This window comes from Sturnira hondurensis, unplaced genomic scaffold (assembly GCF_014824575.4).
Source record: "Sturnira hondurensis isolate 20B ecotype Veracruz unplaced genomic scaffold, ASM1482457v3 Scaffold0021214, whole genome shotgun sequence".
NCBI classification, from domain to species: domain Eukaryota; kingdom Metazoa; phylum Chordata; class Mammalia; order Chiroptera; family Phyllostomidae; genus Sturnira; species Sturnira hondurensis.
The window spans coordinates 10,171-82,259 of record NW_028093845.1 but is presented as its reverse complement, the minus strand read 5'-3'; the positions used below and the strand labels follow the sequence as shown (position 1 = coordinate 82,259).

Below are 72,089 nucleotides of genomic sequence, written 5' to 3'. Positions count from 1 at the left end.
TAACTCCCCTTCCCCTTAGCCAGATCTTCAAGTTGTCCATAGTCTCTCCTCACCACTAAAGGGAACTGGGAGAGAGGAACTGCAGTTAGAGGTCTCAGCCAAACCTGTTCCTTGTCCTGGAATTTTCTCCAAAGAGGATTAAATGGCAATAATGCTGACATGCCCTCTCACAGTTGAATGGTCTCCAAATTTCTGAGAGCAAGGGCCTAATTTTTCATTAGTCTAACTCCAAAGTTAAGTTTAAAACGCTCTATTTGTACAAGAGTACCTTATTTATAGATCCCATTTCCATTGCTAAACAAAAGCACAGCATCTCAAAACGAAGAAAACGCACTGGGCTAGTCCCCTGTACTAACAGAAATGATCAGAGACCGCGACTCTGCATGAGTTCATATGGAAACTGCAATGTGTATGAAATCGTATCACCATGTCACTTTATCCCAGAGCAAGGAAAGGGCTGGCCACACAGAGGAATCCCAGTTTTAGCCTAGGAATCACAAATAAGGCATTTTCTCAAATCCCATAAATTAGACATTTTTCAGCTCAACCATTTTAAGATCTAGTTTCCTTCAGGTTTTCATTCATTACTTATTCATGAATGATAGAGCCACAAAACATACGGTTCTGCTCTATTAAATAATGCATTGCAGCTGCCATATGATTTAGAAATAAACTTTGCAACATTTCTATGCAAATAGACTGTAGGAATTCTGGTTAAACGTAGTAGAATTAATACATACTGGTCTAGGTCTGCTCTTTCTGTATACCCTACTGAAATGGTAGAAGAGAACTATAAACTCCAAAAGTGAATAAAAAGAGAGGCAGCAATGGATGGGAGACATGAATAAATATTTGAAAGGCAGAGAGCAGAGGGACAGTGGAAACTGACTGAGTGAAACAGAGGAAGCTGAACCCTGAGTGGATTTTTTGCAAAGAACCAAGGGAAGATCTAGAAAGAGAAGACCATGTGCTGCCAGCAGGACAAACGGATGGCTCAGAACCAGGAGGGCGCTGGGCAGTCAGAACGAAGAGTGACCTGGTGTCCACGGTTCCTCCTGCAGAGCCCAGTGACCCTGCCTCTCCCAGCCAGAAAGAAATGGGCCCAGAGATTCCACAGGGAGCCTGTGTGTGGATAATCAGCCCTGAGCAGCCCTGTTTATCAACAAAGAAACCAGCAGTGGTAGGTAACTCAGGATTGAACACCGTCTGACAGATGCATTAGCCAGAGCAGGAAAATTGTGTGTGTGCTTAACCTTTGACTTTCTAAATAAACTTCTGAAGGAAACACATTCATTCTCCGTAATCTTGTTGACACATAATTTTAATCCAATTATCATATAAACTACTTGGCTGTGTTTTTGCAAGTCAGCCTTTCACTTGTGAGGACAGCGGCAATGTTCCCGTCTTCCGTCATGAGTTTTTCTTCACCTGGATAAACTTTGAAGGCATTTTAACTATTAGTCATGTAAAATGCTTTTGAATGTTTTCATTGCCCTGAAAACAGTCCTATTGGTCACTACTTGGTCACTGTGCTGTATAAACCTGCTCTTTTTAAAGGCAAAGGAGAAGTTTTGGAGAAAACTTAACGGAAGAAACTAATGTCTGGCTTCTGGTTTCAGTTTTGACAGGAAAAATGCTTAGAAGCCATTGCTTTGATATTTGCAACAAGACGAAACCTAGACAAACTGAAAATAAATGACTTTGCTTGGAGCCACCAGAGAACTGAGGTGGCAGAGCCACCATGAAATCAGGAGCCACAGCCCAGACCTGCTCGCCTGGACCAGAAGCTTCAGGAGCCATAAAGAGGGGGTGCCATTTAAAAGGGAATTTTGATGAATTGCTGGAATAGTAAGGAGGTGGAATAGTGGAGAGTAGAAAAGGAAGAAAGTGAGAAACTTCTGAAGGCGGCAGCTCTGGGGGTTGGCGACCCACACTTTCCTGGCCAAACCTCAAAGTAACCCAGAAGGGACTCATGGTAAAGAGCCCAGAAAAACCACCTTTTGATGCTGGCAAAGCCGGGAAAGAGTAATCATTGTGAACACAGGATCTTCTCTTTAATAAGGGCCTACCCTTTAGGAGAAAAGACTTTGCTGGCCTCGCCTCAATTGGGGGAAGGTCTTTCCTTCCTTCCAGCTCCCTCTAATATTTGTGTTTCACTCAAGGGGATAAGACAAAAGCAGAACCATAGCCAGGTTGAAACTTCAAGGAAATAGTTGGGGAGCTCTATGACCATGAAAGGGAGAGGACTAAGGAACACTCCTAAAGAAACTACCAGAAAAACACTCATAAAGGTCCCAGCCCAGAGATGCAGGCTCTCAACACCGAGATCTTGTCCTAAGACTATAGAGCATGTGCTCCTCTCTCGTAACAGTGAATTATCCCTGAAAGAGCAGAAAGACACAGACTATCTCTGAGGACCACTTAGAGAACCCCAGCACCCTCGAGGAGACAGCAACAAGGCACTGAAATATCAGAGCCCTCAGCACACTTAGCTACAGCTGCCCTCAGCCAGATGCCGTAAATCCTCCAACTGAAAGCCTGTTACTTCAGTACCTGTCACTTAATGTGTGTCCTGCTTGCAACAAAAAATTACAAAGCCTACTAAAAAACAAGAAACAATACAGTGTGAAGAGATAAAGCCAGCATCGGACAGATGGGGCACAGATGTTGGACTGATCAGGTAGGGAATTTAAAATAACAGTAATTACTGTTGGTGGCAAAATGGCACCAGAATGTTGCCAGTGACTGGACCTCGCTTCAGTAACCTCTGTTCTCGAGTTCTGGCTAAGAAAGAATTCAGAGCCAAAACAAGCTATAGGAAAAACTTTATTTAGAAAGTTGCATAGATAGAGGATGTGAGCTGTAGAAGAAATGAGCTCAGGAATCAAGTTACAGAGACAAAAGGAGGGCCCTTGGAGTTTAGAAAAGGAAAAGACAAGGAAAATGTGCCTGGGAAAGAGGAAAGGGGTTGGCATAGAGAGAGCCACACTGGGTCCTTGTCTTGAGGGTATTTATCTGGAGGTCTCAGGGGAGGATCCCAAAAGAATATTCAACAGCTTTCCAGGTGTGTCCTTTTAGAGTCATAGTCTCTCTCCACTGATTGGTGGGCAGGGGGTCACCAGGACAGGGGGACCAGTCAGGGCAGCTAGTCCCGGTGTCAGCTATGGCATCCTTGTCTGGTTTCCTGCTTTTCTGGGCCTGGAGCTGAAATACAACTGGTCACTGTGCTGTATAAACCTGCTCTTTTTAAAGGCAAAGAGAAGTTTTGGAGAAAACTTAACGGAAGAAACTAACGTCTGGCTTCTGGTTTCAGTTTACAGATGGATTGGCCTCACACCATGCTCATGTACGTGGGATCTCAGTTTGTACCTGAGGTCTATTGAATCAGGGTCGACATTTAACAAGGTTCCCAGGAGATATTCATGCACATTAAAGTTCTATATAGCTACTATAAGAGACTGTTCTGTGTGGCATGGGCCCAGACAGGACCCATGCCCACGGATAGGTTATCCCATGGGGAATCAGGCCTGCATTGTACCTGGGCCACTTTGAGACTTGCTTTTGCTAAAACTCCCTCACCTTGAATTGGGGCAGAAAATATTTACTGCATATCTTTAAAGTAACTTCCTACAATCCATGCTAAACCTTCCAAGGATGAGCATAACCAGTTCAACCACTTTTCCCTTTGCATTTGGAAATATCCTTTTTCTTTGGTGTAATTAGCAACATCCTTCCCTTTGTTTTCTGTAAAAGGTAACCAGCTAAAGTGAACCTCTGCATAGTAAATGAGGACCATTGTGTAACGTGCCCAGAAAAGCAATAAAAGCTTGTCAAGAGAGTGGCCATGCTATCCCTTTTTCTCCACAGGACTCAGTAGTCTGTGTGAATTTCTCTTGTCTCATCTACACTGTTGCAGACCCCTCACCCCCCACCACATCAAGCTACCAATGTTAAGAACAATATTTGCACCAGAATGTGCTATGTAAACTTCAAGTTAAAGTTTATTTTTTAATATGTTGCTTTTGTTATTTACTTGCCTCATATCCTTCTTCCACCATATGGATGAAATAAGTGCTTAACGCTAAAAGGAATTGAGGCCTCCAAGGTAAGAGTTCATTCTTGCTTTTCATTTCCAAATAAAATAGTTTCAAATGAAGCAACACCCCTCCAATGACATCTTAATGATAGGAGCTACTTCCCCTATTAGCATTTGAAAAGTCAGGGTCTACTAATTGAACTGACAGAAGGAGGTGTGGTCTCATACCTGCTCCTGACTGATTCTACACTACAAGCTGCAGGTTGATTCTTCTGGCTCTCAAAAGTCTAAAGAGATGTGGCCATTTTTTTTTGCTGTAGTAACAAATAACTCTTAATCTGAAAGGCTTAAAATGCCAAGCTTTATCTCTCATCCTGTATCTGTGTGTGTGTGTGTGTGTGTGTGTGTGTGTGTGTGTGTGTGAGAGAGAGAGAGAGAGAGACAGAGACAGAGAGAAACAGCAATAGAGAGAGAGACAGAGAGATCAAATTTTTCTTTACTGGATTATGCTTTTGGTGCTAACTAGAAATCCATCACCAAACAGAAGGTCACCTAGATTTTCTCCAAATTTGTTATCTTCTAGTTTTGGAGGCCTAAAGCCCAAAATCACTCTCCCTGAGCTAAAATCAGGTCAGCATTCTTATGTTCCTTCTGGAAACTTTAGAAAGAACCTGTATTTCTGCCTTTTCCAGCTTCTAGAAGCCACCTGCATCCCTCAGCTCATGGCCCCTTCCTCCATCTTCAAAGCCAGCAGCCACACACCTTCAAATCTGTCTCTGACACTGCCCTTCTCTTTGACTCCCTTTTCCATTTCAAAGGGCTCTTATAATTACACATGCCCACCCAGGAAATCTAGGAGAATCTCCTTATTCTAAGGTCAACTGATTAGCAATCTTACTTTCATGGGTGACCTTAATTCCTCCTTGCCATGCGAGGAATCTGTGGATTTTGATATGGATATCTGTTGTGGAGGGTTGTATTATTCTGCCTACAACATCTGCATTATATGAAAGACTGCTTTGTGCTAACAACTGAGAGTCAAACCATATCAGTATATCACAAAAGACAGAAAGTTCTCAATAATCTCAGATACTAATTTTTCTAATATGCTTTCCAATATATATGGAAAATATGCTTGTTTCCAACTGTCTTGGGACATAGAAATCAACAAATATGTCGATATTTAGACCAATATTTCTCCAACTGAGCTAGTCATTAAAATACCTGAGGTGCTTGTTAAAAATGGATTCTGAGATCCTGAAACACCAATTCAAAAGAACCCCAATGTTCATAGCAGCACAGTTTACAATAGACAAGAGTTGGAAGGAACCTAGGTGCCCATCAGTAAATGAATGGATCAAAAACTATGGTACATTTACACAATGGAATTCTTTGCAGCAGAAAGAAAGAAGGAGCTCCTACCCTTTGCAACAGCATGGATGAAACTGGAAAACATCATGCTAAGTGAAACAAGCCAGGCAGTGATGGACAAATACCATGTGATCTCACCTATTAAGTGGAACCTAATCAACAAAACAAACAAGCAAGTAAAATACAACCAGAGACAATGAAATAAAGAACAACCTAATGGTAACCAAAGAGGAGGGAGGAGAGGGACAATGTGGGGGGGCATCAAGGAACATGTATAAAGGACACATGGACAAAGCCAAAGGGGGTAGGTTCAAGGGTGGGATCCAGGGATGGGTGGGGCAAGGGGGCATGATGGGGTGAAAATGAAGACAAATGTACTTGAACAACAATAAAAAGTAATAAACAAATTTAAAAAATAGATTCTGAAGTGCCACATTCTAGACCTTCAGATCAGAGATTAAGGAATTCCTGTGTTTAACCAGTGCTCCCAAAAATCCTGCTGATGAGTCAAGTTGAAAAGACAGGATCATGTGAAAGATGTAAAGAATCCTCAAGATACAACAATGACAATTATTAAAGGAAGAATTGTACATGTGGATGAAATTCTGCATCGTGGTGGCAAGAAAAACACCAGAGTTAGTCAAACATTGCTGTGTTTTGGGGGGACAAATACAAATATTTGTCTACTCTTAAAAAATGATTTTACCAAATATAACAATTGACCTTAACAACATTTCCATGTAGCTCCAAGGCAATATAATTTTTATGACCAAAGGAAGTTTTAAAATAACAGCCAATAGTCCTTGAGCACCTACCTTAGTCACTCTTCTGATGATTTATGTATGTTAACACCTCTAATCTCCATGAGAACTACATAAGGTAGGCACTGTTATTATCTCAATTTTACATATGATAATACTGAGAGATGTAGTTTAAGTTACATCCCCAGAGTCATACAGCCTCTAAGGTACAGGCACAAGATTGCAACACTGGAAACTTAACTGGAAGCCCTGACCTCAAACCCTACAATACATACCACCTCTCAGCAAAGGCTATATGTTTCAGTGTTTCAAACTAAACCAGCATCCTTTCATATGAAACTTCATCACAAATTTATTTTTTATAATCTTTGTAGATTATTGTGTGTACTCAGACTGATATAGGCTGACCCCCCCATATATATATACATATATATATCATCAAGGCTAACATCAGGAAATAGTTATAGTATCAAAAACTCCACTTAAAAATTCAACCATCATAAGACCAAACTGATGATTCTTCAAGTAATCCTAGTCATCAAGTATCAACTGCAATTCTGTAGGGGACTATTATGGAAAACACAAGGCATTGAGCTTATGTAAATCAAGACATGAGCTTGCAGATAGTACAATTTTTATTGAAAACATGGAAACTAGAAAAATTAAAATAAAAAACAGCGACTTTGAAATTTTTGCACATTTCTCATATAAAGTACATATTTAAAGGAGATTTTATTTAAAAATCTATACAAACACTGAAAGACTAAAATGGAGAAAAATTGGTCTGAGAACAGTTTACAGTCTGTTTTTAATTGTCCCAGATATGCAGACAGTATTATGACTATGAGAATTGTGAGAACATTGCCAGGCTATCCTGCCCATGCAGACTCAGAGTCTGGATGCAAGTTTCCTACCTGAGAAGCCTGAATTATATAGCATGTAATGTTTGCTAGCAATTAACGTTCCCTCGCAGACCCTAGAGGACAGGATGTAGGTCAGAAAAGTAAGGAAGATGTTGCACTGGGAGAAAAAAAATGCCTTATGTAAACTTCAGTTAAAATATGCCCCTTTGAACAGGGCATAAACCATCCAGATGCCAGCTTCCTTATTTCTTTAGGCATAGCTCAGTTATTAAATATTTCAAGATTATGTGAACTTGACTAGACCTTTGCTTTTTGTTTTTTACTCAATCCTCAAATTACTACAGATATTAAAAAATCCAGATACCAGTCATATTTTTCCTCTTTCTTTCCTTTTTTTCCCATTCTTTTTCCTCATCGCATTTTAGGTTGGAAGTTTCAGTTGACATCTCTTCAAGCTCAGTGATTCTTTCCTCTGCCAATCAAATAGAGTTTCCATTTCCTGACTTATATTATGTCTCTCTTCTTGAACGTAGTCTATTTTTTCCAATAGAGCTCTTAACATGTTAATCATATTTATTTCAAATAATTCCAAAATCCATGTGATACCTAAGTATGTTTCTGATGCTTGTTTAGATTTTCCAGACTGAACATCTTTTCACCTTTTAGCATGCCTTTAGATTTTTTTAAATTGAAAAACAGGACATATGGGGCAATCAGAGCGAAGTTAAATAGCCTTTTCACGTGAGGTCTGGGCTATGTTTAAAGTTTGTGGTATCTGTACATGCCAGAGACTTCATATTCCTCTAGTTCCAGTGTTACTGTCTTCCCTGCTGTCCTTGGGATTCCTTAAGAATTCCTCCTTAGATGGAGTCTGAATGTCACAGCTATTTCAGGTACAATCTACTGTTATCATAGGGGGGCCCTGCTGATGTGGTAGTGGGCATGGGAAATGCTCTATTATCTTATGATTAACTCTCCGGGTCTTAGTGGGCCTGTGTCCTTGGGCTGGGACCCTCACACAAGCTCATTAGCTTCAGGAAGTCTATAAGGGGCTGGCACCAGGTTTGCCCTAGGTGAGATGAGGCCCACAGAGTAGGCTTTTGGTATGGAGAACACTCAGGTGTGTTTCACAATGACTCCTTTCCCTCTCCCCAGCCAGAGACACAGGGGGATCCTCTGGCTCTCCACAGAGTCCTCTGAGGCAAAACCCCTGTTCTGTGATCCCCACCAATTTCTCCCTCTCTTGCAGGTGCATGCTCTGCCTCCAGCAATTCATCAGAATTACCATTTAAGTGTTTGTACCAGTTTGCAGCCTCGAGATTTCTGTTCTAGGTAAGCAGGTCTTGGCTGTGAAGGACGCTTCAGGTTCTCTGCTCTCCCCAGATTGCGGAATGGTGTAGAGACCTGAAACCTCATTGATTTGTTTCTTCAGCTTTCTTCAGTTTCTTCAGCTTTTTGTTGTATTGTGAGGAGAGTAATGACAACTTCCAAGCTCTTCCTACATCTGAGTTGAAGCTATAAGCCTTCCCCCACTTTCTAGTGTATCCTTGTACCACCTGCCTTTCCTCTCTCCAATGGTAGCAGGACTCTGTCCCTGTAATTGGCCTCTGACTTCTCCATCACACCACTGCCTCAAGAAGCCACTGTTCCCGAGGAAAGGTGGGAGGTGGAGAATTATACCATTGATATATGTATTAAGTAAATAGTTACCATAGCAGTAATAAATAATGGTTATGTGATTTTTAAAAAATACGCCATTATCCAACATCCCTAGCAAAGTGTCCAAAACAAACTGAAATTGAAAAAAAAATTTTTTAAGATTTCAAAAGCAATTATTTTATAAGTAAGTAAAAGATATTCAAGTGCATAGAAAATTTAAAATAAAATAATCTGGAAGATGTTCTTAAAAATTCACAATTTCTGAAATACAATAATTTGTATTTTGACATTGAGCACCAACAAAGAAAATAACTAGTCATATGAAGTGGAAACTATTTTATGATTCATTTGCCAAGTGTGACTGTGACAGCTGAGATTAATTAATCTGGGCTTTAATACATTAGTATTCAAATGGAAGCTAACACAGACAAAATTTTTTTCTTTTATTTTTATAATGAGGGCAATGTTTTCTGTGTTCTCTGACAATTAGAATAAGCTAGTGGGTTAAATGGTTTTACAGTTAAACACAAATATGGATTAGGAATGAAAGCTATTTCTAAGATGCATTTCTGTCCTTTAGCAAGTGCTTAAACAGCACCCAGTCATAAAAAGCAGAGACTGTAACATTTACCCTGGAAAATAAATGTTTACCTCAAGCAGCAATTGACATTTCTAGCTGATTGCGTGAATGTCAAGCACTGTTTCAAATCACTTTCTTGCCTCAGTGCTGGTACTTTGGCCTTGGGCCTCAGGCCAATATTAGATCAGCAAACCTTGATTGGTGGTTTACCTTTACCTCCTAGAAATTCATATTCATAATAGTAACAAGATTGCCAAATTCATAATGAGCCAGACATTTCAGAACTTAAAATGAGCCTGCAGGAACCACTGAACCAAGGGAAGAGCTGCAGGTGTGGGGTGGGGCCTGTTGGGTGAGTGTGAGTTCTAACCTATCCCACTGAGATGATGAGGCCTCCAGTACCACAACCGGGCAAAGTCCCCATCATCCACGCTGACCTCTGACCCCTGAGTGAACACATTATCACTATTGTGCACTGGGATTATTACTGCTACTCCCCTTCACAGTTTCTTGCCCCTGCTCCAGGTTTGATAGAGCATGCCCATCTCCACCCTTACCTTCCCAAAGCTGTCTAACACTGCTTAGCTTGGTTACCTGCACTGGGCTTTCACAGTTCATGGAAAACATAATGAAAAAAATGCTTCTGTGCTGGGAGAAGTGATTTCTGTGCCAGAGAGAACTGATTTTTAATCCTATGTCATTATCCAAGTATATTAAGTTGGACAATTTCAATTATTTTTAATGGCCACTTTAATGATCTCTAAGTGGTTCACATACCCTTTGGACTTATTATTTATTTTATTCATTTATAAATTTATTTATAATGGTATTTTAGACTTTGTACTGTTTGAAGATACTTGTATGGCTTCTACATACTTTACTACCTTATTTAAATTTACAACACCCCTTTGATATTGGCAAGGCAGGCAAAAGAGAGCGAAGAATGTCTACAACAGAGCAGAGTTGTTCTTGCTAAGCTATATAATGTCAGATAACATACATCATTGTTTCTATTGAATAGCTAATTACTTGTGGATTCTGTAGGGAAAAATTCATGTAGACTTGGCCTGTTCAAATCTCAAATATTTTGTTCTTGCTAAAAAAAGCACAAATGGGCATGCACACTCAATAATAGGTAGATAACTCACAGACATGACTTTTACACCTTTCTTTTCCTTCACATCTTGCTCTCACTCCCTGGGTGCAGGTCTCAGCCCTCCGTGTTTAGGGCACTCAAAGTTTTCTCTGTCCGGTCTCTCTCGCATGACACTTTCAAAATAAACATTCCATTGCTAGGATCAAGATTAGGTGATCCATTGCCTTCAGAAGAGTGCAATGACACAAAGCCCTTTCCTACATGGCTTTAATTCTTCTCCATTCTTACATTCCACTTCTGCCCAAGTTGAATACAAGTTTCATTTTAATGGCATAAGGTCTCATTTGTCGTATCTTCCATAAATCTTCCTTGACTGGTCAGACACAAGTTACCTCTTCCGCCTCTTCATGTCAATAGCTATTTTCCCTCATAAGTCATGTCTGTGTGGTGCCAGCTCCTTTGGTATCATTATGGGAAAAACTCCCAGAAACTAAGTTCTTCTCACCGACACAGTGAAGAATTGCAGATTAGCAAGCTTACTAGTGTACAGGCAAAGTTTATTAGTCCTGAGTTCTAATGGCAAATAAAAAGCAAGGGTGGCCAGAGCCCAGGTGGCCAGAGGCTGGTGACCAGAAAGGGCCAAGAGGCCAAAAGAAACAGTCCTTTGTTCTGAGGACTCACATAGTTGGCAGTGTGGGGAATGCAGAAGTTACATATTAATTGACAGGTAAAGGTGGTGCCAGGTAAAGGTGGTGCCAGCTTTCCCTGGGGAGATGTGGGGGTCAGCTAGTCTGAATCCTTATCTTAGTTGTTCATTTTGCATATGTGATAGGAGGCAGGCAGTTAACCAAAGATGTTTTATGTTTTTTTTTCCTTTGAATGCTGTAGTCCCTCTCCCCTCTCCCTTCCAGGCCTTGGGTTGAATATACAGTCTCAAGGTTTTCCTTTTCCCAGCAAGTGGAGATGATACACAGACCTCCAAGGACTACCCCCCTCACTGTCATAGTTTTGCTTATGTTGTTCAGAATGCCTGGCAGCCTTACCAGACCAGGCTCAGGATTACTGGGTCAATGGGTGAGCCTTTGCTTTTAGCCTCTTTGTTAGATTGCAATGGTGAGGGCCCTGCCTTTGTTTCCTCTCTGGCTGCCATTCTACCATAACAGTATCATCTTGTCTTATTATTCATAGTTCTGGTTTTATTTTAAAAATTTATATTTCAATCTCAACTTTATATATATATATGTGTGTGTGTGCATATATATAATTCACTGAGTGCAAAAACCGTATGTCACACTGCTTTGCTGTTTCATAGCACCCAGCATTGTGTTTTGGAACCTAGATGACAATCGCTGCAACTTTTATTTGATTACTTGAGGCTAGTGTGATAAAATGGCAAAATGAGATACACAGACATTACGTTCTGCTAAGGTTTCAAAAGATTTGATTTTTGGTGAATGGTATAATAAAGGGGAATCCAATAGAGAAAATGTAGAACTCTCATCAGTCCTGAGGAAAAGTAATAACATAATTAGGCCAAGAAGGAATGGCAAATTTAAGATAAAAGAACAATTGGAAGCAAAGCTAGACTCCAAAATGTTCACAAAAACCCTGTGAGAGAGTGAGAAAAATAGGTTGGCTGGGTTCACGTGGGGTGGTTAGGTTTTGGAGATGATCATACTGAAAACAAAGGCTCTCTAATTTGTTTTTTTTTCATTAATAGGAAACTAACCATTGTTGCATGTCTCTGGGTCTAGTTAACAAGTGAAACAGCATGTGGAATCAGTAGGTGAAATATTGTTGTGTCTTCTACAGACTAGCTCACAGACTCTGGAGTCAGACTCTGAGGTCCAACCCTAGATCCACCATCCACAGGTTCTGTGACCTTGGGTAATAAGCCTGGCCTCTCTGTGCCTTACATTTGTGAGCTCCAAAAGGGTTATAGTCCTATCACACAGGGTTGTTCTCATAAATTATGGCTACTCTAAGGGTATATTTAGAGAGGGGAGGCTGTGGAGGGAGAATTGGATAGGTTGGGGAGGAGGCGCACCGAGAAGGGAAGCTAGTAGCTGGGAGAGTTAATTACCACCTAATGCTATGGGGAAGTACTCATAGCTCAGGGAACTTCTCCTGTGTCCATATACAAATGGGTAATGCAAAATAGCATCTTTTAATTATAGAGCGATTGCATATGGTTTTATTAAGGGCTCACTTTTAATTCATAGTCCCTGAAACAGTGCTTAACCTGTAATTAAGAGAATGAAATTCAAAACTTTGATGCCACTTCTCTAATGTTATTTAGTACAATTTCGAAGGTAATTAAGAAATTAAAAAAAAACACCCAGCATTGCCAGTAAACACAACAACAAACAAATCATAGGTCTCTTTGGCTTGAGAATTTGGCATGACTTTAAGAATGTCTTTGTAGGGAACTGATCCACATGGTTTGGCAATTGTAGCTCAGCCCCATTGAAAAGTCCAACAGGCACATTGAGGCATGCAGGAGCCAAACCCATGGATTGGTTCTCTGGTGGGAAATCAGGCCTGCATTATAATCAGGCTGCTTTGTGACTTGCTTTTGCTAAAACTCCCTCAACCTGAGTTGAAGCAGAAATGCTTACTGCATATCTTTAAAGTAACTCCCTGAAGTCTGTGCTAATTCTCCAAAGGATTGAAGTGTATCTAACCAGACCAATTACTTTTATTCTTCCCTTGCATTTTCAACATTTCTTGCTTGTTAATCTGTAAGAAGTAATCAGTAACATCCCTTCCATTGCTATCTGTAGAAAGTAATTACCCAAAGCAAACCTAAACGCAATGAATGAAAACCTTCTTTGATATATGCTATTAGAAAGCCAATAAAAGCTTGTCAAGGCAAACCCTCTTGAGAGAGTGGCCACGCTGCCCCTTTTTCTCCACAGAACTCCATAGTCCTTGTGAATTTATTTTGTCTCATCCATAACACCTCGGATACTGCTGGCTGGTGTCTGCCTCAATCTTCATTTAGCATAACGCTGTCCAGACTCACCTGCGTTGTCACCAATGCCAGGTTTTCCAACTAACAATTTTTTATTTTGTTTCCATTATTTTCATTTTAATGAGATATAGAGAATACAAACATAAGAGAAGAGAACCAATTGACATTTAATTTTGAAAGGATGTAGGCATAATTACCAATGTCAGTATGTGTATAAGGAGCCGTGGGAGGTGCTACTCATTCTGTGCTTTGGAAAGGCTGTCATCTTCAGGTTGAATCTGCACCACTTGGGAAAGGCAGAGATTTACTTTAAAAAGAATGGCTGTTTAGCTAAGCTTCTGATATGACCATGATTTGCCTGCCCACATTTCTGAATCATTCTGACTGAAGGACATGTGATTAAAAATTTGATATTTTTCATAGTCAGAAAGGCTCATTCTGCTTAGAAAGTGTTTTCTGTGTGACACAGATGTGTTTTTCAAAGCCTTGGAATTTCCTCTTTTGAAAATATGTTGAGCCAACTGAATTTTTAAAGGAAATAATTTATATCCTGAATTTAGCTCTTCTGAAAAGCATGCAAGAATTGCAGCCATGCTTTTTGTAAATGTTTTGAAGTTTTCCTGGAGTTTATCATGTGAGGATGAACTGAAGAGACTGTAGTCCTAGGAATGATGTAGACTTTGGTTTGCAAAAGACTGAGAAAGTGCATCAAGGTAAAAAAAAATTGTACCAACTTGCACATTATCATTAATCCCCAGAATTTGAAAAGCTCAGTTTCTAATATTTAAAATCCTTATCAATCATTATCTGCAACACTTTATGTGGTCAGTCCTTTCCATTGTTGTCCATTCTAACAGATATGTAAGAGGTATCTCAGTGCAATTTAATTTGAATTTCTCTAATGATTAAAGTTGTTGAACATCTTTTCACATGCTTATTTGCTATTTATACATCCTATTTGGTGAGGTGTGTGTGCAAATGTTTTGGCCAGTTTTTTTATTGCTTCTGTTTTTCACCATTAAATTTTGAGAGTTTGTTATATATTCTGAATGCTAATTATTTATTCAACATGTGTTTTGCTGATATTTTTTTAGTTTATGTCTTGTCTTTTCATTTTAACAGTGTCTTTCAAAATGCAGAAGTTCTCATCATCAATTATTTTTTTTAAGTTTAAGAGTAGTGCTTTCAGTGTTATGCCTAAGAAATCTTTGCTGAACTCAGGGTCACAAAGTTTCTCTCCTATGTTGACTTCTACATATTTGGTGCATTTTAATATTCAGGAAAATAATACATTTTGAGTTTACTTTTGTCTATAGTGCAAGGTATGAACCAAAGTTCAATATTTCTACATATGGATGTCCCGTGCACCATTTGTTGAAAAGATTATTTTCCTCAATTGAATTACCTTTGCAACTTTGTAGAAAATCAATCAACAATATTTGTTGGTTCTCTCTGGACTGTTCTTGGCTTCCTTGATTCATGCATCTATCATTCTGCTATTGACCACACTGACACGCCTACCGCAGCTTTATAATAAGCCTTGGAGTCAGGGAGTGGGAGCCTACCACTATGGCTCTCCATTTCTCGAAATGGTTTGGGCTATTCTGTTCCTTTGAGTTGTCAGGAAAATTTAAGAAAAAGTTTGTCAATTCACATTTAAAAATCCAGTGTGATTTTGACTCAAATTATATTTAAAAATCTGTACATTAATTTTGGGAGAATTGACAGTATCACCTTATAGAGCCTTCCAGTTCACGGACACACTACTATATTTATTAATATAGTAGTCTCCTTTAATCAGTATTTCTCTCATAAGTGTTTGTGGTTTCAGCCTAGAGATCATGCACATACTCTGTTAGATGGATACATAATCCTTTCAAGTGTTTTGGTGCTTCTGAAATGGTCTACTTTAAACTTTCAGTTTCTAATTGTTCATTGTTAGCATACAAACGTGCACTTAATTTTAAAATATTGATTTGTAAATCTCGCTTATCTATTTTAGTAGCTTTTTTGTAGATTCTTTTGAATTTTTCTTAGACAATTAAGCTATGAATAGAAGTAGTTTTATTATTTTCGTTTTCAAGCTGTATGCCCTTTTTCTCTTTTTTCTTCCATTATTGCACTACCTAGAATGACCAATAGAGGTAGTTATAGAGGCATTCCTAACTTGGTTCCTATTTTAGGAAGAAAGCAATTGGTCTTTCACCTGTTAGCTGTGGTTGTAAATCTACTTTATCAGATTGAGGTAGACGTGCGTGAATTAATATTGAATTGTGTCAAATATTAGTTTTCTGTATCTTATGAAATGATCATATGCTTTCCCCTCGTATACTTTATTATACTGACTGATTTCTGACTATTGAACCAGACTTCCATTTAAATGCCACAGAATAAATGCCACATTTTGCCATTTTTACATATTGCTGGATTCACTTTGCAAAATTTTGTAGAATATTTGTTTATATTCATGAAGGATATTGGCCTGTGGTTTTATTTTCTAATGATGTCTTTGACTAATATTTTGGAGGTAATGCTGGACTCATAAAATGAGCTGGGAAGTGTCCCCAAAACTTCTTAATTGTAGAATTCTGGAAATACTTATTTTTTCCTTAAATATTTGATAGAATGCACCAGTGAAATTTTCTAGGTCTAGAGTTTTCTTTGTTTAAATAATTTAACTACAAATTTAATTAATGGTTTTATGTATTTTTTCCTAAATGAGCTGGCAATTTACCATTTTTTTCTTTCTCTGAGTTTTTCTCAAACCCTATCAGTTGAATTTAGGTGTTTCTCCCTTCCATGGTAATACATACCAAGGATTTAACACCTGTGCATTAGTGGATATAATAGCCACAGGAGATATGATGTCTCCTTGGCTACTCAAAGGTGGCAGAAGCTAGCCTGTGAATGGCTTGAGCAGCCAGGTGCCATTTTTCTCCTTTGGCCCCAGGCTAATGGCACGCCCTCCCATGCATTTGGTCTCAGGGACTTTGCTTTTGACTTCAGCACCTTTGGCCATTACTGCAGCCAGCACTGCTCTCTCCATAGGACAAAGCAGGATGGTGATTTGGGAATGTGAATCCAACAGAAGGGTAAAGTTTGAGCTCCTCCTAGAGTGTGCTGATCATACTTGTATGCTCGGACTTTCCTGATTTTCCACTGAAAGTTCAGGACCCCAGGAACCACCTTAATCCCAGCAAATTGTACAGTTAGTCACATTCATTGCTATCCCACTAGACTGGCCAGTTCACTGAACTTTGTTCAAAAGCAACTGAGGCAGGAGTGAAGAGAGCCCAAGCATCAGAGGCCTGCAGGGTAGAGTGAGGCTTCTCAACAGGAAGCAACACTACCTATTCCTCTCAATAAACACTCTTTCTCAAAAGCTCTTCATCCCCTTATTAACAGCACTGCATTCAGCACTGGAGGTCCTGTGGCTCAGCAGTTACAACCATATAACCTGTCAGCTAGGAGCCAAGTGAATCAGGATGGAAAAGAAAGCAGGGTTGTGTATAGGTGAAGAGACCTGAAAGAAGGCTTAGAACAGATCCAGAGGGTTCCTATTTGTTTTTGGTGGAGATGGTTGGTTAGGATACAGTAAAATAACTGTGGCATTGCTTACCTTGACTGTTTCCCTGTGTTTGTCCATCATTGGTGCTCCAGAATTTTGTCCTAGGAAGTTGAGATCCTCCACAGGTATCCACCAATGTTATGGTAAAAAGTGTTTAAAAGTTATTACATGACTACACTATGAAGAATGGAGACAATACGTATTCATGAGGATAGAATGCCATCCTTCCACCTCTCCTTTTCCAGCCATTCCTTCCTACTTCCCTATTTCACTTATTAAGTCCCTGTCAAGTATCCTCTCCGTTAGTGAATCTTTCCCCTCAGCATATAAACAAATTCAGGAATGGCATTAATAATCGCACAGTAATAAACAATAAAAAGTAACAATTTAAATTCTGATACAAAGTACCTTGATTATAACTTTCCTCTAGATTTCACCCATTATCTTTTAATACAGAAGGTAATTTCAAACCCCTGCAAGAAATAATATGAAGTCTAAACTTCCACATTCTGGCTTCTCACTTAACATTCACCTGTAAATCTACCATTGATGCTGCATTAATAGAATTACGTTACAAATGGCTCATGCAAAACTTACTGAACTTTCACCTGACTTATTTTACCCTCCTTTTAAGTAATTTTTCAGTTAGATGTCCATGCCATTCTCTAAACATTGGGTTATCTTTCCCTTTCAGTTTCAGAATCCTCAAGTGAAAATGGAATAATCTATAATGGAATTACATTATCTCACATAACTTAGCTACAGCCCTCAATAAATGTCCCAACATAGAGTATCTCCATGGCTGTTAATTATTAGTTCATAAATTGAGGGCCCTGTTGCTTTTCATTTTCAATTTTACCATACTCAAACTTGTTCCATATCAAGATTGTGCATTTCTGTGTGTGTCTTTGGCAAGAGCAAAATCACACATGCCAACATCCATTTAGGGTAGGGAGGCTATTCTCCCCGTGCATCTTTCTTCTAGAACCTGAAAATTTTTTCCAGAAAGCTTTTACTGGAGCCCAGTAACACAGGTCACATACTTGTAAATGATTCAAAACGCAGGGAGAAAAGCACTCATTTTCTTCTAAATAGAGAAAGTCCTACTTGACCTTCAGCACCATGCCTACCTATAAATACATCAATCTCACCGGGAAATAGACCACCATGTGAGCCCAGTCTAATCAGCATTTACTTGGTCCATGCAGAAAAGGAATGGACACCGGTTTCTGCCAGCAATGAGAAAATGGGGCAATGTTTGTTGAGCGGACAATGAATAATGCCATCTATATACTTTTTACTGGATTTTCTGCTTCTAGTAAAATTGTTTAAGCTTCCCAGCTTATGCTCATCCATTAAATATTCATACTAAAAGAGTTGTTCGGGGCCCCTTTCCAGTCATTTTCTTCCTCCCAATTTTTCACTCTCATCTTTGGTTCTGTCTACCAATGGTAAGCTCTTCACATGGAAACCTATTTTTCTCCAAGAGACAATTTACCTGTTTGAACTGATATCTGCTTAAACAGACAACGGCAAATCTAAACCAATTACCCCTCTGCAAAGACGCATACACATACACACACATACACACATTCACAGGCCTACACACTAACACAAACATGCACAAAATGACACAGACAGACATATGGACTCGTTCCAAATCTTTACTTTTTTTGTAGTATCTGTTGAATTTATTCAGTATAACCACAGAAGTATTGTCTTCATGCTATCACACACAGGCACAAACACAGACACAGTACAATGTCCATATTTAGCCCAAGCACTTTCTTTCTGAGATTCACTTATACGTCTTCATATGCCACAGCCCATCATTTAAATAATGGATATTTTCAATGCCAATCCCTTTGTTGACTTTCTCAATATCTTCTGCAGACATCTTCATAACTCCAACACACAGGGCATGCTGTTTTCCTTCTGCCATGATTGCAACAACCGTATCCACTGCAGCAGGGTAAAGCTTGGCTCCGGGAGAGGTTAAGCCGGGACACATGATATTTGCTCCACTGAGTACAAATTTGATAGCTCCTTTATCAACTTGCTGACGTGGCAGGATAAAAGGGTATTTGTGTAGGAGCCGTAAAGTTGGGTAAAAAGGCCCTTCTCTTTGTCTAAAAAATAGCAACTCTCCGTTTACTGTAAGAATTTCTATATGTTCGTGGCATCGCACTATTTTGACCGGATCTTTCTTAGGCATGATTTGATTAAGCCATGGTTCAATGCCTGGAAACTGTTCTATCAACTGGTTCTTAATACCCTTAATAACTGACGTTTTCAACTGGATGCAGTTGGACACATTTTCTTTTTCATCAAATTTCTTGAACATGATCCAACGTTACTGGGGCGACAGTAGGGAAAGTCCCGGAATGAGAAATGAAGTGAATTTGCGAAGGTCCGCGAAGGAGCTTACCGGAGGAAGGCCGGCGGAGACGGTCGCAGTTGCTGTCGTGAACCGGAATGGAACGTGCTTTACGGCTCTTCGTAAAACCTTCTTCCGGTTTTCGGAAATCCGTGGTGCTTTAGCTCGCCGGTTTTGGCTACGGATTCCTCTCCTCCTCGGGTAGGTAAGAGGGCGGGGCTTAAAAAGGAAGAAGAGTTAGAGCAATCATTCTTGTTGCAGGAAAATGAAAGTGGAGAGAGCCTGTCGTTTATTTTAAGTTTGGGGAAGCCGAATCAACATCCAGTTACCCAAGCCAGAACCAGGGGGCGACTTCTACCTGATGGGCCTTTTCTAAATACGTCACTACAACGGGTCGAGCCCTGTTCCCTGGTCGTCTCCGGCATCTCACAATCTTCCGCTGCGATCACGCTGCCTGACATTGTTGCGCTCAGGTCCAAGTAACTGCAAGCAGTTACCGCTTGTCATCGCTGAAAGCAGTTGCCGCTTGTCATCGCTGAATGCCACTTTGTCCCTTCCGAGCTCTCACCACCTGCACCCAAAGAGGAAAGGGTTTGCGGTCAGAAAGGATGCAAATATTGGATTTCAATCCAACATTTTTAAACATAATGAAACTCATTTTACAGCGTAGAATACGGTGCCCCAGGTCCTCCTGAAAAGAAAGTGCATTCTGTTTTGTTTGGTTTCAGTGCTCTATACATGCCGGTGATGCCCCACTGGTGGATAAAGTTGTTAAGCTGTTTTCTTTCTTTACTGATTTTCTACTAATTAATATCAATTACTGATAAGCATATTGAAACTATGAGTGTGGTTCTGTCTCTCTTTACAGTTCTATCAAGTTTTGGATTCATATATTTAGAAGCTTCATTTATTAGGTCCATACCTATTTAAGATTAATATGGAAGTCAAGTCACCCTGTTAATTAGGATTTTACCCGTATAGATTTTAGTTATACTAAGAAGTGTGAGGTCCACGAGGACAGAAACTGTATTTTATCTCTTCTTTCACCAAGCACAAGGTCTGTTTCATGCTACATGCTACATACACACTAAGTGCCTGATAAAAGAATAAAAGAATGCTGCCTGTTAAGATCCTACCCCTTTCTTTCCCTGCCAGTGTTATGAAAAAAAAAAGAGGGCAAATCCTTGCTATCTGGACACTTCTCTCCCCAATAAACACATGCTTGGTTTGGGAAGTATACACTGTGGCTGGAATTAGAACAGGTGCTGGATATACAATGGAAAGATAACATACATTCCCCCATTCTTGAGAGTTTACAGCACATGAAGGTGGTGTGTGTAATCTCCCCATCCTCAAGATAAAATTGTATATTAGTCTGGGTTCTTTTGCACTGTCTACTTATATGTAACTGTGTGTGTGTGTGTGTTTACTTCTAAGAAATTGGCTCACACGATTATGGAGGCTGAGAAATCTCAACATCAGCAGTTAATCTGGAGACTCAGGAGAACCAATGGTGTCATTCAGTCTCAGTCCAAAGGCCTGAGAAACAGGAGAGCTAATGGTACATTCTAGTCTGAGTCCAAGTCAGAAGACCCCACCCCAAAAGTTGTCAGGCAGGAAGAATTCATTCATATTCAGGGGACAGTCAGCTTTTTTATTCTATTCAGGGCTTCAGCTCTTTGGAGATCTGTCCACATTAGAAAGGGCAACCTGCTTTACTCTACTAACTGATATGTTAATCTCATCCAGAAACACCCAGAAAAATATTCAAACAACTATCTGGGCACCCCATGGACCAGTCAAGTTGACAATAAAGATAACCCTCCCCAGGGTAGACCATCTTAAATGAGGCAATATAGAGTGGGAATGTTTATGTGTGGTGACTCTAGAACCTAGGAAAGATTCCTGCTCCATCACTTAATAGATTGAAATCCTGGAAGTTACTGAATGTGTCTGTGTTTCAGTTAATTCATCATGAATGTCTGGTTAGCAGGAATGCCCGTTTCCTGGGGATGGAGGTGAGAATTGCTTGAATTAATATTTAGGACAATAGGATTTTAAGTGTTTCACACAGCTATTATTAAATTAACATGAACACAGTTCCATGAATATTTTAATACTGTCTTCATACAGGAGATAGTTCAGCTGGCCCCATATTTGAGCTTTTCTATTTCTGGCTGGGTTTCTGATCTGCCTCCCTGTGATTTCAGTCAGTTTCAGCCTGTGAGGGGTCACATATTTCTAGACACATCTCTGGTTATTTTATAAGCAACTAACCTTGCGCATTATGTATGGGTTTATGTGCTAAACTCACAGGATGATTCTTCTTCTTTCATTCTCAGGGTTGTCCCATTCTTATGTATGAAGTTAGTACTGTGTGTGCAGCATAAACAGAATGTCATAGAAATTCAAGAGAGGAAAAGTCATTACTGGCTAGAATTGGGTGACCTGTCTGTAGATGACTGATAGTTTAATCAGAAATTATCTCATTTGGAACTGGCTATTGGAGAAATGCTTAAGGGAATTTTTTTTAATGAAGCTGTTTTAGACAAAGAACTCTAAAAGTGTGGTCATGGAAAAATCTGTTTGAAGTCAGTAATCATTTTTATCTGAAATCATGCTCAACTCTATACAATGTAACTTTTCCAAGGTAAACTTTCTCTGGGCCCACAAACATCTATTTTCTGTCTACCATGAAAGGGCACTAAACTATAGTTTCTGCATCAATATTCTTCAGTTAAAAATTAAAAACACGTTTTTTTTAGTTTGGCTAAAAACCCACCTTCTCTAAAATGGGACCTGGTTCTTGATCTTTATAGAAGAACCTAGGTGTTTTAGGCTGGTATATATTAACATGAATAAATTTGATACCTAAATGTTTCTTAAATTAAAATATTAAAATATACTACCAAGTTATCCTGGTGAAATAACTTAAAATCAAAAGAAAGGGGACAGTGAAGGCACTAAACTCAGTGTTTTAAGCCTGGGTGTCCTAAGTTTTATTAACATCCTTTAAAATTACTTTATTTTCTCATGATGTCAATAATATTGTACATACTTCACACTGTATACATGAGAAATTTAAAAATACAGTATATAAGGGAGTTAGTAGTAGGAAACAGTACATTTAAAAGTGTTTATTTATTTGCAAAACACCTTTTGTGCAGTTATAAGGACTAAGATTATACTATGTAGAATCTTTTCAGAAAATTACTGTAGCTTTGCATAATTTACTAAGTCAAACAATTCAATTTTGTTTGTAATCACAAGAGAGTATATAATTGAGATATAGTGGTTATGCTGCACAGTTAAAAAATGAGGGAACTGAGAAAATTCCTGAGGCTCTTCAAATCTCCAAAATTTGAGGCATGATTCACACCACACAACTGAGTTGTATTTTAATTTTTAAAAATGTTTCACCACAATATGGCTTTGTCTGCAGTTTGAGAAATGACCATTAGAGGGCAGGAGAACCAAATTGAAGTCTAGGATTAATAGGTAACTTCTTATCATACAGTTATTTTTCCTCACTCGTATTTCCTAAATAAATAAATGCATTTCTACAGAATCACAAAATATTTCCCAAACTTAGGTGAAGCATATTCTAAATAGGGATTTTTTTTTCTATCTATAAATAACAATAAAACAATTATTTTTAAAAAGATATCTATAACAGCACGTTAGCCCTGCATTTTTGGCCTGCTCAAAGAAATATAAAAATATTTTTCTTACATTGCTTCAATTTATGAGCTATTTTTGGAAATTAAGATTATCTGTGTATTTTAAAAATCACAACATCCAAAATGTTTTTATACCTAATACCTTACTGCTTCCTTCCACAGGTAACACTGCCAAGTTTCTCATCTACCTCAAAAATGTCCTTTGCATACTAAGCATATAGATGTGTGGTTAGAAGGGGGTAGTGTGTTTGTGTGCACAAGGGCATGCCTGGAAGAAACGGTCCCACATAGGAAGAGTGGGCAGGGGTCCCCAGGATCTTAGGGGCTACCATATCCAAAGCAGCCCCATTAGATGATTGAGCCCTGGACTAGGAGGCCGGAGCCCTCCTTTCCTGTCTGGACACCCACCTCACAGCCTGGGCCAGCCCCCACCTCTCCTGGACTCAATTTTACGACTGTAGCATGAGGATTGGAGACGGAACCTTGTGACCCGAGCTGGCCCCTGAGTAGGGGTCGGGGACACATGTCCTCCCTCCACATGTGGACTCTGAGTGGAGCAGCCAGCCTCATATTCGTGGGGGGGGGGGCATGGAGCCGTGGACAGTGTGTGCATGACATGCCATCTCATGCCATGCATAATGTACCAATGGTTCCCATCCTTGCCTGTACCACTTGACTCCAGAAGCTGCTGTTCTGAGACCCCATAATCCCTGGAACCGCTGTGTCACCCCACTCCAGCCAGGTGGGCCAGAGCCCCATGGACATGAGAGTCCTGGAATACCCCCTGTCCCACTGTCCTCCCCAGACTATCCCATGAGCCAGCTCTGTGCATGGCTGGGTCAGGAAGTCCTGGAGGCAGCAGTGGACACTGAATCCAGGCAGGGAGAAACTCAGGCCACCCCTCTGCCTTTCTTGATGCCCCCTCCCTGTTCTCTATAGCAGGACCCCAAGACATGAGTTCCAGCCTGTCTCGTAGTGTAATGGGGCAGGAAGGAACCCTGGAAGGAAGAGGCCCCACAATGAGAGCAGAGTGAATGGTGGGGGTAATAACTGTTATGAGGGAATATCACTCCCCATGTTCAGTGAATTCACTCCATTTTGTAGATGGGCAGTGGTGCCAGAGCTCAAGGCTTCAGCTATAAGTGAGCAAGGTGGAACTGAGGCTCGGCTCCAGGTCAGTTTGATCCCCAAGGTTGTGCCGTTAGAGGCCCAAGGAGCTGGTCCCTGAGCCCAGTCTTGGAGGCGAGTCCATCACAGTTTCAGCAGTGGGGCAATTGGGATAATGGGGAGGCAGGTATTGGGGAAAGGCAGGCAGGGAGCTGTGAGGCGGGTCAGGGCTTGCAGGGTTTCTGGTTAGGAAGGCTCTAGGGAGGCTGGAGTGGAGGCTGAACTGGGAGGCCAAAAGGACCAAGCCATACAGAGCCCTGAATGCCAGACAAGGGGTCAGAGGTCACAGCAGGTGGAGGGTGTGCAGGAAACACAATCCAGGTAGTCTTACCAGTATCTGAAAGCTGAGTGAAGCGCATAGTTATCCACCCCCACCAAAGCACGGGTCCCAAAGAGCTTCCCAGGGGTGAGGAGAACAGACCTGCCTCAGTGTCCTCATGTATAGTGGAGGGCTGTGGTAGTTGCCCCCATGATGAGATGTGCTGCCTGGAAGGGCCAGAACTGGGTACTTGTCAAAGTAACTATTCAGGAGAGGCCCAAGTGAGGGGACCATCCCACCCATAGAGATCACCAGGGTGCTCTTGTCCACATTGCTGTTGACCTCTGTCCAGGCTGACAGGGATGAAGCAGCACTGCACAGCTGCTGGATATGAAACAACAGTGAGGAGGTGGAGTTGCAGTCAGAAGCACAGTGCTGGTGGCTGTATGTGGCAGTCAAGGGCATGGTAGAAGCTGACAAGAAGATGCTGCCGGAGGTCAAACTGATGCTATACATTTAGGGGGGTCTAGAAGGAGGTTGACTCTCAGAACAAGGATGGTAAGTGATGCAGACCCCAGCCAGCAGGGTCCATGTGTTGTGGCTGTGACAAACGAATTCACACAGACTACAGAATTCCTGTGGAGAAAAAGGGATGGCATGGCCACTCTCTAAGTGAGAGAGAAGGCCCCGACCCCTCCCTGGACAGACTTTTATTGTTTTTCTGTGTACATTACATTGAAGATAGTTGTCATTTACTACCCACAGATTTGCTTTAGGTGGTTACCTTTTATAGACAATAAAGGAGAGGATGTGCTAATTACATCAAAAAAGAAGGATATTTGCAAGTGCAAAGGGAAAAGTGGTTGAACTGGTTACACTCCATACTTGGGAGATTTAGCTCAGATTTTAGGAAGTTACTTTAAAGATATGCAGTGAGCATTTTCTGTTTCAATTCAGGGTGAGGAAGTTTTAGCAAAAGCAAGCCTCACAGCAGCCTAGGTACAATGCAGGCCTGATTCCCCATGGAGAAAACCTATCTGTGGGCATGGGTCTGTGTACCAACCTTGCTCCCTACTGGCCTTTCCAAGTAGGAGCTGGGCCACATTCCCCATACCATGTGGGTAAGTTCCTTATAGGTAAGGTCAGCAGAAGTCCCAGACTCTGCAGGGTACCATCTGCCAAGGTGCAGCATCTGGGACTTTTAGAAACTAGGGCTTCTTGGCTCATTTTATGAATGCTGATTGGAGAACACTGGCACTGAGAGAGGTTCCATGGCAGTGGTGACAGAGGACTCCAGGAAAAGGCTCGTGTTGATCTTCAGAGCAGGAGGAGCCAGCTGAGTGCTCACTGAACACACCAGCAAGTCCCCTCTGTGAGGTAGGACTATATCTTTAATGGTCACAGGATTTGGAGTGGGAGCTGCTGCTGGTCCTGGGCTTTCCTTTGGGGTCCTTGTGGCTCAATGGAAGGGCTGGCTGTGCAGTGGTCAGGCCCACTGGTAGAGTGGGTGCCCTCGGGTACAGGGGGCAGTGACCCACACCCAGGAAGACACAAGGGAAGTGCACAGAGGACAGGGCTGCACTCCCGTGCCAGCATTCCTTGGCAAAAGTAAGCTGGTCTTTTGGATCCCAGAGGGCAGAAGGCACCCAAGGCTCTGAGTGCCTATGGGGGTTCAAATGAGTTGTAGACCAGCTGGTGTCTTATATATGACACATGTTTTCAACAGCCAAGAGAACTTCAGGGCAAAAGTGGAATCTGAGGGTGGCCTGAGCTGGCAGTTGGGGCAGAAAATGCCCTAGTAGTCTAGTCTACTCCAGTCAGTAAGTGCTTACATGCCTGACAACCCAGACCCTAGAGAATACAGCTCTGTGCCTGACTAGTGCCAGGGGCTGAGTAGAAGATGCCCTTGTCAAACTAGAAAAAGAAGAGGAAAGTAAAACAGAAGTTAGCAGAAGGAAAAAATAATAAGAATTAGAGAAGGGATAAATGGAATAGATAACAGATGAGCATTCAGGAAAACAATTCAAGTAAAAGTTCCTTCTTGGATGACTTGGCTGGTGTAGCTCAGCGGACTAAGCACAGGCCTGTGAACCAAAGGGTCACAGTGCAATTCCCAGTCAGGGCACATGCCTGGATTGCAGGCTAGGTCCCCAGCAAGGGGCTCACAAGAGGCAACCACACATTGATATTTTTCCCTCTCTCCTTCTGTATCGCTCCTTCCCTTACCCTCTCTCTAAAAATAAATAAATTCTTTTTTTAAAAGTTCCTTCTTGGAAAGATGTACAAAATTGACAAATATTTAGTTAGATCGCCTAAGGAAAGAGAGAAGGCTCAAATTACTAAAATCAGAAATAATGGGTCATTAATGACTCTACATAAAGAAAAAAGATTACTAAGAGAAATACTAAAAACAATGATATGCCCTTAGATTAATTAAGCTAGATTAAATGTGCAAATTCCTAGAAGCCCACAAACTACCAAACCTGACTCAAGAATAAATGGAAAATCTAAATAAGACCATAATAGTCAAAAGATTGAGTAAGTTATGAGAAACTTCCCAACAACAGTGGAAAACAGAGAACTTCTATGGTTAGTTCTCCCAAATATTTTAGAAGCTATGACACCAATCATTCTCATATATCCATAAAAAGGTGTAAGAGGGAGGAATACTTTAAAATTGTTTTCCTATGTTTATTGATTTTAGAAAGAGAAACACTGATGTGATAGAGAAACCATCAATTGGTTGCCTCCCATAAACACTCCAACCAGGGAACAAACCCTAGGTATGTGCCCTGACTGGAATTTGAACCCCCAACATTTTGGTGTATGGGATGCTGCTCCAACCAACTGAGCCACACAAGCTGGGGTGTGGAAGAAATACTTTTTAACTCATTATATGGTGCCACCATTCTACACTGATACCATAGCAAAGACCTCAAAAGAAAGGGAAACTACAGGCCAAGAATCATTATGAATAAAGATGCAACAATCCTCAACAAAATACTAGCAAAGAGAATCAAGTAGCGTATTGACAGGGATATATATCATGATCAAGTGCAATTTGTTCAAGGAATGCAAGGGTTGTTCAAGTAGGTAAACCAACCAATGTAATGCACCATATCAATAAGATGAAGGAATAAAAACCACATGATCATCTGTAACAAAGTACAAAACCATGATAAGAGAGCTCAATAAAACAGAAATAGAAGATAATTTTCTCAACATGATAAAGAATATTTATGAAAACATAAAACCTACCGTCATACCCAATGGTGAAAGACTGAAAGCTTTCTCTCTGCAAACAGGAACAATACAAGGATGCCCTTTCCCTCCACTTTATTTCAATATATTAAAGGAAGTTAGACCAGAACAAGCAGGCAAGACAAAGAAATAAAAAAGACACCAGAATTGGAAAGGAAGGTGAAAGAATCTCTGTTTAGAAATGGCTTGAGCTTCTATGTAGAAAATGTTAAGGAATAAAAAAAAAAACTGTTGAAGCCAATCAACATTTTCAGCAAAGTTTCAATAGAGAAGATCGATACATACAGGTCAATGGAATACAATGGAGAGTCAAGCATTAAATCTATATATATACAGTTAATTGATTTTCAAGGTTGGTAACAGGATCATTATATGAGACAAAAAACCTCTTCATTTTTTTCTTTGAGAGAGGGGAGAAGAGGGACAGATGGAGAGAAACATTGATGTGAGAGAGAATATCGATCAGTTGTCTCTCATATGTGCCTCAACTGTGGACCAAACCCATAAACCAGGCATGTGTCCTGACTGAGAATTGAACCAGCAACCTTTCACTTTGTGGGACAATGCCCAACCACCAAAGCCATACTGGTCATGGCCAAAAACAGTCTTTTCAACAAATCGTGCCATAAAAATTTGATATTTACATGCAAAAAGAACAATGTTGGAGCTCTACTCTAACACCATATGAAACTTTGACTCAAAATGAATCAAAGACCAAAATTTAAGGGTTAAAAGAATAACACTATTAGATTGAACCATAGGGACAAATCATGACCATCGATTTCCCAGTGATTTCTTATATATGACTCCAAAGGAAAAAGCAACAAAAGAAAAAAACATAAATGGAAATTCATCAAAATTAAAATTGTTTTTTTAAATGTATTGATTATGCTATTAGAGTTGTCCCATTTTCCCCTCTTCACTCTGCTCCACCCTGCACACCCTCTCCCACCCACACCCCCCCCCTTTAGTTCATGTCCATGGGTCATACTTATAAATTCTTTAGCTTCTACATTTCCTATACTATTCTTGCCCTCCCCCTGTCTATTTTTTACCTACCATCTATGCTACTTACTCTCTGTATCTTTCCCCCCCTCCTCCCATTCCCCTGTTGCTAACCCTCCATGTCTTCTCCATTTCTGTGGTTCTGTTCCTATTCTGGTTTGCTTAGTTTGTTTTTGTTTTTGTTTTAGATGTGGTTGTTAATAATTGTGAGTTTGCTGTCATTTTACTGTACATTATTTTTATCTTTTTCTTAGGTAAGTCCCTTTAACATTTCATATAGTAAGGGCTTGGCAATGATGGAGTCCTTTAACTTGAATATATCTGTGAAGCACTCTATCTGCCCTTCCATTCTAAATGAAATCTTTGCTGGATAGAGCAATCTTGAATGTAAGGCCTTGCCTTTCATGACTTGGAATACTTCTTTCCAGCCCCTTCTTGCCTGCAAGGTCTCTTTTGAGAAATCAGCTGGCAGTCTGATGGGAACTCCTTTGTAGGTACCTATCTCCTTATCTCTTGCTGCTTCTAGGATTCTGTCCATTTTAATCTTGGGTAATGTAATTATGATGTGCCTTGGTGTGTTCCTCCTGGGTCCGACTTCTTTGGGACTCTCTTGAGCTTCCTGGACTTCCTGGAACTCTATTTCCTTTGCCAGATTGGTGAAGTTCTCCTTTATTATTTGTTCAAATAACTTTTCCACGTGTTGCTCTTTCTCTTCCCCTCTGGTACCCCTATAATCTGGATGTTGGAATGTTTAAAGATGTCCTGGGGGTTCCTAAGCCTCTCCTCATTTTTTGAATTCTCATTTCCTGCTGCCCTGTGTGCCCAGGCTCCGCCAGCCACCACTTTTTTTTTTGCCAGGACTCCTCTCCACCTAGCCGCTGACTCCACGCCTTCTACTGGTCTGGATGAATGTGTCTACTTTAACTCCTTGGTTTTTGGACTTCAATACAGTTCAATTTTCTGTCAGTACTGGTTGTTTTTTTGTTTCTAAAATTTTGTTATCCTTATTTTGGTTGTGCAAGAAGGCACAGTATGTCTACCTATGCCTCCATCTTGGCCAGAAGTCCAAAATTAAAATTGTTTTGAGTGAAAGGACACTCTCAAGAGATTTAGAAGAGAACCCACAGAATGGGAGAAAATATCTAGAATATACAAATAATTCCTATAATTCAACAACAAAAACACAAACAGTCCAATTAAAAATGGATAAAGTACTTCAATACATATTTGCCCAAAGAATGTACACAAACGCCAACACATGTGAAGACAGAACAAACAAAATATCAAAAACTATGATGAGGTAACACTTCATACCCACTAAGAAGGTTGTAAATTAAAAACAGGAAATAACTATTGGAAATGTTGAGGAATTTGCAGTATTATACCTTGCTGATAGCAATGTACAATGGTGGTGTAGCTGTGGGAAACAGGCTAGTAGTTCCTCAAAAAAGTTCAGTGTGGCATTGCCAATGGACCTGGCACCCAGCAATTCCAATTCAGCCTATGTACCCAAAATAAATTAATACAGGTATTCAAACAATTACCTGTATGCCTGTTCTCAGCAGTACTATTCACAGTATCTGAAAAATAGACATGATGCAAATCTCCATCTGATGAATGGATAAAGTCATATGTACATATAATGGAACATTAGCCAAAAAAATCATGAGACATTAATACATGCTACAATGTAGATGAACCTTGAAAACATTGTGCTACACTAAAGGCCCTTATAAAAGGCCACACCTTGTGTGATACACCACTTGTATAAACATCCTAAATAGGTCAATGAATAGACACAAGAATTGTCAAGGAGCAGGGGTCATGCAGAAAGGGGAGTAACTAAATGGGTACAGGGTTTCTGCTTAGGGTGATGAAAATGTTCTGGGACTAGATAGAAGTGATGGTGTATAATGTGTAGTGAATGTTGTTAATGCCATCAAGTTGTACAATTTAAAATGTTTTAAAAGGGAAACCTGATTTAATATGAATTTTATACAGGTATCCATGAGGTATATAAAAAACAGCTACAAAAGAAGAAAAAGACTGCCCCCACAAATTAGAGACAGGAAGGCTCTGTTTTTGCAGCTGCTGCTAGCTGTATCTCACAAGCTTGCACTAGAGGTGACACCAAACCTCATTCTAGTTCTAGAGCAGGTGTTGGATCCGGAGATTTAGTTAGCTCTTGCTGTGGAGTTACCCCTAGCTCTGGAACAGGTGGTAGAGCTGTTTCTGGAGCTGGTTCTAGCTCTGAAACTCACAGTGGCTTATATCATTGATGTTGGGGCCAGTTATAGGTCTACACCTAGTGCTGGAGGTATCTCCCACATTGATGACAGAGCTACTTCTCTCTCTGGAGTAGGTAGTAGTGATGGTCTTAGAGCTAAAGCTGGAGCTCTTGTTGCAACTGGTATGAGCTCTTCAGCTGGTATAGGCTCTAGCTTACAACTGATGCTAGAACTAGTTATGGGCCTGACTCTTCTGAAACTGGTGTTGGTCCCAGTTCCAACCTGGCATTGCTCTAATTCTGCAATCTATTTGGAGCAGGTTTTAGCTCTAGAGGTAGTGATGAAACTGTTTCTGTATTTGGCACAGAAGACCTTGATAAAGTGGACTCTACCTCTGGAGTTGGTATTGGAGCTCTTGCCTGAGCTGGTTCTACTTCTGGTGGTGATGCTAGAACTGATGATGGAGCAGTTTCTAGTTTAAGAGCTGGTGCCTGAGCTAGCAGTAACTGTGAAGCTTGTGCAGGAGGTGGTGCTGGCACAGGCTCTGGCTTTGTAACTGATTCTAGAGCCAGTGTTGTAACTGGCTCTTTCTTGAGCCTTATGATGGTTTTACTTCTGTATCTGGCCCTGGTTCTGACTGTGCAGTTGGTTTTAGAGCTGGTTCTAGCTCCAAAGAAGGCCTGCCTCAGTGGCCTCCTATGTACAGTTGGGGACTCTAGTGGCCATCTGTCTCCTCTCAGAAATGGCATGATGCCTAGAAAACCTAGAGCTTCCTACTTTTCAAAGTAACCATTCAACAGAGTTCTGGACTCAGATCTAAGTGAGGGGTCCCAAGGGACACCACATCTGTGCGTCACCAGGAAGCTCTGGCACATGTTGCTGTTGTCCACCACCACACTGACAAAGTTGCCACAGATGTGGTGGGAGCTGAAGAGGAAGAGGGGCTTCTGGGAGCTGATCTATATGTCTGGATGACCCAGGATGACAAGAATGTTGACTCCCAGAACTGTGGGGACAGTGAGAGCCACAAATGCCAGACTCTGCCAGGCACACCAGACCTACTTTGAGGATGGGAGAGGCTGAGAAAGATATGTTAGAGAAATGGGGCAAGGTGAGACCTTCATGTCCTAGCCAATGGGAACCCCAGGAACCCTCACCTTGTTCTTTTTCCCAGAAGATTGGAAAAGCTAAGTGAGTGTACACTGAGCACATCAGCACATCCCCTGTTGCTAAGGCAGGGGGCACATTTGAGCTGGTCCAAGGACTAGGAGTGGAAGATGTGCTGTCCCTTGTGGCTAGATGGTGAGATATGCCATGGGCACCAGTGGCCATGACCTACACTTGAGAGGTGTGAGGGAAGGGTACAAAAGGCACTGCCCTATGGTGCACTTCTGGAGTGGGATGCTAGGTACATTGCCAGCACTCCTTGGCAAGTGTCAGCTAGTCTTCTGATTCCCAAAGAGCAGGAGAAAGTGGCCATTCCCAGGCCTGTGAGTGGAAAAGGGGATGCCAGGCCAGTCCACTGAAGGGCAGGCACTGAGGCTACAGGAAGAGAGTTGCAAGGTGAATCTGGACTCCTGGGTGACCTGGGGTGGCAGGTTAAGCAGAAAATGCCCACCTGGTGTGGGACACTGCACTCTGCAAGTGCTTAGCTACCTGAATAGCCAGACCCTGGGGATGTGGCCCTGTGCTGGCCAGTGCTAGGGACCAATTAGGTGTCTTTGGCAATCTGGAGTCTCAGCTGCTTCATGAGAAGGTTGGACTGGCTCCATGCCCGACCTTCACCCCTTGGTAAAAGTCTGGTTTGCAGAACAGGTTGTTGTTGTCAGGGATCCTCAGCCCTGGTGGGGCAGGGGCAGAGGAAGGGTCAGCTGTGCTTAGGAGGAGCCCACAGGCCAAGGATAAGGAACTGCATAGAAAGGGAAAGGAGGTAAGTGGCAGTCAGGGGGTGAGGGCTGTAGAAATTTGGACCCTTTCCTGATGTCAGTGTTTCCCATTCTGCACCCACAGAAAAAGCCAAGTGTCCCAAGCTCCTGAGCAGGGCTCCTGGGGTCCCCCAGAGCTAAAAGCAGGTCTAGGGTGCCTGGCAAAGTCTGGCATCTACACTAATTTCTGTTTGGTGTGGTAAATAGTGGTGATAATTGCACAGTATATTAAATTTATTTAAAGCCACTGAATTGTACAATTTAAAAATTATTAAAAAGTAAATTTTCACTGTATATAAATTTCAAAATGTAAAATCTAGTAAACCATAAAGTATATGAATTGGAAAAAATATTTTAAAAAGTTACCATCACAAAGGAGAGAAAGGCAGCTCCAGTACTGGAGCAGGTGCTGACTGTAGCTTGGCTGCTGACAGCCAGGGGGGCTCTAGCCCTGGAGCCTGTGCTGCAACTGATGGTAGACATGCAACTGGCTTTGGTTGTGGAACAGGCATAGGATCTGGTGCCAGAGCTGGTGCTGGGGGAGGCTGTAGCTCAGGCAGTGGTGCTAAAGCTGGTTCTAGAATTGGCACTAGTTCTGTGGCTGACTCTAATTCTGGCACTGGTAGCAGAATTGGTGAGAGAAAGAATTATGGATAATGCTTTAGGTCTGCATCTGGAACCAGAGCTGGCTGTAACTCTCAAACTGGTCCAAGTCTTCAAGCTGGAGGTATCTCTAATGCTGCAGCTGGTCCTATATCTAGCTCTATAGCCAGTGCCAGAGCTATCTCTTACCTCCACAGGCATATACAGCCTTGTGCCAGAGGTGGCTGTAGCTTTGGAGCCTCCACTTACTGGCTGTGGGTAAGATGTTGTCCCTCCAGTTGGGCTGTGAGGTCTGAGGGCAGAGAAGCTGTCTGGGGTTCACATTACATTCCAGTTGCCTGTACACTACAGTGAGCAGTACACAGGTACTGAGTGTATCAATGAATGAACCAGTCAAGCTAAGACTTTTTGTCTCGGGTCTCTCATCTGTAAAATGAGTGCAGCAACCTCATAGGCCTGTTGGGAGGATTACACTGATTCAGTGCATAGCTAAGTACCTACTAGGTTCTACCAGAGGAAGCTGACTGGAGTAGGGCTGAGAGGGAATGTGGGTCATAGGCCAGCCAGAGAAGCTTCCAGGATCAGTAGGTCATACATGTGTCCTGGTCATACACATGTCCAGCTCAGGACCAACCTGGGTGGGGCTGGAGGGGATGTGGGCCCCTTGGTCTGAGCACCCATGCTACTCATGACCCCTTGTGGCCATTCCCTTAACTGCCCTTAGTGTTGCCATCTTTAAAATGAGCAGGAGGAAACCATCCCTAGGTTCCCCATGAAGTTTTTCTTGATCCTATGAGATGGTCAAAGACGTCCCTGTGATCTGTCTTCCCATGAGTATAACCAGAAGCTGGGAGCTTGTTTCCCAAGGGAACTTGACAATGTCTCTTGCAGGAGACTGGCTAGGATACCTTTTTAGTCACTGTCTACACTTGGTCCAGATTCCAGGACTTTAACTCCAGTTGACCACAAAGACACTGGCATTGATGGCACACTAGTCATGTTTCCAGGTGCTTAAAAAAGCCCAGCTTGAAGTGGGACCAACAGAACAGTGAGGGCCAGCCCTGAGTAATCAGGACCAGGAAGAGATCTTTGCAAATTTGTAGACATAGAGCTTCCTTTCTTCACTCTCTTCCAGATCTTTCCCCCACCTGCATTGTATACCATCTCAGGGATGGCCATCATTCATATAACCTGATTGACAATGAAGGAAATTGCTTGTTTCAATCTTTTCTCATATGAAGAAGGCTGCAGTGAGTAACCACTGCATATGTCAAGTGTCTGTGTTTCTGTGGGAAAAATGCCCCAAACATGGGTTGAATCAAAGGGCAGACATTTGTAATTTTGATAAATGTGGCCAAACTGCCTCCATTGGAAAGCAACAGGCATCCCCACCACTAAAGAGTAAAACTTCCTATTCTATCCAGCTTCATAGTACATCCTCAATTTTCTGGATTTAGTAATTTTGTCATATAATTGAGACTAGCATATTTCATGCATATAAGGCTACTTATATTTTTGTGAAGTATGTGATTATGTATTTTGCCCATTTTATATTTTGTGGCTGCTTTTCTCTCATCAGTTTCTAGGATCTCTTTATTCAAAGGGGACATTAGGCCCTTTGCTTGAGATATGAGTTGCAAATATTTGTTCCCACTTCATCATTCCTTTCTCTTTAAGCTCTTGTGTTTTGTTCCTTTGTATAGTGTTAAAATGTCAATTCTCCTATATTTTACTTATACATTCAATACAATTCCTATAAAAATGCCTCAGCAGGTACCTCTTTGTGGAAATTGATGAACTAATTTCAAAATTTATATAGAAATACAAAAGGCCAAAAATAGAACAATCTTGAATAAAGTTAGAAGACATACAATTCCAGCTGCCCAGACTTTTCCTTAAGCTACAGAAACCAGGGCAGTGAAGCAGAGTGCGAGGACAGACATGCCATGCGACTGTGCAGGTGCCCATGCAGATGTTTAGGAATGTCATGGGCATAGGACAGAGGCCAAACAGGAGAGAGTCCATTCTGAGCATGGTTTAGCATACAAAAACCTCTGCATTACCAGAATGAAGGAAAAAACTATGTGACCATTTCAGGTGATATAAAAAAGCATATGACAATATTCAACAGCCTTTCATAATAAAAATACTCAATAAACTAGGAATAAAATACTCAACACAATAAAGGCCTTTTATGAAAAGGCCACATTTAACAGCACACTCGGTGGGGAAAAACTGAAAGCTTTTGCTGTAAGGTCAGGTACAGGGAAGGATGCATGCTCCCCCCATTTTTACTCAACACAATATTGGCAATTCTAGCCAGGGCAATTACACAATAGCACATAAAGATCCCAAATTACACAGTATATGGTATATCACTAGAATATAATCACATACTTATATATAATCACATATTATATCATTTTATCATATAATCCTGTATTTAAAATACTGATATTAACACATATTTTATATTCATATATTTATAACATGGTAATGCATGTAATAAATATTTTACGTATTGTATAATACATAACATAGTTACTAAAGAGTACAGCTGGGCCTTGCTCCCAAATCCCAAGAGCCTGTGCCTTGAGTCACCAAAGGGACTGCAAAAGGCTGCACACAGCAGCCCTGATGGCCTCCGACACATCAGGCACCACCGCACCCGCTGCACAGCCTGGGTGGTAGCCTGGACCTATTGTAGAGCCTTCTCTTGTCCTGGGCCCAGTTCAAACTAGAAGCTTTCTAGTTCACTAGATAAATGGGCCAGAGCCATATACAAACTGTGAAGTGTGCTGCCTCCAAAATTGAAAGTGGTCACTATGCATTGTGCTTTTTCTGGTGGAAGGAGAGGCCAGATGCAGCAATCTATCTTTCACTTTGGAAGAAGAATCTTGACATTCTCTAGACCACTGACCCCTAGGCATGTCCCTGAAGTGGAGTCCCTTGAACTTTGTTAGATTTCCTGCCATATGCTTAACCAGTAAAGACACGCATATGCTTAACCAGTAAAGTCTAGAGCAGTTGCTACTTCTTGCTCGTTGGGTCCAAGTAGCATGTCATTGATACAGTGGGCCAGTGTTATGTCTTGTGGAAGAAAAGACGATCGAGATCCCTGTGCACTAAACTGTGACTGGACTAGAGAGCTAATACACCCCAGGGGTGGGGCAGAAAAAGTATTGCTGGCCCTGCCTGCTGCAAGCAGATGGCTTCTAGGGGTTGTTACTAGCAGGAATGGAGGGAAAAAGCACTTCCCAGATCAGAAGCCACAGGCCAGGTACTAGTGGGTGAAACATCTAGAAGGCAGCAGGAATTGGAGTCACCACTTGGCTAAGCTTACAATAATTCACTGTCATTTTTCAAGGTACATCACGATACACCCTTCCTCCTGTGCTATAGACCCTACTGCTGAGACATCACTGGGCAAATAGCTGCTTTGCTCTTTCCAGAGTCCCATCCTCGAGGCACAGGGGACAGGCACTTTGACAACTCTTGTCACACGAGGTATAGCTACAGTTCACAGCGCACCCACACTCTGAGAATGTGCCTTCCACCAGGACAGGCCCCTTTTCCAAGTAGGCTCTTTATAAGGCCTTGTCACAGGAGCTCTTGGAATGGGCAGGGGCACTCCAAGTGTCATCTCATTGAACATGTCTTCATACTATCATGGGAGGCTACTGCTATCCCCATTGCCCAGAAGAGGAAACAGGCTCAAACAATAATGCCTCTCCAAGGTCACTGAATCTGTCTGACCTCAGTGCCCTTTAACCACTAGCCTCCTCCTACATAGGCAGTGGATGTACTGGCTACGTGGGCTTAGGGCTGGCAGAGGAGCAGGCCAGGGGAGCCTTAGAAGTAGTCTCAGCACTTTTTCCATCTCCAAATCCCCAGTCTGATGCTTTAAACCTCCAGCAGCTTCCCACCACCCCTGTGCTTTGTAAAGGCCTCTGCTCACACAAGCTCAAATGAGTTCTTCTGTTGTAATTGAGAGCTTCCCCTGGGTGGAGCAGGTTCAATGTTGTCCCTGTGACTCACTGAGCCGCCCTAAATATGATTCCTTGACTGAGAGGAAGGGGTTTGTTCCTTCAGGGAGAGGAAGCAGGCAGGCAGCCAGGCCATTCCCTCCAACCTGGATAGCAGAAGCTAAGTTATTAGCAGGAGGAATAGGGGCATGGATGTGGCTGGGACCAGGGCAATAGTCCTACAAAGAATAGTCTGTGTGTGCCCTGGCTGGTGTAGCTCAGTGGACTGAGCATGGGCCTGTGAACCAAAGGATCGTGGTTCAATTCCCAGCCAGGGCACATGCCTGGGATGCAGGGGACACACAAGAGGTAATCATACATTGATATTTCTCTCCCTCTCTCCTTTCCTTCCTCTCTAAAAGATAGACATAGTCATTGACATAAAAGAATTCTCTCTCTCTTCTTTTTTTGCTCAGTCCCTCCACCCACCCACCCTCAGCTTTCTGGAGCTGCTTGCCAGCTTTCTATCTATAAGTCTTTCTCTATTTTGATTGTTAGTTAAGTTTGCTCATTAGAGTCCACATTATGAGCGAAATCATATGGTACTTGACTTTCTCTGGCTGACTTATTTCACTTTGCATAATGTTCTCCAGGACCATCTATGCTGAGGCAAAGGGTAAAATTTTCTTCTTCTTTTACACCGAGTAGTATCCCATTGTATAAATGTACCATAGCTATTTTATCCACTCATCTACTGATGGACACTTGGGCTGCTTCCATATATTAGTGATGGCAAATAATGCTGCAATGAAAATAGGGGTACACATATATTTTTAAATTAGTGTTTCGAGTTTCTTCAGATAAATTTCCAGAAGTGGAATTCCTAGATTATAGGGCAGTTCAATTTTTAATCATTTAAAGTAACCCCGTACTGCTTTCCACAGTGACTGCAACAGTCTGCATTCCTATCAACAGTGCAAAAGGGTTTCTCTCTCTCCACATCCTCACCAGCACTTATTGTTTGTTCACTTATTGATGATAGCCATTCTGGCCACTGTGAGGTATATCTCATTGTGGTTTTAATATGCATTCCTCATATGATTAGTGACATGGAGCATCTTTTCATATGTCTACTGGCCATCTGTGTATCCTCTATGGAGAAGTGTTTATTCAGGTCCTTTGCCCATTTTTAAATTGGATTGTCTGTTTTTTAGTGTTGGGTTTTATAAATTCTTTTAAGTTTTGTATATTAACTCCTTATCATATGTATTGGTGAATATGTTCTCCCATTCAGTGAGTTGTCCTTTCATTTTGTTGATGGTTTCCTTTTCTGTGCAAAAACTTTTGTTTGATATAGGCCCATTTGTTTATTTTTTCTTTTGTTTTCTTTGCTTGAAGAGATATATCAGAAAAAAAATTACTACAAGAAATGTCTGAGATTTTATTGCCTATGTTTTCTTTGAGGATTTTTATAGTTTTGGGTCTAACATTTAAATCTTTAATCCATTTTGGCTTTCTTTTGTGTGCGGTTTCATTTTTTTTGGCATGATCCAGTTTTCCCAATACCATTTATTGAATAGCCTATCTTTAGCCCATGTATGCTTTTGTCTTCTTTGTCAAATATAATCAACTATAAAGGCACAGATATACTTCTGGGTTCTCCATTTAGTTCCATTGATTTATATATCTGTTTTTACGCCAATATCATGATATTTTGATTACTATGGCCTTGTAGTATAGTTGCATATTAGGTAGCGTGATTCCTCCTACTTTGTTCTTCTTTCTTAAGAATGCTGAGGCTTTGCAAGGTCTTTTGTAGTTTTATACAAATGTTTGGAATGTTTGTTCTAGTTCTGTGAAATACACCATTGGTATCGATGGAAACTGCATTTAATCTGTACATTGCTTTGGGTAATGTAGACATTTTAATGACGTTAATTCTTCCTGTCCATGAACACGGTATGTGCTTCCACTTACTTGTATCTTCTTCAGTTTCTTTCTTCAGTATCTTCTAATATTCTGAGTATAGGTCTTTTACATCTTTGGTTAGATTTATTCCTAGGTATTTTGCTCTTTTTGAAGCACTTGGAAATGAGACCATTTTTTAATTTCTTGTTTGATCATTATTGGCACATGAAAATGTACATGATTTCTGGATATTCATTTTGTATTCTGCTACTTTATTGAATTCATCCATTTAGTTGTTTTTTTGGTGGAATCTTTAGGGTTCTCTATGTACAATATCAGGCCATCTGCAAATAATGACAGTTTTACTTCTTCCTTTCTAATTCATGTATATTTTATTGCTTCTTATTTTCTGAATGCTGTGGCTAGGACTTGCTGTACTGTGTTGAATAAGAGAAGTGAAAGTGGACATCCCTATCTTATTCCTAATCTTAAGGGAAATGCTTGTAATTTGTGCTCCTGACTATGATGTTGGCTGTGTGTTTTCATATAAGGCCTTTATTACCTTGAGGTGTGTTCCCTCTCTTCCCACTTTGCTGAGAGTTTTTGTCGTAAATGGGTGCTAGATTTTTTCAAATGCATTTTCTGCATCTATTGATATGAAGATATGGTTTTTATCCTTCATTTTGTTTCTGTCATGTATTACACTTATTAATTTGCAGATATTGTATCACCCTTGCATCCCCACAGTAAATCCTACTTGATCATGGTGTATGATCTTTTTAATGTGTTGCTGACTCCAGTTTGCTAATACATTGTCACAGATTTTTTTTAAATTCCTGTATATAAATCAATGATATTGGCCTACAATTACTTTTCTTTGTAGTGTCTTTTTTCTGGGTTTTGGAATTCAGATAATGCTGGGCTTATAAAGCAAGTTTGGGAGTCTTTGATCCCCTTAAACTTTTTGGAATAGTTTCAGAAGGAGAGGTGTTAGTTCTCTGAATATTTGGTAAAATTCACCTGTGAAGCCATCTGGTATAGGACTTTTGTTTATTTGGAGTGTTTTGATTACTGCTTCAGTTTCACTAGTTGTAATCTGTTCAGATATTCTGATTCTTCCTGACTTAATTTTGGAAGATTGTATGTTTCTAGGAATTTACCCATTTCATCCAGATTGTCCAAAATTGTTGACACATAGTTGTTGCTAATATCTTTTCTATATTTCTTTGATGTCATTGTTACTTCTCCTGTTTGATTTCTGATTTATTAATTTGGACCCTTTCTCTCTCTTTTTTCATCCTTTCAAAGAAGAGTTCTTGGTTTAACTGATTTTAGCTGTTTTTTTAAACTCTATTTTTTAAATTTCTGCTCTGATCTTTATTATTTTTTTTTCCATTAATTCATTTGGGGCTGTTTTTCAAGTTCCTTCAAGTGCAAAGTTAAATTGTTTATTTGAGCTTTTTTTAAATTTTGTGAGATAGACCTATAAATGCTATAAATTTCTCCTTTAGGACTGGTTTCCTAACGTCCCACGGATTTTGGATTGTTGTGTTCTCATTTTAATTTATTTAAAGGAATCTTTTTCTTTTTTACTTATTTTAATTGTAAACATATTTATTGTGTAGTAACATGTTATTTAGCCTCTATATCTTTATGAGCTTTTCAGTTTCCTTCTTGTGATTGATTTCTAGTTTCACAGCATTATGGTCAGAGAAGATGCTTGATATGATTTCAGTCTTCTTAAATGTATTGAGATGTGTGGACTTCTGGCCAAAATGGAGGCATAGGTATACTTTACCTCTTCACACAACCAAAAGAAGGACAACAACATATTTAAAAAAAATAACCAGAACTGCCAGAAAATCAAACTGTATTTAGTCCAACAATCAAGGAGTTAAAGCAGAAACATTCACCCACTGGTAGGAGAGCTGGAAAAGGGCAGCCAGGGCAGAAAGGACATGTGTCAAGACTGAGGCTGGAGGACTGGGCAGGAGGGCTGAGTGCTGGATTGTGGACTGGGCAGTCCCACATTTGCATGCAGATTAACCAAGAGAAACAACTGGGGAGCAAGACCATCTGCAAAACCCAGGGTTCCGGCATGGGGAAAGAAAGCCTCAAAACTTCTGGCAGTAAAAAGCTATGGGGGTTTTAGTGGAGATAGAAACTTCCAGCATCTCAGGAGAGTTTGTTTGAGAGACCCACAGGGTCCTAAAACATACACAAGCTCACACACTCAGGAATCAGCATCAGAAGGGCCTGATTTGCTTGTGGGTAGTGGGGGAAGTGACTGAAAGCCTGCTGAGAGCCTAGCAAGCAGCATTGTTCCCTCTCTGACTCCTCCCCAAATATAGCACCACAATGCAGTGACATGGGTTGTCCCACTCTGGTGACTACTTCAAGCTCTGCCCTTTACAACTTAACAGCTGTGCTACAACAACAACAAAAATAGATAGCCCTAGTGAAAGAACAGATCAAAGCTCCAAAAATAGAACTAAGTGATGAAAAGATAGACAACCTATCAGATACAGAGTTCAAAACAGTTGTAATCAGGATGCTTACAGAAATGGTTGAGTATAGTCGCAAAATTTAGGAAACAGTGAAGGCTATGCAAAGTGAAATAAAGAAAAATATACAGGGAACCAGCAGTGAAGGAAAGGAAACTGGGACTCAAGTCAACATTTTCGAGCAAAAGAAAGATATAAATATTCAACTGGAACAGAATAAACAAGAATTCAAAAAATGAGGAGAGGCTTAGGAACCTCCAGGACAACTTTAAACCTTCCAGCATAGGCATGTCAGAAGGAGAAGAGGAAGAGCAAGAAATTGAAAACTTATTTGAAAATAATAATGGAGAACTTCCCCAATTTGCCAAAGAAAATAGACTTCCAGGAAGTCTAGGAAGCTCAGAGAGTCCCAAAGAAGTTGGACCTAAAAAAGCACACACCAAAGCACATCATAATTATACTACCCAAAATTAAAGATAAGGACAGAATCTTAAAAGCAACAAGACAAAAAGAGACAGTTACCTACAAAGGAGTTCCTATCAGACTATCAGCTGATTTCTCAAAAGAAGACTTGCAGGCAGGAAGGGGCTGGAAAGAAGTATTCAAAGTCATGAAAGGCAAGGACCTACCACCTAGCTTACTCTATCCAGCAAAGCTATCATTTCAAATGGAAGGGCAGATAAAGTGCTTCCCGGATAAGATCAAGTTAAAGGAGTTCATCATCACCAAGCCCTTATTATATGAAATGTTGAAGGGACTTATCTAAGAAAAAGATAAAAAATATGAACAGTAAAATGACAACAAACTCACAACTATCAACAACTGAACCTAAAAACAAAAAGAAACTAAGCAAACAACTAGAACAGGAACAGAATCACAGAACTGGAGATCACGTGGAGAGTTATCAGTGGGGAGGGTGATGAGGGAGTAAGGGGGGAAAGGAACAGGGAATAAGTAGCATAAATGGCAGGTAGAAAATAGACAGGGAGTGGTTAAGAACAGTATAGGACTTATATGTACAACCCATGGATATGAACTAAGGTGGGGGAATGTGAGTAAGAGGGGTGGGTACAGAGCAGAGGGGAATAAAGGGAGGGAAAAGTGGAATAACTGTAATAGCATAATCAATAAAATATGTTTTTAAAAACTTACTGAGATTTTTTTTGTGTTCTACCTTGTGACCTGTCCTAGAATGATTCATGTGGATCTGAAAAGGATGTATTATGTTGCTTTGGGGTGAAATGCTCTGCAGATAGCAGTTAAAGTCATTTCATCTAGAGTGTCATTTAAGGCCTCTGTCTCCATGTTGTTTTGTCTGGAAGATCTATCCATTCATGTCAAGGGGTGTTAAAATCCCTTACTATGACTATGTTACTGTCAGTCTCTCTCTTTATATCCAAATTTGTGTCACTTATTTATGTATTCTTATTGGGTGCATATATTTTTACAACAAGTGTTGTATCCTCTTGTTTGATTTGCTTCCATTATGATTATGTAGCGTCCTTTGTCTTTTATAATAGCCTTGGTTTCACAATCTGTCTTGTCAGAGTATTGCTACTCCAGCTTTGAAAAATAGTCTGCCACTGCCAAGTTGTTTTTTTAACAGAAACTTTGAAACTGCTTGTTCGGTGTGTAAAAGCCTGATTTTGGAAGCACTTGGAACTTTGAAAGTTTCTCTACTTTGTACTTCTGATTTCCATCAGTGCTTTGAGACTTGGCACTTACTTTCATATTTGCTTTTCTGTTTGATTGTTTTTTTTTATTTAGTCTTTGATAGAAATATGTTCCTTTAAGAAGTCACACAGGAAGTTATTGGAGGAGTAGGAATTAGAATGATCAAATCCCCCACCCCCTTCTCACTCATCTAAATATTATTTAGACTCTGTCTTCTATCTACTTAACTTTTAGAGGCCAAGGATGTGGTCTCCTTCATTGTGGTTCTCAGCATTTAGCCAAGGCCATGCATTTGGCAGCTGCTCAGTAAACACCTGGTGGATTGGACTGTCTTGACTCCTTGCCTGACTTTAATTCTGTCATTTATGCACTATGCCTTCTGCACACAACTGGGTGTGGGAGTCCACCCGTTCCTGCACTCAGTGTGAGGAAAAGCTGTGAAAACTGTGCTTAGGAGGCCAAAACATTGGTTCTTGGGTTGGTTGTTGTTGGATTTCAGAGGCATAGAGTTGGGTTAATCCTCATCACCCTTCCAGGGTCTGTGCAAAGGCTTCTTTTATTTGTTTTTAATTATGTACAACACATCTGCCACAAGCAATCTTATCGCCACAGAAAAGCTGCATACCAACAAACCACAAAAGCTCCAAGGCTTACTAACACATAGTTTATTGCTCTTGCTGGTGGTCAGCAGGGCAGCTCCTTGGACCTTGTTCACTTTGCAGGCGGCTCCAGGGGATGTGATGCAGGCAGTGAAAGTGGCCATAGACGTGGGATATCGGCACTTTGACTCTGCATACCTGTACCACAACGAGAGTGAGGTTGGAGCTGGGATCCAGTACAAGATCGAGGAGGGCGTGGTACAGTGGGAGGACCTATTTATCGTCAGTAAGGTAGGATATTCCCTTTAGGGAGAGCAGGTTCACATTGCTCAGCACTTGGGTGATGAGACAGCTGACAGCACATGATGGATGATTTCTCCTGTGGAGCTTGTGACTTGCATTCCTGCTTGAACCAGACCTGACAAGGACTTCTGCAGCTTCATGCATGTATTGGGTGAGGTGCAGGTGAAGGGGTCAGTGACAGTGTGACTCAAAGAGGGGGTAACTAGAACAAAGGCATGAGGCATGGGGCAGTGTGGGGGGTACAAGGACCTGAAGGAAGTTTGATGTTCCTGGACTGAGCAATGTTGCCAGCACAGACAAGGAGCAGTGTGGTGGAGCTGGTCCTGGAAGATGTGGACACAATTTAAGGAGTTCTCTTGGTGACCCAGGGGCAGAGGCTGTGTCAACACTGGCTCTGTGGCCAATTTTCAGCACTCCTCCTCCTTCTTGTAGCTCTGGTGCACCTGCCATAAGAAGTCCTTGGTAAGAGCAGTCTGCTCCCAGACTCTGAAGGCCTTGAAGCTGGAGTACTTAGACCTCTACCTCATACACTGGCCCATGGGTTTTAAGGTACTGCCCAGGCCTGGTGAGAACCCCCACCAGCAGCCTTCTTTCCTGGTCATGCCCACATGGTAGGGTGGAAAGCGCTGGGCCGGCAACCAGGGTGCACACACATATTCAGTTGTCTCCAGGCCTCAGCTTAGCAGAAGCTTGGACTCGAGGACCTCCCACTTGTAATGGTTTTTGCTTCCAACCCAGTCATTTCCCCTCCAAGCCAAGAAAGCGAACCATGTTTCCACAGGTCTCTAGTGAAAGCAGGAAGCAGACAGAGGACATCAGTTGTTGCTGACCCCCACTCATGGGGTCCCTGCTCGTGGGATCCATGGCATTGTAGCTGAAAAAAAAAGGAATTCACACGGACTACCAAATCCTGTGGGAAAAAAGGGCAAATGGCTTCTCTCTCAAGGGGAGAGAAAGCCTCAGCCCTTGCTCCAATGAGCTTTTATTGTCTTACTGGGCACCTTACCTGAAGGTCCTCATTAACTATGCACAGGTTCTCATTAGGTGATTGCCTTATACAGAAAACAAAGGAGAGAATGCCAATAATCACATTACAGAAGAGGGATATTTGTAAATAAAAAGGCAAAACCGGTCACACTCCTTTTTGAAAGATTTAGCATGATTTTTTGGAAGTTACTTTGCACTAAATGTTTGCCACTGGGGGCTGGGAGTTTTAGCAAAAAGCAAAACTCAAAGTGGCCTAGGCACATTGCAGGCCTGATTACCCACAGGAGAACCTATCCAGGTCCTGTGCATCTCTGAGTGGGAGCTGGACCCACGCCATGCAGAACAGCCTCCTACAGTCAGCTGAGTGAAACTGCTGCTCACATCACTCCCCAGGTCCAAGGGAATTCCTGGGCCTTGTCTCTTCCTCCAGGTTTCATTCTTTTGGGGTAGTGATGGCTGCTTTGCAATATGGGAGATGTCTGCGTAACACCTGCAGTGGGAGAAGAGGATTCTGGAGGGAGATTTTTGATCCTTTTGCTGCTGTTCCCTTCTGTTGATTATATCTCACACACAACCCTTCCCACCACTTCCCCCTGCTCAATTGCCTTCCCAGCCTCAGTCTCATGTGGGCCCTGGCCCAGAAGGTCCCTGTGCACCTGCCTGACCAAGGGCTCAGTCACACAAATGGCACCAGGGAGCTTTGAAATGACATTCTGCCTACGTTGCAGGTGGTGACAACTACACAGGCGTCTCCCACATGTGCACCGTGTTTGAGGAGCTCAAGGTGTGTTCCCAGCTGCCAGGCTCTTTTTGAGATTAAACAACAAAACCACTTCATTGTTAGTATAGCTTTACTTTTAGGCTTGGTGTTTAATTTCAATAAAGGCTGTAGCAGCTGCTCATCCATCACATTGGTGGACACCTGAAGATGAGCTAGAATGAGTCAGCAGTGGTTTCTGTCTGTGACCTCAGGGCACCCAGAGAGTAAGATTAAAGTGGAGACCACAGCTGGGTCACACTTGCTGTCGGCTGTGAGTGTTATTTTAGTGGTGGACAAGGCACTGTTTTGCACATTTCATACATGTGGTTCACTTAAACCTCAAACCAATTCTGCTAAGTGGGTACTGTTACTATGACCACTTCACAGATGGTGCAACTGAGCCCAGAGAGACTTAGTAGTATTATAAGGGCCCAGATGCTGATGCTCAGGTCAGGTGTGTGATACACTGCCTGGACCTCACCTTTGAGCATATCCCAGCAGTGGGGTCTTGAGGTTGTCAGTTCCAAGGAGAAGGCCAGATAGGGGTTGAGAGAAATGTCAACATAGGAGGTAACTTTGAAGTGGGACAGGTAGATGCTTCATCATGAAAAATCTTTTAAATGTGATTCAGGCAGCTGTTTTTCAAGAGAAAATTAGGTGTCATTAAACAATCATGTGTCATACACAATTGTCCGTGTGACAGGTGACACACAGCTGAGTGTGGCAGGGCAGAAGATTGAGCATCAGACCATCCAGGCATCCTAAGGGACTGACAGGGAACAGCCTCTTGTTCCCTGTCAGTCTCTCTCTGGGCCCTGCCCCTCCTGTGCTCCTTGGCCTTCATCTCTAGCTTCATGATCTCTCACATGATGGGACCCTAAGTAAAGCAGAAAAGAGCCTCACAGTGGACTTTGGAGAAAGTCACCTGAGCTCTTGAGATAAGAAGGCAAAACCCCTTCCCTCTTCTCTTCCTGAAATTGCTAAATGCTATGCTGACAAGGGGCAAGGATTCCAGGTCTTCTTTCCTGACAACTGAGAGGTGGGCATCGAACTTCCATGCTGGTAGTGACCTTGCTGGCCACCAGTCCACCCAACACTTGTCTTCTGAGGATGAAGCTGGGGTCTGGAGAAGGGAAGCCCCATGGTGTGGTGTGAGGGGTGTACTACAGCCTAGACCCTGTGGGCCCAGGGCCAGCATTCTTTCCCTGGATCTCATTCTCCCTTCATCCATGCTTGTCCTGAGGGGTGACCACCAGCCCCCAGTAAGCTCCTTTCCTCTGGTCCTTACAGCCTGGAGAAAAAGATTTGCCTTTGGATTGCAGTGGCATGGTGATCCCGAGTGACACCGATTTCCTAGACACATGGGAGGTAAACAGGGCTCACCAGCAGTGTCTTCATGCTGCTGATGGCCCTCTGAATGGGCAATAGTGACATCCTGAACCTCTTATGTTCATGGACACCAGGTTGTCTCCCTGAAATGCAGGTGTGGGGATGCATTGGGAAGGGACACCTGACTGTGACCCTCAGAGACCTCAGTTTCCTTTTTTTCCTCTCTCTGAAATGTGTGAGTTATGGATAACTAATCCTAACCTCTCTTTATTCTCCAAAGTTTATTTTTTGATATAAAAGATCACAAGGTCATTAGAAAAACTACAGAGGAGTATAAAAACAAAATTAAAAAATACAATTTTCGTTACTACTTCCAGTAATTTATAGTTACTTTAAATTTTTTATAAGCATTTCAGAAAGTAAACTTTGGCAGGTAGTGAAGTGGGGGTGGGTCTGGGAGACACATGGAGGAGGAGACCACGTGTCAAGCCTGCTGCCAATGTCCAGACAAGATGTGATGAGCCTTGAAGTAAAGTGTCCAGCGTGGGAATCAGGACGTGATGGGTGTGAGAGGCATGGCTGTGAATTGATGGTGTGATTGGAGGACAGCGGGTTTCTGATGACTCTGGCCTCTGGCCCAGCCCACGGGGCACCTGTAAACTTGCAGATCAACATGAGAGTGAGTGTGAGGTGTGGGAAGGAAGCAAGTTGACACTGGAACTGGATGAGTTTGGGGAGGGGAAACTCTGTAGCCATTGCGTGACATGGGCAGGTGCAGCTGTGGGAGTGCCTGAGGGCATCCCAGCAGAGGGGGAGAGGAGCATAGTCAGGGGAAACACCCAGTCAGGCCATCCTCTAAGCACCGGAATTGCTGAAACAGAGATTAACTGAGGGGTCTGATCTGCTAGGAACAGTGTCCCAGGGTGCCAACCCTGCTGTCATAGATACTGCCTCTCCTGAAAGAATGGGGCGGGGGAAGGAGGAAGCTCCTGGACATCATGTAGCATGAGTGGGCTCTGGGTTTTTGCTGCGGTGCACACTGACTGTGGCCATCAGCTTCTTGGCCACTAGGACACATGCTGACTACCTGTCCTGGTTCCTGGCCATGCTCTGAAGCTGAGGGCCAGCCTAGCTTGCTAGTCAGTGAACAGCACAGAGATTTAGGGTTTCTACCCTCAAGTCCTTTAATAAAGAAAATGGTGGTGATTAGAATCATGGTAGATCATTGTGCCAAAGAAGAGGATAATCTAGGTAGAAAGACTGATGAGCAGTCCTGGCAGTGTTGCTCAGTGGATTGAGTGGCAAGCTGTGAACCAGAGGATCACTGGTTCAATTCCCAGGCAGGACACATGCCTGAGTTGCAGGCCAGGTCCCCGGCAGGGGGCTCACAAGAGGCAGCCACACATTAGAGTTTCTGTCTCTCTCCTTCTCCCTCCCTTCCCTCTCTAAAACTAAACACAGAAGTCTTTTCAACAAAAGGAAGACTGGTGAGCAGATAGAGTAGCAGTGGAATACTTGCCATATCAACAGACTCTCAGAGTAACAGACACGGATGAGACACAACAGGCACATGAGCCTGGTCTTAGCTAAATTCCCTCTGTTCGTCATTTGATGCCATCCTTAATTCTGACATGGACAAGACTGTCCATCCTCACTTGGTTGATGAGGAAATTGAGGCTTAGTGAGGTCAAGTAATGTGCCCAACAACCCCAGCTACTAAATGATAGAACTTGGAGTAGAGACCTCAAGAGCAGAAATGCTTATGATGCATCAAATAAAGTATGTTAAGAGGTTGGGTGGAGCCAGTTTTAGGATACTGTGTGAGGGAGTTGGGGCCACGGGTTACCAGTAGAGTAAACAGAGCCCATGTGCCCAAAATAACACTTACTCTCTTTAGGCCATGGAGGCCCTGGTGATGGCTGGGCTGGTGAAAGCCATCGGGGTGTCCAACTTCAACCGTGAGCAGCTGGAGAGATTTTAAACAAACCCAATATGAGGTTCAAGCCATTGACAAACCAGGTGAGCTGTGGGCGTCTAGGTTGCTTGAAAGAATAGAGTCAGGTTTTTGACTGTTACCTCCATGTGGCTGCACGGAAAACAAAGTGGAGCATGAAGCAGGCTTTCTCCTCAGGGACCGTCACACATCATGGCTGTGGCACAGTTAGGCAAACAGTGGGTGGACAGGCAAGAGCTTTTTCAAAGGACTCACCTGGGGAGGTGGTGTCCTTTAAGGCAGGGCACAAGCTGCGCTGGTTTCCGAAGTGCAGCCCAGGGGTGAATCACCAGGCATAACCCTTTCCTCTCAGAAGCGGCAAAGGGTCTGCCAGGCCCGCATCCTCATTAATGACCGTCAGAGGTGGTGCCAGCTTCCTGGGACCTCATCAGGGAGCCCTCTCCCCTCCCTGCATCTGGCTGGAGCAGGTTGCAGCCTGAAAGAGATGGACATCTGGAAGGTTCACAGACTCTGCCAGGACTTTAATGCTGACAAATGAGAGGAAAGGGTTATGGTGTTTTCTAGACTGGCTGCCTCTGTATGTAGAAAGAACATTTATTTTACTTAAACTTCTTATTAGTGTGTTGTGTACATGCAAAAGAAAGTGCACACATAAAAACAGAGCTTGATAAATTCTCATAACCGGGCCTAGCTCTGGACCAGCAGCCTAGGAGCCCCCACTCTCTAGTCCCTGCTCCCCTCCAAGGGTGGCCACTGTTTTGATTTCTAACAGCACAGATCAGCCTTTGAACTTTATGTGGATAATGTGACATGCTGTGTCCTCACCCTGTCTGCCTTTCTGTACACAGCATCACAGGTGACAGATTCTCTCGAGTTTGTGTGTGGTTGTCCATCCTTGTTACATGTGGGATTTCACTGTACCACTGCCCATCAGTTGGTGCTGGGCACATGGTAACCTTTTCCAGCTCAGTGAACTTCCACAAGTGAACATACTCAAGCCTTCAGTCCCCAGAGCAAGACCCGGAGTGTCAGTCTTCTAGAAGCTCACCTGATTTAAAACCATACCCACAGAGAGACTGTTTGCGTGCAGAACCACGCGGCTTCCCTGTCAGCTTTTCTTTGAGCAGCACTTTAAATCCTGGGATGGGCATTACCTAGTTTGTGAGGTGCTGTCCATGGTTCTGAATTCACTCCAAACTGGACTTTATTTTAACTTCGCTTGTGGCCTGGAATCACACAGGGAACTCAAAGTGTGGATAGGAATCTGCTCTTCAGTTTCTTAAACTGTCCATTGGAGTCACCTGTAGCATGTGTTGGTCACACGTAACTCTCCAGCTTCCTTCATTCACTCAGCACTTACTGAGCCCCTGCTGTACGGCTAGCTTCTTCTAGAGGTTGGGCTGATGTCCTGAACAAAACAAAATCAGATCCAGATCCCTGCCTTCCTGGAGCTTATGCCCTGTGGCAAGATGACTGCAGAGAATGACAGTGTATGAAGTGTCAGCTATTGACTTTTATTACAGAGGAAGGTAAGGCGGTGAGCAGGTGGGAGGGCCACACTTCTACCTCAGCAGTCAGGGAGATACCTCACAGAGACTCTTGCTTTCAGATGGTTTAGAGGTTCCTCCAGCCCATTCACCACTATCAGCCTCTTGGAGACCCCACAGCCCAGACTTTTACCTCACAGGGGAGGACACAGGAGCCTGGAGGTAGGTCACACAGCTTGTCGGTTATGGAGCCGAGACATTGATGGACATCCTCTTTTCTAGCAGCCCAGCAATCTAAATGTTCTTTGGTCAGCTGTGAATCTCTCTGTAGATTGAGTGCCACCCATATCTTGCTCAGAAGAATCTGATCAGCTTCTGCCATTCCAGAGATGTGTCTGTGACTGCTTACCAGCCCCTTGGTGGTTCCAGGTAGAGGGCTCTGACCAGAAATGGGTACACACTCCAGTCTCACTTGCACAGTTAGCAGAGGGCTTATGGAAGGCATGGGCAGGGGGTAGAGACCACAGGCACCAAACAGGTGAAACTGTTGGAGCTGGTGCTGAAAGCAGAGTCACCTTCAGTGGCTGCCCCGAGAAAGGCAGTGACATTTAAGGGACATAACCAACAGGAAGCAACCTCTTTGCTGAGCTCTTGCCTGGTACGTCCAGTGCTCTGCCAGACCTCTGTCAGACAGATCACGACATCCCGGTCTCTGTAAAGTCATCTTCCCACAACCTGAACTGTGCACTGTGCCCCCAGCATGGTGGGTCCATTCTGGACCCACGGCCAAGGGGAGTGCGCTTTGTTTGACTTCTTCATAGATGCTGAGGACTGTTTCTAGCCCAGTGCTGGAAACACAGCAACTGCCCAGTGAAGGTTTGCTGAGAACAATAGCTCTCCAGAGTGCTTCAGGCCTCACAGTTTTCTGGGCAGACTTTGAGGGGCAGACCTGTGGTCAGTCTCCACAGTCTCTGCATAAAGGCTCCATGCGTCCACAGTCGTAACTTTCCCTTGGTGTCTGAGGTGGACCTTCCTGAGATCACCGTCAGCAAGTACCTATTCATGGTGATGGCGCTACAGGCACCACTCTGGGCCCCACAAAGTGGTCGGAAGTGCAAGGGGCACACTGCGGTGGGGAGCCTGTAACCTAGGCACTGATGCTGCTCCCAGGGCCTCTGACAGAGCACCACATAGACTTGAAGGCCATGTGTCCAGCTCTCTCCACTGGAATGTCAGCCATTGGTATCTCCAGACGGCGGACTTGGCAGCAAGCTTTTCTGCACCATTCAGATTTCCCACCCTGGGCAAGTGTCATGATCCCACAAAAGTAAACCTAGAGTTTCCACTTTGGAGAAAGTCTTGTTTCTTTAAAGAAGGAAGCACACACATTCATTCCACAGCCTGTGCTGTTCCCTGCAGTGAGGGGGTGGACCTGATGGACAACCCCGTGATCCAGGCCATGGCACGGAAGCACCAGAAGTCTCCAGCACAGGTAGGCGGGGCGCCTCCTGGGCTGGAGGGCTCCTCTGCACTTGCTCCCAGAGCCACGGGCTGGGTGCAGGGAGGACTCCTTCCTCTGGCCCAGCTGGTGAAGAACTAGAACTATCTGGCGTGGTGGCAACTTTCCTCACAAGTCTCCTCGTGTACCACGGATGAGAGTAAATATGATTGAAACATGATGTGATCTGCGTGGGGAGGAGAAGTAAGCAGTGGCCAGTTTCTCTGGGGAAAAAGGCCAGCAGTAGCCAGTTTCTCCAAGGAGAAAAAGGCCTCAAGCCCCCTCCTCCAGGGCCTTTTATTGGATTGTAATACCCAGGAATACAGGGCAGCAAGGATCAAACAGTAGATAACTTTTCAAAAAAATTGGAGGGCTTAGTCTGAGTCAGAGTTTCTGAGGAAGAGGATTTTTGCAGAAAATTTTAGGGTTTCCTGCTCAGACCCTTAACATATGAATGAAAGCACTCTTAGCAGAGCAGATTTCACAGGTTTATTAAGAAGTCTTTGTGATGCCAGATTTTTCCCCAGGACAAGCTCCAGCAAGGCAGGGATCTGCACCTCTCCCCAACAGGTATTCAGGCTTAAGGGGATTAGAGCCAGGAAGTGCTTCTCCCAGATGACATGGGGACTCGAGGGACTCAGCTATGTCAAAGCTGCGGGGGGGGGGGGGAAGTCCATTGCTCTTTGTTGCAGTGTCCCCGAGTCCTTCCATGATGGCCTCCCAAATGATCAAATCTGGCTTAGGTTTTCCCTCCTCTGAGGGGTCTTGCCCATCAAGGACTTCCAACCATCTTCGGGGGCAGGGAGAGGAAACTGAGGCAGCATTTGCTGCCAGAGACAAGTTTTGTCTCCTGTCACTCGAATTCCAAAGGTTGTCCATCACCCTTAGCCACAAGAAATTGATATAAAATTCCTAGAACCATGGAGATCAGTATACAACAGTCTGGCATTCGTCAGGTTGTAGGGCCACCACAGCGCCTTTCATTCAGGCCATGCAGGCGTGTCTCTTTGTGCCGAGATTCCAGGCCACCTCTCTCAACCCACCAGCTGCGTGGACCACAAAAGGGGTTTATTCCTCTCTTTCTTGCTCTAGTCTCCAGGGGTCTCGGAGACGGAAAGGTTAACGAATTCTCATTAAGGCGACAGCAGGCCCTCTGAGCTCCTTGGGCCAGTGGCTGTCCTTCCAGAGGTGTCGGTGGGACGGTGCAGAAGTGCCATTTGGTCCCTAAGGACTCTGGAATGAAGCGCTTGCAGCAGGGACGGTGCCTGCTGCCCTGATTATTGGGCTTTACTGGGTGGTGAAACGTGGACTGCAGGGAAAGCGGGTGGTCTCTGACTCCACATAATTCCTTTTCCTCATATTAGACTATTTTTTCCTGCAGATTTTGATCCGGTTTCAGATCCAGAGGAATGTGATCGTCATCCTCAAATCCGTCTCCCCAAAGCAGATTCTTGAGAATATTCAGGAAGGTGTTTTCCTCTGCGGACATTGGTGGGTTTGGGATCACATGGGAGCAACACACCACAAGAAACAGGCCTAGCCTGTGTGGCTATGACAGAGCAGAGGGACAGGTGAAGCACAGGCCACACCAGGGGGACCCAAGCTGAGCCCAGTGGACACCCACCTGGGGGCTGCAGCCAGGATGAAGTGAGGGAAGGAGACATGCTGAGAGACCAGGGTTCCAGCCAGGCCACCCGCCATCCAGACACCTGCTCTCCGCCCCGCACCTTCATTAACTCTCCCTGGGGCTGCCCACCCTGATGCGAGGGAGCCGTCCAAACTGTTCCTGTCTCCCCTCCACCCAAGCTAGCGGGGCCCAGCTGCCCTCCAGGCAGAGCTACCGGCCTGGCATCCCTGGTTTCTGCTGGACGTCGTGGGGGGCAGGGTCCCCCAAGGTTGAGGTTGGGCCAGGCCTGTCCCCTCCTGGACGGAGATGAACTCAAGCACTGCACCTTCTTGCCCAGTTCTCAACGGTGCATTGCATTCGGTCTCCCATGTGCAAAGCTATGGTTTTAGGAGCAGGTCACAGTCCCTAGGCCTGCTGGGGGCTGAGTAGTGGGGGCAGCTTAGAGTAGGTTCTAGAAGGAGCAGCAAGTGAGTCCTCAGAAATCACAGTGTGTTACAGCTGTGGTTAGAGTTCATGGTCCTGAGCCTCAGCATCTCCCTGCCTGCTGTGGGGGGATGGGTGGAACAAATGTTTGTGGTTTGTTTGTTTTTTTTAATTTGGGGTTTTGTTCTGTTTTGAGCAGTGGGAAAAAATTTTTGCTGCACCTCTTGACTATTCTGATATGCTCCTCACTCCTGTAGGATGAATGCAGCACATGTGTCCTCTTTCCCAGGGTCCCTACGGTACCCAATGCCAGTACTTTCTGGGAACTGGGCCGAGGATCTGGGAATGTGCCGGGGTGACATGAAGTGCTGCTTCCATGCATTTGTGTCCCTCGCACATCTGGCACCGTGCTCAGCTGGCAGCACATGCTCAGTTACGTGTTCACCGAACTGGTTTCCCATGAATGTTTTATTTTGGTTCCAGGTGTTTGATTTTGAATTAACAGAACGGGAGATGAATGACGTCCTCAGCTTGGACAGGAACCTCCGACTGACCACATCCCACACGTAAGCCCAGCTCCTTCACTACTTTCAAAATAGAGAAAGCAATATTCAGATTGAGCGACTGGCTCCTGGGTGGGTATTTGTCACACACATTTTAAGTTAATATGGTGTTCTCAGAATTCTTTCCTCATTGGGAATGGCAAGTGAATGACTCCAAAGATGAATTTCAAACATTGGGAGTATAAAAATATAGAATCATGTCATTTAAAGTGTGTTTCTCAAAAATAGTAATCCATCTTGTTTCTATTTTTGACTTGTCCTCTGGTTTCCAGAGCTGCAAATCTCAAGGACTACCCTTTCCTCATAGAGTACTGACCGGCTGTCGCTCCCTCCTCCTGCAAGGGCTGACCAGCCCAGGGCTCTGAAGTGCTTGTCTGCCCTGACTGTGGGCATAGGAAGCTGCCCAGCCACACAGGCAGCCTGGCCAGGATGAGAGGGGCAGAGGCTGACTGCCCTAGACACCTTCAGAACCACATGGTCTCTGACTCGAGGATGCAATGTCCTCAGAGTGTGCCCACCTCACTGCCCCACCCAGGCTCACGATTCCCAAAAGCACAGTTTGAGGGACTCTCACAAGGATAGGAGACCAGCATGGAGAACCTCTACAGCCACGACTCAGCTTTGCCAATGAGACTCCCACCGGGGCCCCTCTGCTCCCCACCAGTTTCCCCAGTTGATTTTACACTGAAATGCCTACCTTCACACCTGGAAAGGAAGATTGGGTGAAAGTGGGGAGCTGTCTTTGTTCAACACAGAAGAATTGTGTTCTTCCTGAAAATCTGAATTTTAAGTTTTAAATATTATTGTCTAAGAACATTTTTCAGGAAATCAGATTATACATTTGAAAACACCAGACCAGAGATGCATGTGGTCATTCCCCACCGCAGACTCAGTATATTGGGGACGGAATGGGTGTGCACCCAGGCTTGTTCAGGACAGTGTGTGATCTGTCATCTGCACATCACTTCCAGCTCAGCCCAGGCGTACCTGGTTCCCTGGGACCTGAGGCCAGGCCTCCTGCCTGTGCCTCCCCCATGCACCCTTCCCAGCTCCCAGCCCCCTGCCCACACACATCTCCAAGAATGAAACTCACTTGACCCACCTCCCTCATGAGCCCTGCTTCTGTCCACAGGAGTTCGTTACTCCTAGTGATCTGCGCTGGTTAACCACTCCAGCTACCACCCATGCCCCTGGCCCAGGGCTGGTGCTTCATCACCCAGTGGTGAAGGTGTCCATTTGGAGGCCAGCCAGCTGCAGGCTTTACTGGTTTTCTGCCTGTTTGTCTTTGGATCCTCCTTTCTGCCTCCAGTTTGCAAAGCCCTCCTTCCTGCTCCCTGTGGGGCTCCCAAGACTCAGCACCACCCACCCCTCCTTCATAGGCAGGGAGGGGACATGGGGGAGCTCCTGACCCCGCAGAGTGTCTGCAGGAGTAGCAGGATGATGAGCTTTTCCGTGTGCGCTCCTGAGGTCCACTAGCCAGCAAGGGTCCAAGGGCCAGAGTCCCAGGGGCCGGGCCTGCATGTGATCGACATGGTCATGTGGAAACCACACTTCCTACCAGTCAGAGGTCAGGAACCAGCTCAGGTGGCCTCGTTTCTTGTTGCCCTGTGAATGTCTCAGAATGATCAGAAAAGCCCTAAGAGTGTTGCTTTGGTATTACAAATAAAGTTTAGCCTGTAAGCAAATACTCAAATATGGATGCTGCATAGCGAATTTATATACCTGTCTTTGCAATGCTGATTTATCTGGAGCCAGCAACGGAGCTGTTGGCTGAGTCTGCCACCAGGTGGAGAAAGAGACCCACTAACTTTCAAGTTCAAGGAGAAGCTGCTGGGAGAAGGTGCCTTTGCAATGCCTCTTAGATTTCAAGGGGTTTTGTTTTTGTTTTCCTTTTAAACACTTTGTGAGGCATTGTGTAGAAAGAAAAAAAACAGGTAGCAAAAATAAACAAAGACTAGGGAATTCGAAGGCTTAGGAAGATTCACAGAGTTTATGTGGAAGGAAAGGGGCCACAGGCAAAACCTGACAGGCTCAGGGGGCCTGCGAGGCAGCCTTCAAACTCAGACACACAGAGGAACCTCACAGGTAGGTCTGAAGCTCAAACTTTCTAATTAAAGCAGAATTTGTCCTGTAGTAGTGTCCTGGGTCAGTATTTTTCCCTAACAAAGGTCAATCTTTAACTTAACTGAGCCTGTCTGTTACCTTTTGGCATTGATGGTAACATGCCTTAGGAAGGTGAAATTTCCTTTCTCCACACCCCTCACACCACAGGCACCACACCAGGGAGAGACCATGAACCCCCTCACTATTACTGTTATGGCATTAAATGTTGAGTATTAACTATTTTGTATGCACCTGTGTAAAAGCAGCTTGTGTCTATCATTTTACCTTTTCTCTAACCCAGAGGACCCCCCCCTGCCACCAGGTATGCTTTCTCCCGCCTTCTAAATCTATCACCAAGGGAACTGTGGTGCCTCCTCTTTGGATTGTGACATATCAAATAAGGTGCTAAGCTGCCTTTCTCTGGAGCATTTCTCAGTTGCTGGAGGGTTTGCTTCCCAGCAGTTGTCAGCACTTGGCCCAAATAAAGTCCCAAACATTCTCCACAGGTGTGAACGTCTCTTACTGGAATGGCAGTCCCAGTCCCCGTGAGTTCCCAGTCCCTGTGCAGGTGGCACTTGAAGGCTCTGGGAAGCTTCTGCCTCTCAGGCCCTCCTCCCTGGGGCCTTGGTTTTCACTGCACAAACAACTGTCTGTGGAAGATCTTCCCCGGACAAGGGCCTGCACACACAGGCCCCACAAGAAAAGGTACACACATGTCCCTGTCAAGGGTCCCGCTTGTGTAGAATGGTTAGCTTCTGTTTCTGATGGCTTTAGAATGGGGGAGGGGTGCTCAGCTCAATGAATACCCCTCCCATTGGCCTTTCTCTCCTTTCACTGAAGTGGACACCCAAAGATCCAGGGAATGTTAGAGGCATACCCAGCAACAAAGAAAACAGCCTAATAGGAGATGGGGGGGGGGGGTTGGGGGGGAGGGACAGTGGCTTGTAGACAGACATCAGGGGCGATTGGCAAAAAAAGGGAAGCAGGAAATTAGGAAAAGGAAGTGAAGTAGAGAGGCCCTTTTCTCGACTACATCAAGAGACCCAGGTCTACTGAATGACAGACTGAACTACCTACCCAACAGATGTTCAAGGGGCCACTCCTGGGTTACATGCACCTGATTTCTCCCATTCCTCCCTGCACTGAAATGGGAGCTCCTGGCTCCAAGGGCAGCACCAGGAAGCAGTGCACTTTCACTACCCCTGCCCTGTGCTTTGTTACAGTGTTCCCTCCTCCAGATGTTATGCACAGCAAAAGCTTATTCTTTCTCCTTTCCACAGTCAGTGTTCCTTTAACAAATTTCAGCCAGGAGAGTAATATCCCTTGCATCTCCCGACACGTGTACCATTCCTCCTGGGCTCCAGCCTCATTGCCCACCTGGGTTTCCACTGGAACCATTTCTCCTCAGGCTGGAAAAATTTCTCTGAAGGTTCTTCGTTGAACTTTTCTCTTTTTTATCTGTTCCAACTTCCTTTGTAATTGTTGTTGGAACCATTGTATTGGGATGGCTGCTTTCAGACCTTTGATGATTCTCACGTGTGGGTCATCTTGGCACAGGCGTCTGTTTCCTGTCTTTCATTCAGTATATTTCTTCTTTGCTCTTGGTATTATGAGTAATCTTCCATTGAAACCTGGATGTCTCAGAAATTTTGTAGTAATCACTCCTTCAATGAACTGATAATGTTTTGACATTGCAAATTCAGAGAAAAAAAGAGAGCAAGTAAAACAAGAACCACAGGACAAGTCAGGAAGTGGACATTGAAAATTTGAAGCATAGTAATCTGTTAGCTTTTTTTAAGAGGTCATATCTGCTAAGATCACTTCCTGGGATGTCAGTACTTCAGCCTCAGTGACACAGGGGGGAAACAAAGCAGAACAAACACACAAACACACAGAAGAGCCAAAGCAGTGGTAGGTTATCTTGTCTGAATTGTGTCATTGTTTATTTTGGAGGAAAAACTGAGTTTAGAGACTTACTTCCTGATCCAGACATGCAAGCCTTATTGTGACTGACCAGGGCACGAGACATGGAACAAAACAGACACCTTCTCATCCTTGAGATGATCTCCAACCCTGGGCCAAAGTTAAAAACAGGAGCATCCTCACACTATTGTCGTAAATAGTCATCATGAAATGGACAATCTGGGTGGTCAGCAAATCTGAAAGGTAAAGGAGAGCCTTAGTCTTGTGACTGTCACTGGGCTGGGTACAGAGAGTTGTCTTTCCAACTGGCTCAAGTATAAACATTAGTAAGATCATTTTCTTTCTAGAGCAGTACAAACACAACTAGTTTTGTAATAACCCTGTCCAGTTGCCTCACACTGTAGTGAATTCATTGGAAGAAATAAATATACTTACTGGCCCTATAGCAACTACATGAAAATAATCTAACACACAACCTATTATTGCAGGCATAATTCTACAACTTAAGGAGACAAAACTATTGGTGTTGAGCCTTTAACTCCCAGTAGGACAGAAATGAGTGCTGCCTTCCTTTAAAATAATAGCCAACTGGTTTAACATATAAAATTAACAAATATTTCAAGGTGATGATGAGGAAGAAGATAAAAATATCACCAGTGTTCACTTTCTTTCGAGCATCGGTAATAATTCATCTATGGCTGGGTGAAAATCTCTATATTAGATCTAGAATGGATACAGTGGTCATGAAATAAGTCACTTCAACAGAGAATTTCCCTTAGCAAGAGAATTAGCCTCACTCTAGAAATATAACCATGTTGGAGATAGAAAATGCTGAACCACTGGATAAATATTAATTAAAATGACTGATGTTGTGGAGGAATACTACCTGGTGTTCTACTCTCCCTCTTACCCTCTATCCTTTTGTTATATTATCCTTTCAACCAATATTATCCTTTCAACCAATTTTGATTATTCAGGAAAAGAGTAGCTTTTGAAAGAAACTGTCCAAGGAATCTAACATTCTGTGGTCCAAAAACGTAACCAAATCAGTTAGTAAGCTGTATGCTATATTAATCAGGGATAGTTGCCAAAAGTAAAATAAATGGGGGTAGAGGCGAAGAAAGTGCGGGCAGGGTGCCTATTTAGATACAGTGACAGGGAAGGTGTTGCGCAGTGACATCTGAGTTAAGATTTAAGAAGGTGGAGGAGCATCAGTTCAGCTACCTGGAGAAGGAGTGCACTGGCAGAGAGAAGAGCCAGTGCAAAGGCCCTGAGTGAGGCCTGGCACATGTGAAAAGCAGCGAGGGGGCCACTGGGGCTCATGGAGTCTGAGGACAGAGCAGGAGGATGCAGAGGCAGAGACAGGGGCGGCGGAAGGAGCACACTGTTGGCTCCTGTAGGTTGTCTAAGGAAATTGTCTTTTGCTCTGAGTGAGGTGGCAGGCCACCAGATATCTCAAGGAGAAGTGTCTGATCAGGTCAGCCATGGGACCCATTGCCTCCCCTTCCTCTGTGAGGGGAATGAAGTAGAGAAGCACGGAGAATGAAGAGTGGCCAGTGACTGGACTATTAAAACAGTGTGTTTGTTGTATGTGGGGAGGGAACACTGGGGGCACAAATGTTCCTGACATCGAGAAGCTTTGCTATAGAAGGAGAAATGGTATAGCTGGGGAGTGAGGTCAAATCAGGAGAGGATTTTATGGAAGGTGAGCACATGTTTGAAAGCCTCAAGGAATCATCTTGTGGGAGGGAAACAGTGATGATGTGAGCAGAGATGGAACTTAGATCGATGAGCATGACAGGGAAAGAGAAGGGCAAGAGGTGAGGGAATATGCAAAGGATGATAGTAAATCGACTGATCCCAGAATTTGAGCAGCATTAGGACAGAGGAACACGAGGGTGACAGTGAAAAGGTGGTCTGAGGGCTTGAAGGAAATGTGACTTCCCACAACTTCCCTAAAGCAAGAGAGAAGAGAAGACTCCACCTGGGGGACTGGAGTAAGCTCAATCCCCTCACTGTCCTGCTTCCAGAATCTGCAACGAAACGAGCTACTTACAACATATATTTCAGATAACGGATATTCCTCTTGAGGCCATCTAGAGTTCTCATATCCTCTGGTGTCAATTGGAAGTCAGAAACCTATGAGAAATGTGAGAAGGTCAGCTCCATTTCCCTGAGGCAATTACCCCACATGGCCCATCCCACCCCCAGTCACAGACACACACATTCAAGCAGGAGTTTATGTAGGTTTATGAGAAGGTTGTCACGAACCTGGGGGTCACTGTCTGGGAATTCAGGTCACCCTCAGAGACTTCTTTGGGGTGACTGTGGTTGCATCAAAGGAATCCTAGAAATTTTTGAGCCCAAACCTCATCTCATCTAACTCCCTCTTTCGCAGCTGAAGAAATTAAGAGATGATTTTCCCAGGGCCATGCAGCTGGGTTATAAACCAGGACTGAGACCCAACGTGACCCTGTTTATTGTTCTTTCTTACGCCCCTCCACCCACCCTGCAGCAGTTGGAGGACAGAACCATTAAACACAGCACTTCTATGCGCAGAGTACAAGGAGACAAACTTTGCCCCAACCACAATGCATGAAGAGCCTCAGGAATAACCCACACTAGAGGCAATGCTGTGCCTGTTGGTGCCTGCTGCCCACAGCCCTACCATGCACCTGGAAGTTCTCACGGATTCTCTTCTCACTGAAACTCTTGGCCAGGACCACCACCCCCTGCTGCAGCTGGTAACGCAGAGCCACCTGAGCCGGGGTTCGCTGGTGCTTGTCAGCGATGACATTGAGTACTGGGTCCTCCAGGAGGACTGGATTGTCCTTCTTCACCCTGGGGAGGAGGCAGAGATGCTGTGTGTCTGAGGCTGCATATCCATTTCACTAGGGTCTGCTCATTCAGGCTCAGCAGAGCTGGTCCTCTAGAATCTTCCTCACTACCCTCTGGGTGTGTCAAGGTCTGATTTTGTGTCTTTAGGTAAATCCAAAAAGAAGAACAGAGAATGTGAGTCAGAAATAGAAAGAGTTTCTTTCTCATTTTTTAAAACATTTCTGAGAAATTTAGTAAAAGGTCCAGTAACTCCAAAAGACACAATAGTTATCCAAGCTGAAACCCAATAATCACTATCATGAAATATAACTACCTGTTTTATAAGAACTTGCTATTTCAAACAAATGCTTTCAATTAATTCTCTCAGTTTTGTCATCAATCACACTGGGGTGTCCAAATTTTGGGCATCTCTGGGCCACACTGAAAGTAGAGTTTTCTTGGGCCACATGGTAGAAACATTCTCCCATGTGATCACAAAAAATCTTGTAACGTTTTACTTAAATTTATCATTTGGGGGGGGCTACATTCACAACCACCCTGAGGCATGTGTAGCCAATGAACCACAGAGGGACACCCCTGCAAGGGGCATAATTTGTATTTCTCTTCAGAGATAAAGAAACTACAACTTACAGAAGGGGTTGCTTGTCTCACGCCACTCAACTACTCAGTGTCAGAGTCAAGGCCTGGGCTGGCTTTGTTACCCTTCAAAGCCAAACCTGAGATTTATGAACATCTTCATCAGTAGTGGTACTATTTGGTACAGTTTTATTGAGTCTTCACAATGGAGGCTAGGGAAAGGCTTGACAGACATGAATTAATCTTGCTTTCTATCCTTAATTTCTATCACAGGGTACAGCATTTATGATGAGAATTACTTTCTAGAAACCATTACCAATCCCTCTTAGTATTCAAGACCAGAATAGCATATGCAGTGAGGACAATGTCCTTGGACTTGAAGAACTACAGCAGTTTGCTCTGGTTGAGGTACACGTGACATTCCATCTACAGACGCCAAGCAGAAGCATTTGTATTATAGAGCCACCAAATCTACAAGTAACATATGGTGCTGTAAAGCATGGTGAAGAGATTACAATGCCAGAAAAGTTGTAATTAGGAATACAAAGTCATTGTGATGAAAACAGCCTTGTAGTAGCACAAGAACAGGCACAGAGATGAATGGAACAGAACAGACCAGAAATAAAGTCACACCTCTGTGGTCAATTAATATGTGACAAAGGAGGCAAGAGCTTGCAATGGAGTAAAAACAGTCTGTTCATTATACAGATTTGGAAATATTGCACAAGTACATGAAAAAAATGACACCAGACCACCAACATTCACGGTACACTTGAATAAACTCAAAATAGATAAAAGGCTTAAATATGAGTTGCAAAACCACAAAAGTCCTAGAGAAGAACATAGGCAGGAAAATCTAAGATATCCCAAGTGCAAAATTTTCACACGTATGTCCGCTGGAGCAAGGGACATAAAGAAAAGAATAAACAAATGGGATTTTATCAAATTAAAAAGCTTCTGCATGGTGAAAGAAAACATCAACAAATGAAAAGGAAAAGGACAATATGGGAAAATTCATTTGCCAATAATACCTTGGACAATAATTTGTTTTCCAAATAAAGTGTCCACATTACTCTTAACAACCTAGAAGAGCATAAAAAATAAAGACCCACTTCATTCAGGAATGCATGACCAGGTCCATAAGCAGAGCTAGTCAACAGAACCTCTTGCTTTTCTAAGGCCTAAGTGCTACAAGTGACATAGCTAACTGTTGACTTCTAACCAACCACTGGTAAATGGCTAACAACTGGCTCTGAAGAAAAGTCTAAATTTTATGGTGCAGATACTCCCCACGTGGCTAATTTCAAGCTACTCGTATGGGGGAAAATGCTCACAATTGAAGCTTGTGAACCTAAGAGGTGGAACCAGCACATCGCTGGGTTTAACAATAGACCTCTGCATTTATACTCTGGGTGTGACCTTTAGATTTACATCCCTAAATTAATTCACTCTATCAGAGGTTATTAAACTCATTTCAACCCAGAAATCCAAAGCTAAAAATTATCTATCAGTGCAACGAAGATGTAACTTCAGATGGAATACATTAGTAATTTACCTATGCAAACCTGAGAAACACTTCAAACACATCTAAGGAAGGACAGAAATATAAAAGGATAAACTCTTTTCACTTAAATAACAAATAATGTGGGTGGGTTCCTAAGTTGGCCTTTAAGTGAAATTCTATCCTTCACAACCTTGTTATTTTTCTTAGCTGCCTTAATTCCTCCTGGCCCACCAAGCTGAACTCTTTAAGGTATCCATAATTATTCCCTCTCCATTACCCTCTCCTACCTCACTCTATCATTAAAAAGGTTTCAGGTACATTTTTAAATTTTCAACTCCTCCTGAGGTAACTAGTTTCAGGGCCATTAACTGGCTGTCCACAGGTTGAAGAGCCAAATCAAAGGAAGGCAGTGCTTCGTGCCAGTGCCCTGGCCGCAGTCAGTCCTCAGCTTTCACACCATGTGGCTCTCGTGCTACACGACCAGTCCTACAGCTTTCCTGAAACAACCCTAGACTTCACCAAGAAGCAGTGAAGCTGAGCTCTTTCAAGTTCGCATGTTTGACCCAGAAACATGTGTGCAATTCAGTCTTCTGAAAACGGAGAGAAATTCCAAGGGCCACTTGGCCCTCCCCTTGGCACACAGACACTGTGGCCACCTCAGACCTCCAAAACTCTACCATTAATCTTGCCTCTCTTTCTCCAGGTCCCTTTACACTGCAGTTGTTCTCGATAGTCTGAGTAGCAATTGACAGGGACAACTCAGACGTCAGAATTCACAGAGAAACTCATCACAGGAAATCTTGCTGCAAAGTCTCTGACCTGTGGTTACATGACAACGGGGTTCCATGTATTCCTACAGTCTGTGAAACGACTATGACTGCACAGCAAGTGAGAATAACAGAAACAGACTTGTACACCCCCAAAGTGCTAGGGGGTGATGCCCTTCCATCTCCCTTGTCCAAGTGTGGCCCTTGGACAAGCAGCAGCAGGATGCTCCCTAGAAACACGCACTTTTGAGCTTTCTCCCAGAAACTCTGTGGGTCGAACCCCTAAATCTACATCTCTACAGAGATTCTCATGAAATTTGAAAGTCACTGGCTTACTGCATGAAATAGCCTAACCTGGCTAGACGCACCCTAACCACAAACAAACAAAGGCCCATCTGAATTCCCCAAATTCACACACCGACTAGTTCTGATCAGGCCCTATCTGCCCATCTCCATGTCCAGTGCCAGTGCAATTACCTCATGAGGAGCCGAGGTGCCAAGTCCCAGAACAGGCATGAAGTATCCATCATTCAGCTTCACAGAAAAGAGTCCCGTTGCACTCATCTCCTTTCACTCTTTTGGTTAAACGAGCTGATTTTATTCATTAAAAGAATTTTCAGGGAGAAGCTAACAGTACAATTACTGTCTTTAGCAGCTTTAATGAGGTAAAAGTTACATACCATAAAATCATCCCCTTTAATTATACAGTTCAGAGGCTTTTAGTATATTCTTAGAATTGTTCCCACTCTACAACTTGATGGAAAATTCATCATCCCCGAAGAAACCCCCATACTCCTCAGAAACAAGTCCCCATTCCTCCCTCCCTCCAACCCTTGGCAACTACTTCCTGTCTCTATGGATTTGTCCATCTGGAAATTGTGTGTAACTGCATTCATACACTATACGACATTTTGTGACTGCCTTCTCTGACCTAGCTTACTGTTCTTAGGGCTCATCCATGTTGTAGCATTTATCAGTACTTCATTCCTTTTCATGACTAAATGCCATCTCTTTGCATGGATATACCACTTTTTGCTTATCCCTTCATCATCAATGAAAACTTGCTTTTTCCACTTTTTACCTCTTGATAACATTTAGGTACACATTGTTGGGTGGACAGACATATCCAGTGAACATGAGAACGCTTTCTATCTATTTGCACCTTCAATTTCTTTAATTATTTTGTAGTTTTTAGTATGGAGAAATTTCACCTGCTTAGTTAAGTTTATTCTAAATAGTTTAATCTTTTTAGTGCTATTACAAATGAGATTGCTTTTCTAATTTCTTTTTCAGGTAGTTTCTTGTTAGTGTATAAAAACATAAATTATTTTTATGTTGATTTAGATGCCCTTATTATGTTGAACTGAATTGGCATCAGGGAGCATCCTTGCCTGGTTCCTGGTCAGATACTGTCTATGTCTCCCCTCAATCCTGCCAATATTCTCCTTATATATTTAGGTGTTCTATCATTGGGGCAGTATATATTATCACCATTATAGCTTTCTGGTGTCCAGGTACATTGACACTGTTATTTATTTCTGTAGTCTTTCTTTTTGTTTTTAATTCCAGAGAGAGTGGAAGAAAGAGAGATGGATAGAAACATCTATCAACTGCCCTCTGTATTCTCTCCAACTGAAGGCCAAATCTGCAGCCCAGGCATGTGCCCGGAACAGGAATCAAATATGCAAAGTTTTGATTCACAATATGACACTCCAACCAACTGAGCCTTGCCCCTTTTATTGTTTTATAATGCTCCTCTTTGTCTTTTGGTACAGTTTATGACTTAAACCATATTTGGTGGAATAGCATCACTTGCTCTTTTGGTTATTATTTGCACACATTTTCTCTCCCTTTACTTTTGGCCTAAGTGCCTGTGCTCTAGAATCTAAAGCAACTCTCTTGTAGACACATATAGTTCAGTCTCAGTCCTGTTTGTTGTTTGTTCATTTTCACTCATTCAGTCTCTAGCCTTTGGGGAGTTTAATTCACTTACATTTAAAGTAATTATTGATAGGGAAGGTTCTACTATGCCATTTTGATAGTTGTCTTCTACTAATCTTGTTCTTTCATCAGTCTTTTATTTTTTTCTTAATTTTTTTTAATTTGATTTTACATTCATTGTTATTTTGTATTAGTTTCAGGAATGTCTCTTTTCCTCTCTTGATGTCTTCCTCTTGTTATGTTTATTTTCTGTAGTGATACCCATTGGATTCTTTTTCTTTTTTATAAACTCAATAGGTAATTTTTTGGTGATTGCCTTGGGCTTACACGAACTATCTTTTAACACCTACACCAGACTAAATCCATCAGACTTTCAAGACTAGTAAGACAGGGGCTAGTGCTTGACCAGCCCCTGAGAAGATGAAGCACTGAATGTACAAATCAACTCTTTCCTCACCCCTGACCCCAGGAAACTGAGATCTGGGACTTTCTATCAGCTCACTCTGGGCTGAGTAGAGAGAAAGGTGTTTGGTGTCTGCCAGCCCATGCTCCCATCTCTGCCCACCCTGGGGAGCTAGACTGTGTCCAACCCAGCAGAGCTCCAGGACCAGTGAGGAAATGCTAGTTGCTTGTGAAACCCTTGGGAATTGGATGAGCTGGAAAAATAAGGATAGGAACAGAAAAAGTTAAGATACCACAAGACTCACTGTTCTTACTGAGGTTCAATGATTTTTCTTGAATCATTTCTTCTTGGATTTTGTCTTTGGTTAATTCATAGTTTTAAAAAATTGATTTTGACTATTTTAGCCATTGTTTAGTTGTTCCTGTGGGGATCACATTTTCGGAAATCTTTCCGCTGCCCTTCTACAAGTGATTTCCTGTTGTTATTTAGTTGCTATATTTTATTTAAAAATTAAAAACATACACAAAATGAAGAATAACATGGTGAACCTCCATCCATGCACCCATCACCCTGCTTCAACAATTGTCAGCATTTTAGCTGACATTACTCCATCTCCCTCCCACTTTTGCTTGGTGGGGACACTGTGAAGCAAAGCTCATGTGTTACATCATTCATGTTTAAATAGGTGACTCTTCACCTGATGATGTGATGCCATCTGTGCTATGAACACACATTACAAAATTAATAATAACGGGTTAACAATATCTTCTATTTGTTCCATATTCAGATTTTCCTGATTGTCTCAGAAACACGATTTTACATTTATCTGTATGCATGCACACATAAATATTCTGTGGTTTACTCCATGAATCAGATCAGCTGTCTTAGAGAATACTCTACTGCTCTGTTACCAGAGGGGGATCAGCCCAGGAGCAGGCCTGTCTTGGCCAGCCTGTAGTTTGTGGCTTCTTTACTTCATGTGAGAAAGATTTCACAACGTGAGTCCACGTGATTTTGTGAGGACATTTATCAGAGCTGGGGACACTGAACCAAAGGAAGGATTTCGGGTACAAGTGTCAACAGAGAGCCTAGGCGGGGCTGCTTTGGCTCCCTAGAAATGTTATAGAAAAGGAGTGAGCCATGCAGGCTGCACGGACACACTGAGAAGTAAAGGCACAGAGACAGAAGTCAGGTAAGGCGAGGCTGCTTTTAGTTCATGGAAGGCCAGAGAAAAGGGGACCTTGAAGGCAAGTTCAGGGGGTAAGCCTGAGACAAGCTGCAGCTATCTGCTGCTCCCATGGCTGCAAGTCTGATGGGTGAGGGGAGAGGGTGTGCTTAGAGTTTGAGAAAAAGAAAGTAAACAGTTTGTGCCTGAGGAAAGGAGTGTGCATGCTCCAGAGTGGGCCCACACAGGGTCCTTAGTCCTGAAGCTTCTGTCTCTTTTACTGGGGGTGGGAATACTTGTCAGGTCTCAGGGGAGGGTCTTCACAGAATATTCATTACTTTTCCAGCTGTGCTTTTTAATATGTTGATTCATCGAAATGAGTTCATTTTGGTGAGGTCAGGGTCATTGTCTGGTCAGTTTCACCTTTAAGGAATGTCCTTGAGTAGGGATCAGGTAGAGGAGGTCTGCCCTGGCAAGGTCTGGAATGTGTAAAACATTTGCTCCTAAGGGTCCTTGGTTAGGGAAGACAAGATCTTGTGATTCAGTAGCTGGCTGTAAATTGCTCAAGTCATCTGACTTTGTTTAATTATTTTGTCTGAGTTTCCCTTTTCTACTTGCCAAAGAATTTTCCTAGCTTCTCAGTTATCCTGCCCCAGTTCAACATTCTGGATTTGGCTCATTGGTTCTTCTGTGGTTTTCCCTCCATCACTTGAATTTCCTAAAAATGGGCATTGCATCTAAATGCTTGCCTAGATTCAGTTTTAGTTTTTCCAAAACTGTTGTGGACCGTTCTGCCTGGTTTCAGGAATTATAAGCCTAACCTCCCCACCCCCACTGTGGCTAAGGATGAGCAAGTGACCTCCAGAATGCAAGCCATAGGAGACAAAGTTTGACTCTGGTAGCAAACCCTGCCTCAGTTTTCTCCCTGCCCCCAAAGCTTGGTCAGAAATCAGAGATGGGCAAGACTCCTCACAGCAGGGGCAACCTTAGCCAGACTGGATCACTTGGGAGGCCTTCATGGAAGGACTCAGGGGGGCTGCAACAAAGAGCAATGGACTTTTGCCCCCAGGCTATGTGACACAGCCAGTCCCCATGTCCTCTGGGAGAAGTGCTTCCTGGCTCTAATCCCCTTAATCCTGATGGGGAGGGGTGCAGCTCCTTGCTTTGCCAGAGTAGATCTTGGGGAAATATCTGGTAGCACAAAGAATTCTTCAAAAACCTGTGAAATCTGCTCTGTTGAGAGTGCTTTCATTCATATGATAAGGGTCCAAGCAGGAAATGAGTATGTCTCCCAAAGTTTCTACAACCCCCTTTCCTGACAGACACTGACTCAGACTAAGCCCTCCGATTTCTTTCAAATGTGATCTAGTGTTTGATCCTTGCCACCCTATATTCCTGTGTATTACAACCCAATAAAAGCCCTTGGAGGAAAGGGCTCCAGGCCTTTTTTTTTTCCTCTGAGAAACTGGCCAGCTCTCCTTCTCAAGCAGATCACATCTTGCCTTATTTATTTCATCAGTGGTGGATGGGGGGACTTGCAGGAAAAGTCGCCCCCACACAAAGCTACTCTTTAAGTGGGTTGTTTACTTTCTATTTCATCACACCAGGAGGCAAATAATGCCTACATTTCAATGGTTTTTCTAATTTACTAATTCAAACTTAGGAATATAGGAGGGCCTATAGTTAGAATTTTACTGAACAGCTTACAGAGAAAATAATTAAAGATTAAGCACTCTAAGACCATATTGGAATAATAAAAATGGATAGGAGTTGTCCAATTCCTTTCTACCACCTAATATCCCTAACAATTACAGCAGATTTAATTAAAAGATGCTGGCAAATGTTGTGAGATTAATTTCTGTATTCTTACTAGCTCTGTTTTAAACTTTCAAGGCCCTTCCTTCTTGTGCCTGATTCAGTACATTAAAACATCCCCCCAACCTCCCCCCAAAGCACTATAAATTACTAATAAATATATTCAACCTCACTTGCATATATCAAATGCACCTTAAATGTATGTTCACTAGACCTCTCATGGGGATCTCTATACAATATATACAAATATTTCATTGCTATGCTGTACACTTGAAGATAAACATAAAATGTTCTATGACAATTCTACCTCAGTGAAGATCATGTTTCTGTGCAAAGTAAATATACACTACAAAGGAAGTGTCACCAGCATCAATCTACCTAGAATTTTTAAATATGGTGTCCCGTGCTACCCCAGCACACGAGAAAGGAACTTCCACGCTCTGTCCATCAGAGCACAAACACGGGGGGCACAGCCCTTGGAGAAATTGGCTTGGAAATATGAGATAAGAGCTTCACAATACAGCATAGCTTTCACACAGAAAATATTCAGTTTCTGGCCTTCTGTCCTAAGTAAATTAGCTATTCAAAAAAGATATGTGCAAAGTTGTTTTTGCAGCATTGTTAGTAATTGAGAAATCTGGAGAGTAGTTCAATGACTGAGGACTGAAAAATCACAATTCACTACATCAGTTAGAATGAATGATAGCTTATTATAACATGATAAAGTACAAATAATATAAACAATGTATGCAAATGATGTTTATGCAGTATGATCCTGAAATGGGAAATTATTCAACTCTCACATTAGACTGAAATATCAGGTACAGAGATGTGCATGAAGTAGACTTAACTATGTGAACTATGCATACAAGAAGGAAGAAACTCCCAAATGTTGACAACTTTTATGCTATTTGTTTCATTCTGATTTTGTTCTCTCATCTGTAAGGCAATTTTTAAGATTTCTAAATGAAAGTGTATTGCTTTTGAAAACACATATTACAATTATTTCAAGATTACCTGAATTTGTAGCTTTTGTTGCACAGTTGGCCTCAGTGAATTTCCCCGCATGTGCCGAGCCTCCAGTTTCTAGGTTCCTAAAATGCTGTCTTCTCAGCCAGCTGGCTCCTGACATCTGTTCAGACCCCTCCCTGTCCTCTCCCTTGGATGTCTGCTCTGGACCCCACTGCCTAGCACTGCCTCCCTCTCTGTCACGCTGATTTTAAAAGTGCTTCTGAGAACTTTGAGCTGGGACAAAGATCCCTGGTGGGAGGGCACCAGTCACACCAGGGCTGGTGTACTGGGTTGGCCAAAAGCCTGTTTGTTTTTCTGAAGATCTCATGGTTTTAAAAATCATTTTGAAAACACCCAGTTTCATTTTTCTTTGCTCACTATAGTACTAATAGTGAGGCTTTAATAAATAAATGTTAAATATGAAATAATGAAAAAAGAGACACCCATCTTCTTGGAGAGGAACTATCTTCATCTTGCATCAAGAAATTCAAGACAGAACTAAATATGTTACCAGCAGCCAAGGCCTGGGTACAAGGGTTTCCAGAACAACTCTGAATAAACAAAGTCAGCCACTGAGGGACAATTAGAAAATAGGTAACGCTACCTTGTTATTTAGAAAAACTTGAGCCTGTGGAAAGCCTTGAGTTCATAATCATACTGAAAAAACAACTAGGATGTAGTTTATGAGAAAGTAGTTGAAATTTATATATTTTATTTTTAAAAGGTGGACAAAAATAAAATGGGTTTAATTTCTCACTAATTTTAACAAGTTAGGGCAGGTAAATATATGAAAATAATTCCTCTTCTGTATTAATAGCAGGTTATAAACAGCTTCTACAGGGAAAAATAATGTAAAATAATCAATGAAAACATAAAATATTGCTCAAATAAGAAAAAAAGTATGTCAATTTTATGGATAGTAAGACAATTCAGTAAAATTTTAATTCTCATAAAATAAAGCACACATCCAAGAAATTCTGTGTATTATTCCAACAAGATTTTGATAATCAGATACAAATATTGTCAAGTGTATATAGATAAACATCAAT

General features: G+C 42.8%; 3 protein-coding genes across 3 annotated transcripts; 1 reads left to right on the top strand and 2 right to left on the bottom strand.

The window, feature by feature from the left end:
• Positions 1 to 18,555: 18,555 nt before the first annotated feature.
• Positions 18,556 to 19,618, bottom strand: LOC118977161 (malignant T-cell-amplified sequence 1-like). Its single transcript, XM_037031937.1, has one exon. It carries the CDS (start codon positions 19,250 to 19,252, stop codon positions 18,707 to 18,709), a length of 546 nt encoding a protein of 181 aa, XP_036887832.1. The 5' UTR covers positions 19,253 to 19,618; the 3' UTR covers positions 18,556 to 18,706.
• Positions 19,619 to 32,569: 12,951 nt separating this feature from the next.
• AKR1E2 (aldo-keto reductase family 1 member E2) lies at positions 32,570 to 55,608 on the top strand. The gene is given in 12 exon segments (XM_037031951.1): positions 32,570 to 32,815; positions 34,549 to 34,663; positions 44,187 to 44,354; positions 44,799 to 44,915; positions 47,404 to 47,481; positions 49,340 to 49,415; positions 49,418 to 49,461; positions 51,215 to 51,312; positions 52,303 to 52,375; positions 53,763 to 53,852; positions 54,915 to 54,997; positions 55,267 to 55,608. Coding segments are annotated over 11 exon segments (885 nt in total). The 5' UTR covers positions 32,570 to 32,815; positions 34,549 to 34,648; the 3' UTR covers positions 55,310 to 55,608.
• Positions 55,609 to 59,204: 3,596 nt separating this feature from the next.
• On the bottom strand, positions 59,205 to 65,269 carry LOC118977133 (aldo-keto reductase family 1 member C15-like). The gene is given in 5 exon segments (XM_037031920.1): positions 59,205 to 59,256; positions 61,077 to 61,159; positions 61,696 to 61,861; positions 62,751 to 62,860; positions 65,183 to 65,269. Coding segments are annotated over 5 exon segments (498 nt in total).
• Between the last annotated feature and the right edge of the window lie 6,820 nt (positions 65,270 to 72,089).

What these genes read in the sequence shown, in the direction of transcription:
- LOC118977161 (XM_037031937.1), bottom strand. Translation starts at nt 19,252, where the DNA reads ATGTTCAAGAAATTTGATGAAAAAGAAAATGTGTCCAACTGCATCCAG.